The sequence below is a fragment of the Wolffia australiana genome, chromosome 6, assembly GCF_029677425.1.
Source record: "Wolffia australiana isolate 7733 chromosome 6, ASM2967742v1".
Classification (NCBI taxonomy): Eukaryota; Viridiplantae; Streptophyta; class Magnoliopsida; order Alismatales; family Araceae; genus Wolffia; species Wolffia australiana.
Window position 1 is genome coordinate 11,621,882 of NC_135840.1, and position 72,089 is coordinate 11,693,970.

General features: G+C 39.8%; 1 non-coding gene and 1 pseudogene across 1 annotated transcript; both read right to left on the reverse strand.

The window, feature by feature from the left end:
• Positions 1-28,905: 28,905 nt before the first annotated feature.
• On the reverse strand, positions 28,906-29,013 carry LOC144705030 (small nucleolar RNA R71). The gene has a single exon (XR_013581942.1). It is a non-coding gene; the product is annotated as a small nucleolar RNA R71 (small nucleolar RNA).
• A 10,833-nt stretch (positions 29,014-39,846) lies between these two features.
• Positions 39,847-45,039, reverse strand: LOC144704966 (ent-kaur-16-ene synthase, chloroplastic-like; annotated as a pseudogene).
• Positions 45,040-72,089: the final 27,050 nt, after the last annotated feature.

Genomic DNA, 72,089 nt, shown 5'->3' on the forward strand with positions numbered 1-72,089 from the left:
CCGGCGCGTGACTCCTCGCGACACCCGCGGAGCACCGCAAGGTGCACCCCGGTGCAGCTCTAAGTTGCGTCGCTGACGCTAACCGCGACCACTCCGCGGCCTGTGGGCTCTGCTCGAGCCCGAGCCTCAGTCGTGACACCCCTCGCCACGCTCGCCCGGCGCCCAATCGGGCTGCTGTTGCACTCTGTCGAACCCTCGCTGCCGCGCGCCGAGTATCAACGCCCGCTAGTGCAGTCCCGCGTGCGTGGAATGCGCCTACGTTCCTGCCGTGGCCGAGAGTCTCTTCCTGTCCCTGCCGTGCCAGAACGATCCTAGCCGGATCATGTCCCACCCCGATGCCACGCGTCGCCCCTCGCCGTTTGTCGAAAGCACCGCCGCTCCTCCTGATTGATCGAGACGTCCACGCGGTTCGGATACTCGACGCCACAACGTCCCTATCTCCTGTTTGCCTGTGGCACGGATCAACCGTGAACCCACCGCTGGCCCTAAGTCAGGGGGGGAAACACAGTCCGTTAAGGCCCTGCATCTTTGTGCTTCGCCTCACGCGGCTGTCGGCGAACCTGCATGACCGTGTCGCCCTACCGCCTTGCACCGCCAAGCTACGCTCGACTGCCCCGCTACCGCCGCCGACGATCCGCACGCCACTCCAGGATTTGCACCCCGTGCCCACCCTAAGTCGTGCCGGTCCTCATTACTCCGGGCCTCCGAGTCCGTTGTCCGAGCTGCCCCGAGACAACCCCTATTGCCCTAGACGATGATACGGTACGCCCCTCCATCCCATCTCTTATCTCTTTCAGTGCACTTTCGCTTCCCTCCATCGTGCTCGGGTTAGACGTAGGTGAGTGCAATAGGTCAAGTGAAAATTGCGTACTCTTGAGTGTCTTGCCTGGTTTGGTACGAGTCGGTTCGCCCGTTCCATGCGAGCAAACTCCGGCAGGAGTCATCCCGTTCGGCGCCAAAGCATCCTTGTCCATCAAGACGAGGGTCAGGAGGTCTACTTACCCGTCTCCAGGCAACTCCATCGATACCGGGCGTCGGCACACCCCTCTGCTTATCGGCAACTGCACGTACGACATCCCCTCCGGTGCATCTCATCGTAGGTCTTCCCTGTAGGAGACCCGTACCAGACGCCTACCCTTGAGTAGACGACGTGCACTGATGCCCACGACACCGAGCCTCATTCCTCGGTGTCGGCAGGACCTCGTCCTCGACGTTGTCCTGCATCAGGAGGTCCATTAGAAGGTTACTCTACGACTACTCACATATCTTTAATATGCTCCATGAGAATGACTCATCTTCAAACATCATGGTCACCTACAGGTAGTCGCGTGCTCTGATGTAGGATTTGCCAATGGCTATCAAGATCGGAAGTCTACAACTGACTACTATGTATAGGTGACTGGGAATGTTGTGATTTGGCAAAGTCACAAACAATCTGTCCCATCCATATCAAGTGCCAAGTCAAAATATCGACAATGGCGGAAATGTCAGCCGAGATGTTGTGACTACGTACCTTCTTATTTGAACTTGGCTTTCTAAATAAAGGGGCTATGTCGATGATGTGCGACAACCAAGGTGCCATGTTCATTGCCAACAACCAGACCTTTCGTATGCGTACCAAACATATCAAAATTGACCGCCACATGATTCATCATCACATCGTCACAGGACTTATTTCTACACCATATGTGGCCCTACGGATCAACTGGCAGATATACTCACTAAAGGGCTAAGTGTAGCATCCTTTGACGCCTCCTTACGCAAGCTGGGCTTATATGATATCTATGCTCTAGCTTGAGGGGGAGTGTGAGAAGAGAAGGCCCAATTGGAGGCTGTACAGGTGGCATTGCCCACCTTCTAGATCGGGAATTGTAAAGGTGGCACCCAATTAGGCGAGGGCAACCTTTGGCTGTTCCTTCTGTCTCTTATAAAGGCATATATTTCTACTATTTTCGTGCTATGCAATGAACCTCTCTCTTCAATTCTACAAAGTCGAAGCTTATAATCTTGTATATATTTCAACGGATTTTTTATGAAATCCCAAGGTTAATTTATAATCAAGGCATTTATGTTACGTGCCTAATGCTTTTAAATGGGGAGAGAGTGAGAGTGAAAGTATGTGTGTGTAAGAGAGAGAGAGACCAATGGAGAGGAATTGAAAGAGACCAAGGGAGAGAGAGGGAGAGAGTGGGGAAATGGAGAGAGCAACCAGGGAGAGAGACATAGAGAGAGAGAGAGGGAGAAAATAAGAGAGAGGGAGAGAGAGAGAGACCAAGGAGGCAGAGACCAAGGAAGAGAGAAGGAGAAAATGAGAGAGGGGGAGGGAGACCAAGAAGACAAAGACCAAGGGAGAGAGAGAGACCAAGGAGGCAGTGACCGAGGGAGAGAGAGAAGGAGAAAAGGAGAGAGGGGGAGGGAGACCAATTAGATAGAGACCAATGGAGAGAGAGGGAGAGAGGGAGAGAGAGTCCAAGGAGAGAGAGAGACCGAGGGAGAGAGAAAGAGGGAGAAATGGAGAGAGGGAGAGAGACACCAAGGAGAGAGATACAAAGGGAGAGAGCGGGGGAGAAAAGGAGAGAGGGAGAGAGACACCAAGGAGAGAGATACAGAGGGAGAGAGCAGGGGAGAAAAGGAGAGAGGGAGAGAGAGACCAAGAAGAGACAGACCCAGGGAGAGAGGGAGAGAGAGACCGAGGGGGAGAGAACGGGGGAAAAAGGAGAGAGGGAGAGTGATGCATGACAGTGGCGGACAGTGAAGGTGGCGATCGTGATGACGAGGGCAACAGATTGTAAATGGCTGAACTGTCGGCGGCAATGGCTCGTCGCCAAAGAGAAGAGGAGAGCTTGGCACTTGTGCGCTGGCGTGACGGTGGCGGCCCGAGGCAGCAAAGCACATAGGGTGAAAATGAAGTATTTTTTTGGATCAAATTTCACCAATGTTTTTGTCAAGAGAGATGGCTTTTATAGCATTCACCCGACATTTGGAATTACAAAAAAGCCAACACTATTAAAAGAAAAGAAAAGCAAATAGAATGAAATCTATCTCATTAAGGGGGGGCGTTTCCCCGGTCGTTCCCCACCATTTCTCCCCCTCATCGAGAACTCGACACTGTCAAGTTACATGGATGAGCGTGATGCAAGAGTGCTTGTATGATCACACCCAATGGCATGAGAAATTGGTTCCAGGTAGCGCAGTAGTGCACCAGGCTCGGTGAGACATTGTCACAAACGGCCGGAGGTCACTCGAGCAGGTTGATAACATGTTCCAAAGGGTGAGGAGCATCAAGAAGTGGAGCAGACGTTGCAGTTGGATAGTTGGCGGATGTAGGGCATACATGCAGTTGGTCCTGAGCGCACCCACGAGCACACGCACACCATGTGCTTGGCCAAGTATGTGCCGGGCTCTTTGAGTCATGGTCACAAACATGTGGGGGGCGCTTGAGCAGCTTGAAGGCAGTAGATGGGAGACATACATTGGGGTGTCAACAACAGGGCACCTCAATGTGGTAGCAGAGCAACAATTGTGGTAGCGGCATGGTCGCGATGGCGACAGTGATGGTGCCAAGGCAGCGTCGCGAGCTCGATGACGCATTCATGGCAGCACAATTGTGAGGGACAAGGGCGCTCATGAAAACCTCAAGGCATGAGATTGCGCCTTGAGCGTGGCACCACATGGATGGCGGCGTGACCACATCGGTGTCTCCATGGATGCACGAGATGTCAGCGTTGAATGGGGTTGGTACGTGGCAGTGGCGCGAGAGCAAGCAATAGTGTGAGGCAGTGGCAAAGGGTGGCGTCAAAAGGCGCGAGGTGACAGTTCCGAGAATGTACGGCGCGTGATGGCAGAGTTAAAGCCATAGGGGCGGGGCGACGGTAGGGGAGGTCAGCACAGGGTGGGGTCACTGCTGGTGGCGCAGCTCGGTAGCACGGGGCGGAGCAACGGATGATAGCAGAGTTCCATGGCACAGAGCGGAACACTAGGTGACGACACAAGTTGCCGGCCCGTGGCAAGGGCGCCAGCTTGGGGACAAGGGATGTGGGATCGATGTTGAGCACGAATGGAGTTGGGCCAGGGGAATCTGATTTCCCCACTAGGGCGGGTCCGAGAGGCCCAACAATAAGCCAAAACGGATCCACTATCACCCAAAAGGGGTTGGACAATGCTAGAGCTGCGCAGGTGATATCGGATCCCTCTACAAGGGCAGGTTCGCGAGACCCACTTGCGAGTCATCTCAATTTCGATAGCAGATTGTCACAAACACTAGGGTTTGTGAGGCCCCTTAGCATGGATGGTTGTGTCGCCAGGGGAGACGAGGTCTCAGTTGACAGTAGGGGGGCAGAGAAAATGGGAGCCATGGTGGATATTATAAATAGCAGTGACGATGGAAGACGCGGCACTTGACGCAATGCCGACGATCCGTGGTGTGGCTTTGGATGATCCTGACCGCACGGAAGCTCGCTAGGGACAATGGAGCTCCTCATACCCTCGGGTGCATCGAGCCTGTCCATGTTGGACTCAAATCTCTGGAAGGAATCCATAATTTGCTGAAATCTGTCCATGAGGGCTTGATGAAATGCCTCGTAGAAGGAAGTATTATGAACCGGCAACGAAAAATGAGATGGAGATGTATCCATTAGGATCTTGCGCTCTGATACCAAATTGATGCACGACGGCGGCGTACAGCAAAGATGACGACCATGGCAATCAGGGCAACAGATCACAAACAATGGAATTGAGGTCAACGATGACAATGGCTTGTCGCCAAAGAGAAGAGGAGAGCTTGCCGCTGGCGCACTAGCGCACCGGCCGTAGAGCCAGACACCGAAGCCCATAAGATGAAAATGAAATCTTTTTTTTCAATTCAAATTTCACCAAAAATTTGTCGATGGAGATGACTTTTATAGCATTCACCCGACATTTGGATTAACAAAAAACCCATAAGTATTAAAAGAGAATAAAAGGAAATATAAGGAAATCTATCTCATTAAGGGGAGGCGTTTCCTCTGTTGTTCCCCACCAGAGAGAGAGACCAACGGAGTGAGGGAGCAAGAGATGAAGAAAGACCAAGAGGGACTGATAAAGAGACCACGTGAAAAAGAAAGGGAGATAGATGGAGAAAGATAAGGAGAGAAAGAGAGAAAGAGAGAAAGAGAGAAGGAGAGAAGGAGAGAAGGAGAGAAGGAGAGAAGGAACGAGGGAGAGGAGAGAGAGAGAGAGAGAGAGAGAGAGAGAGAGAGAGAGAGACCAAGGGAGAGGAGAGGAGGGAGACCAAGAGAGAGAAGGAGAGTGAGAGAGAGAGAGGGACTGATGAAAAGAGAGCGAGAGAGGGAGAAAAGGAGAGAGGGTGAGAAAGAGACACATGTAACCTTACGCTATGTGCAATGGGGATGTTGTCTTGTGATGGGATGAGGATGGGACTTGATGGCCTATGACATGTGGCACAAGTGACAGATGTTTTAAAAAAACCTAGGAAATCTTGATGGAACAGGTGATGTGATGAGGTCACAGTTTTGTCCATCACCATCCTATCACGTCCTGAACTTCCTGTCCTGAATAATCGCATGCAAACTATTGTAGAAATATCATGCATAATCATAAATATCTGCATCTAAATGTCCATATTTGCATGTTATCATGCTTTAAAATGATTTAATTTTCCATTAGTGTTAATTTATGATTTTTCAAGATTTTTGAAAAATTTATGCATTTATTTGACTTTAGATTCATGAAAAAATTAATTTTAGAAGGCAAATACTACTTATTTATAATTACTAATGGTGTTCCTAACTTTTTCTGGATTTTGTTCCACATTTTCTCACATTTTACAGCACCAGATTTACAGAGAGATTACTTCACGTGAAAGGCAAGATGAGCTGGTGACATTGGGAGGACAGAAAAAATGAAGAATTCAGAGGGCGATAATTCAAGAAAATTGAAACCTTGATATCTCAAGACCGGACCATCAGATTGATCTGAAATTGTGAGGGCAGTTTTTTCCTTTTTTGCTTTCAATCTAATGGAGGGATTCATAGAATAATGTTGGGAAAGGGGGGGAAAACCACTTCAAATTTTGCCCAACCCTAGTTGGCCAGGAAGGACACAACAAGCATTTGGAGTCAAATTTTTCTATAGTTCATGACTTAATCTAGTGAGTTTCTTCTTCCCCTATTGTTCTTGTTCTTTTTTGTTATTCCCCTATTGGATCCAAGGTTGGGAAAAATATTCATGCTCTAGAAGGAGTTATTGATGGTAGAGCATCATCTTAGTTCAAGAGTGCAATCTAAAATAAAAAACAAATTAGGTAGGTCATCTACAATTTCTAGAATCTCATTAAATCAAATCTCTTAGTAACTACCTCTTGGGAGAACCTATATTCAGTTTCCCTTGAAGACCTTGATTCCCTCAAGGGAGAATCAACATCAAGAAGGGGTAGGATTTCTTTCCATCCATTTTTCAAATAGGTATTGATTATTGATTCTTTTTAGAGGATCAAGCCCTAAACAATACAATCATTCTCATTATTCTCATTATGAATCTTCAGGAGAGAGTTCAAATTGCTTGATCCCCTTCTCTCATTTAGAATCATCTCTCTATTTATTAGGCATTCCATTAGTTCATACAATTTATAGCTCCTAGAACCATAAAATAGATTCAGATATTAAGGACAGTTTCCCCTTTCCAGGTTTACCCCTTTCTCATTCTATACTTTCTATATTTTTAAAAAGGGAACTTTATAAATTTATTGGATAAGCTTAAATCTGAATGCCACAATTATACTTAAACTTGCATTTAATCACACAATTTTTTAGGCTTATCACCGGGGCATGTCGATCCCTACTCCCTCTTCTCTCACTTAATCTCACTCTATCTCAGTCTCCCCTTTTCTCTCTCCCCTTCTTTTCTCTCTCTTGGTCTCTCTTTCTCACTCCTTCTCTCTTTATCTCTCTCCCTCTTTTCTCTCTCTATCTCTTTCGTCATGCAACCATCTATCACCACCATCTTCGTAATTTTGTTCTTTTCACCTCACCTATCTAAGACCCCTCTGTCATGATCATGCCATTCATCACATATATTTAGTCACACCCTCTATCACCAAGACAAAATTATAAAATGTCATATGCTGTTGTCACTCCATCACTTTGTCAAATGATAGGATGGATGTCATTTACCTTTCACTATTTATGGTAAAAATAATATAAGAGAGAGATGGAGAGAGAGGGAGGAAATAGAGAGATGGAGGGAGGAAGAGAGAGGGATAGAAGGAGGAAGAGAGAGAAGAGAGAGGGAGAGAAAAAGAGCGATGGAGGGAAGAAGAGCGAGGAGAGTGAGGAGAGAGAATATGAGAAAAGGATTGCAACCTGGGGGGCTACGGTTTTTAGAAAATTAGAAAGGAAGTATGTCCAGGCTTCGAGCTGGGTCGGCTTGAAGGCTGTGTCATAACATACCAATTTAAGTGTGTGGTATAATCACAACTGACCAATTTTCTTGAAGAATATCATAGGATGAGATTTTAAACACGCAGTTTAACATTATCTCTTTATTTTATGAGTCCCTGATTGGCCGCCGCAAATGACACAGATGGCAGGGCCACACAAATGATGAATCAGGAAAGAGATCACCAAAGGGGAAGCAAATGTCTCTACTTACTAGGCAGGTGATGTGGCAAGAGGGGTATATCAAACATGGTGAGGTCCATGGCTGCAATTGAATCATATCTGTTGGACCATTCATTAAGGAGATTGGGCGTCCAGGAGAAGATTCGTTCATTTCTGCCCTTGGCCATCACCTACATTGGTTTGATTGTGGTTTTTAGCCACAGGGGATCGTCGGGGACAATCCAACAACCCCTGGAGAACCCCCCCGCTAGACCACTCTACCTACGACTACCAAAGGCCCTTCAAAAGTCTTAAAAGTTGTAATTTGGGCATCTTTCGACCAATACTCTTTGTAGTTGGGGGAGGCTCGTCCATGGCTTTTCATAGTCATCTAGAGAAAGATGACAGCTACTTGGAAGTTTGGGCAGTCACGGAGGATGCCGATGTAGCATCATCTTGACCTGGAATCACCCCATCACAGACGATGGCATGCAGAGTATCATACCGGAGTTGGGGGATCGTCAATTGGCACCCCTACACTATACCCATTTGAGTCAGCACAATTTAGTGAACCTTTGCATCTCTCTTGGTAGATATTTGATAGTTTATCATTTATACATTCTCGGATCTAACCCTAACTGCAACTGAAGTTAAATTTCATCATATATAAGTAGATCGGCCTTATTGAGGCATTTTGAAAAAGAATTACTGAGCAGTAAAATATTTATATCGTTACCCCCAATTTTACTTTATAATAATCTACCTATGAATCATATAATATTATAAATATTCATCTCATTGTTACGCTTCTTAATCTTTACTATCTTCTCTTGTCCTCTCCCTCTCTATCAAATTAAATAACCTCTTTTATAATTCTATGAAACATATTCTCTCCTTATATACGTTACTCTTAAACTATCGTTATATATGAATACTTCTCTATTTCACTAATCTATATAGAATTAGATAATCCCTTTCTTATTAACATTATAATTATTATCCACATATCTCTCAGTTATCTATCTTATTATACCTCATTAAAATAACTATTCTGATTAACTAAGTCCCAGTACAATAATCATCCCTCACTATTATATTTGTTTTTCTTTCTTACATATAACCCACTACTAAATAAAATAAATAATCGTACTGATAATCTCACCTACTAATCATAATATCCTTGCTCATCCCTCTTTACCTTAGTTATCCTACATCTTAACAAAAGTCCAAAAATGTATACTCCACTACCTGTCTTCCTATCTTGCTTAACCGTAATAATATGGATACAGACCCTTATCCACTTCCAAATTATCTCTAACATCCATACACATATACATTTAAAAATAGTATGATTGATGTCTTATATTATAAACACATTAAATCTAAATTTTTTACATTTACTAATTCTTACAACTTACTCCCACTGAATAATTACTAGTATTCCAGCCTTTCCCTATTTTAATTATTATTATCACTTATCTTCCTCGATTTGTAACTAATTTCTTTTATTGTCCTTACTTTCATCTTAAATTATAATAGCACTAAAATTAACATTTGAATTTTCCTATATCAGTAATGTGGAGTGGGCAAAACGTGATCAAACAAGTAAAGACATATTGCGATAGTTTAACAAGATAATAATATGATAAACACTAAATTTGATGCTCAAAAAATTATTGTAGGGCGAGGATGCTTATAATAGATCCTTATGTTCAGCTAGGATCAATGTGATTTTCAAGTGTTGGTGAGCCCTCCCTCTTCTGTTTTGCCTCTTTTACATACCCATGATACCAAGAACTAGCTTGATGGATCTCAGAAACTCACTAATTTTGGACCAGGCCACAAATTCAAGCATAAATTTTATGGTGATTTTTAGTAATATCCATAGCTCAATTAACAGATCAGAGTGATGGATGGAAAGACTGAATAAAGACAGAGCTATCCACAAAATTTCAGCTCAATAAGCCTTCAAGATTGTCAGATGTCAAGGTCTGAAGTTAGACAAATCTTTCTTTTTTTGGCAAAAACTGTCTATTTTCTCTCTCCATGTCACCATTGCAGGGGTTTCCTCATTTTATGTTGTCAATTTAAATTCCTAATACTCCTCCTTTATCAATGTCACACCTTTTTCTCCTTTTCCCCACATAGGGAGTTGCCATGTACCCCTGAAGCCTTCATTGAATTTTAAACTGAAAAAAATGCATTAAAAGTTAATCATTTGATTCTTAGTCTCTGCACACATTTATAGTGATTTAAATGGCTTAGACCTTTTAATAGGTCCACGTCAGTCATAGATTTTATAAAGGTTAAAGGGGCAAGCCAATAATTGGCTATTACTACTTAACGATTTCTGATTACATAATTACACCTCTCCACAATGATTAGCTGTGCTAATCATTGCCAGAATGTTTGCTTGGCTGTCATAAGATCGAATTGAATATCGACCTGTGGCAGGGAATGTGTTTTATACTGGAAATATATGTATGAATCCTTATAAAATAAATCATAGCACATAAAATATAATGAAAATACTTTATCACATAGAAAATTAATATATCTGCAGATTTACTGTAAAAACATTCATAGAAATATATTTCTGAATAAAAATTTAAAACTTAAAGCGTATGATGTCAAAAAATCCTAAAACATACCATTAAATCAACATAATTAATGTGATTAGTGTGATGTCAATATTCTCTTGTAATGAGGCTGGATGGTACCACATATAAAAGAAGAAAATGTTTAGGGATCTTGCTCCTTAGAATGGAAAACATCTTGAATCATAAAAGTGGAAGATCCGATGTAACACAACGGATAAAACATCTCATGCTACACCACATGGAGAGGAAGATAATCAGATATGCAAACATGGATGGATGATGCAAGCGTAGTAAAATCAATGAGAATATATGATGGAAATTGCTGACCTAGGGTGAAAGACAATTTAAGTGAAACAAGGGGTGTAGGGTAGCGGACACACTCTTAATGACCCAAGGAACCAGCTCGAAAGGCTGACGAGGTGGAGGACATTTTTTGTCCTCAAGCGTCCATGACTGTCATCGAGAGTGACAATAATCCTACACTAGGAATGAAATTCCCTACCTCTCAATTTAGTGGCTAAACCTACGGCTCAAAACTTTCTGATAGAGGAGCAAGGGAGGACAACATTAAAGAAGGTAGTTATACAGGAAAATAAGGGGAAGAGCGGTGTGACCTGCAGGCTGGGGCTTGGATGCTCGAGGCATATCATAATGGAATACCGGCTAGGGAATCAAAGGGTCCTGAGCTCCATTGAGGACAATGCAGTCTCCAGGATAGGAGGTGGCAGGCAAAGACAATGGCGGTGAGATACGAGGGTCCCATGATGGACACACGCGACAGTGGCCGTGAGTAGAGATGGAGTGGACAAATAGAGGCTGCGGCAGAAACTACTGTGGTAGGGCGGCTGCGGGCGACCTACGCACAGGCGAGGATCACGCGTAGGGGGTGGCTGTGTGCAGGGTTGGGGTCGTGGTGTGTGACGTTGGTGATGACCTGGGCGGTGCTTGATCATGATAAGGAGTGCTGTCAATTTGGGCGCCCACTGGCATAGGTAATAAGCCTAAAATTGGTGTGTTACCAACGTGGTAGTGGCCATGTCACCCGCATAGGTAATAAGCCTAAAATTGGTGTAAATTATGTCATTATTTTGGCTTTTAGACGCGAAAAAAAATTTATAATAACCCTTAATCACTACATACTATGTATAGAGCAAGCAAGGGGTCGAACCACAGAGAGGCGGTGCATTAATCAAGACTTCGATATTTGTACAAGAGGGACAAATTGGGTGAGAAGATAGGAGTGAAATAGATGAAAGGAATAAAGTGAGTGCAGAAAGAGTGTTTTCGAATGATTGTAAAATTCATTGGAATATCAAAATTGTCAAAAAGTAGAGGAGATATTTTTGGTTGGATGGTTTTATAATAAGAAATAACAAAGAAAAACACGAAAGCAAATTACTATACACAACACCGTAGACATTGGGTTGCTTAATCTTGTTCTGCCGCACTCCAATTGCTCTACCTGAGCTTGAATTTGCGCCCAAGCCCAGCGCCTGACATGATTGAAAACGACGAAGTGAAAAATACCTAGATATTGGATAACAGCACCCTGCTCCCTATCCTCAGTCCTCGTGGGGCTCCTTTGTCACATCCAAACCTTGAGCGGATCTCAAAAGCACCGATTCCCCCTTGTCCCCAACGGGCACAAGACATAGAAGATGCGAATCAAGCGAATCACGGAGAAAATTCACGTAGAAGAAAGACAATCTACCGATCTGAAATACACAGTACATCATTAAACAAGAACCGATGGGGTTAACTCTTTATTCCGTTGTTTCCTTCTAGCCAATCATTGTTGGGACGGAACTCATGAGCAACCCATTAATTCAAGATCAAGAAAGAACACAAGGATAAAGAGAAGAACACATCTACACAAAAACATAACAGAACATCAACAAAACAAACGGAAGACATAGAAAACACACAATCCTAGATAAGTGAAAAGATTAACTGAGAAAAAAAAACATTCCAAATACACCATAGAGTTGATCCCTAGGAGATAATCTTCCCATGGCCATCCTCCATGAAAGAACACACTAGAATATCCCCATGTTTGGAGGATGGATACCACTTTTCTACAAAGTTAGGGTTGGATGGGAAGAGGACAACATGACGATCATGCCCCTAAAATTTTGACGCAATCAGACAGTCGGATCATGAGATATCGCGCGTTGAACTTTGACCGTTGATCTTGTAATCCTATACACCTGTGAGCTTCCAGATCGCGCCATGTGGCACATCTCTATTGTACGCGCCCAATGCTGAAAGGCGGGAACATCAATAGCCGTTGATAGTGTGGACCATGATCAGATGGTCCCTTTTTTTGCTTGATCTAGGGGCTCAGATTCATCGACCGCTTGTTCCTCTAACAGCTGCATCAGTCAGACGATCCAAAAGCTTCCACGTGGCATCGATAGTCCTGCAAAGGTAAAGTTTTCGGTGCATTTATTGCACTGCAGATTCTTCTCTCTCCCTAGATTCTTCATCTCTCCTTTTTCGATTCAAAATATAATGGTCCTGATGGTGCCACGTCGCGTCGTCATAAAAGGCAACACAACAGGCCTTTTGAAGAATTTTATTGGCGTTTATATCCATAAGGAAAAACCTTTCAAATCATTGTTAATCATATAAAATATACATTTTAAGTAATATTTGCATTTAGGCCCTTTGCGCAAATAAAATCACCGAAAACTCGATATAAAATCATTGTTAATCATACAATAATCCAGAAAATATATATTTTACCTTAGAACCTTCGTTCCTTTAAGATTTAAATACCCATAAAATGTGCAAAAATTACATAAAACTATTAAATGTCATAAATTATGATTAAGGCAAAATTAATCAATTTCAACCATGAAACATACAAATTTAATTATTTTCACTCAGATATAAGCATGAAATGTATGATTTTAATGCATAAATTTGTGTGCTATCAATAGGCGAGGGGTCAAGGTAGAGACACCCCTGAATGGGTGGCCATGCAGAGGATGATGGCCGGTACCTAAGTGAGGCGGTGTCTCTGCAGGGCGCATCTAAAATCTGGGCTGCAGCAACGATTGGCACACACAATAGTGATTGCACCTAGGAGGACAATCAATGATTGTCGACTGTGTTACGGGTGGGGATATGGATTGACGACCACTCGCAGACTGGAGCACGGCTGAAACAGGAGCAATCTCAGGCCATGGGCAATCTTGCGCACATCAGCGGACACAAGGCCATTCTGTAGTGGGCAGGTGGTGGAAGGTAAACAGTCCCAACGTTTGCTACAATCAGATGGTGGCGTGGTTGCATTGTCAATGCGTGTTGGGTAGGGATGTCACCGGCGATGTGGTCAAATCTGGCACGGACTAGTGCAGTGCGGACCAATGCGGTAGAGATAGAGACAATGGGGGGCCATCCGCAATGCAAAACAATGAGAGCTAAGGACTTCTGCTGATGAACGAGGATACGCAACGACGATGAGCGATGGTGGTGTGGTTGCATTGGCAATGCGTGTTGGGTAGGGATGTCACCGGCGATGTCGTCAAATCTGGCACGGGCCAGTGTGATGCGGACCAATGCGGTAGAGATAGAGACAATGGGGGGCCATCTGCAATGCAAAACAATGAGCGCTAAGGACTTCTACTGATGAACGAGGATACGCAACGACGATGAGCGATGGTGGTGGGTCTTCCGACAATGGCAACAGCTTAGATGGAGCTGAACTTGGCGGCGATGGGTCAGCCGGTGTTGTCCTCATCAAGTGTAATTTAGAGAACAGCAATTAGGGTTTGACAATTGTGGTCCGGTCCGTACTTTTAGCAAGTATCTTAAACTTAGCCGACGATCGGTCCGATCTCGGGTGGTCCCGTCCGGTCCCAGTCCAGTCATGTTGACTAGTCAAAGTCAAATATCAAAAATTCAAGATAAAAAATGATTTAGTTCATAATAATATTTGGGGACCAGTATTGGATTTATTTATGACTACTCTCATGTCTTTTGGATATAACTTTTGAAGAATTTTATTACATTAATGTTTTCCCCTCACGTTTGATTGGAGGATTGGACTCTGCATTAAAAAACATATGAAATCATTATCATGGACAGTGCCCTTGACTTTGTCCAAACCTCATTATAGGACCACTATATCTCAGTTGGGGGAATTCATTAGTTTTATTTCCCAATATGTAGAAAAAGGGCATTACTGAACAAAAGAACTGCCACATACTTGAAATAGCCCAAAGTCTCTAAGTGGAGATGGTTCCATCAAATGCAAAGTTACTTCTAAAGCCCATCTTTAAAAATGAAAAGAAGAATAAAATAAAAAGAGGAGGAGAAAAGAAGATTGAAAGAAGAGTAATTAAACAATAAAAGAAGTTTTAAAGAATATGAAAGGAAGAGGAAAGGAGATGAAAGGAAGAAGGTAAAGAAACAAAATGAAAAATTAGAAAATCAGGAGAAAGAGGAAGAAGAAGAAGGTAACGTAAAAGAATACAAAAAAAGTAGAACCCTCAGAGAGTGGGAGAGAGAAGGTGAGTGAGAGAAGAGAACATGCAAGAGAGAGAGAGAAGGGTAGACAGAGAATAGAGTGTGCAAGGGAGAGAGGAGGGAGAGAAGAGAGCATGTGAGAGAGAAACCGGAGAGAGAGGAGAGTTTGTGAGAGAGAGAGAAAATGAGAGAGAGAAAAGAGAATGTGTGTGAGAGGGAGACCAGGAGAGAGAGAAGAGAGGGTGTGTGTGAGAGAACAGGAGAGAGAGTTGATAAGCCTAAAATTTGCGGTGTTTTAATCCCTAATTTGTCGTTGTTTTCTTAGGCTTATGCAATAAAATTTGTAATTCCTTCCTCAATTAAGATTTTAGTATAATGCTGAGTAAGGAGTCGAACCCTAGAGAGGCAGTTTTGCAAGAAATTCTGATTGACTTAGTGAAATTGAGAAGGTTTTAGTTTAAAACACTAGAAGAGAGAGAAAGTTAAGGAAGTTTATGGAGTTTTTATGATTCAGGTATTAAAATGATGGAATTTTTGGATGAATTTTTGTGTGGAAGTTTGAATTGATGAGAATTGAAGAACTGTAACTTGAATTTTTTGAATTCTAGAGAGAGAAAGTGAAGTTTAACCTAGAGAGAGAAAGTGCATGAAATTTGGGGATTTTTGCCCTAACAGTCAGATCTGTCAAAATTGACAGATCTAAATGATAGGAATTGTTGAAATATGATGAAATCTAACTTCTAGGATAGAATTTTTGGCTCCTAAACAGAGATCCTATGCTTCTCCCTCAAAATCAATGATTCTAGGGCATATATCTTTCGCCTATGCCTTGGCGTGTTAGAACGTCTAAAAATCACAGATCTGAGAGGTGTGAAGACTTACAAGACTCTGGAGAGGCTCCAATCCGAATTTGAACTGCTGAATCAAGCTGTGTCCTCCTAGCCAATTGTATTGGAGCTCAAAACAAAGTTCAAATTTCACCACCTTCCTGAGCCCAATTTATAGTGTTCTTGGCTCAGAAAGGTGGTTACAAATATTACAAACAAACCCTGAAAATTTCAGGTCATTTGGAAATCAGGATGAAAAGTTATGATTTTTTGATGTTTTTAGGCTTGATTTTCTCTCTCCTCTGGTCGAACGGTTAGAGAATCCACGTGGCGCGCTCCGATTGGCTGCACGTTTTTTTTCTTTTCTCAAGCGCTAAAGCGCCAAAATTCGCCACGTACCCCCCTGTGTAACAGAATGCATACAGCGCATGGTGAGTTTAATTCGCACATAATATATGAGTACAAAGCGCTCAATGCCTCCAATTGCGCCACGTACCCCTCTGTGCGTGGCGCGCACCGCGCAACGCACAGAGGGAGAAAATGATTTTTTTAATTCAAAAAAAAAAAAAACCTATTTACTCCGCTTTGTAACAGTAACCGGCGACGTGGCCTTCTGCGGAAGTGCCACGTACCCCCGGAAAATCAAAGAAAAACCATAGAAATCGCCTGGAAAATTGTAAAAAACCCCTCGCGATTTAAAAAATCAAAAAATTGCCCTTAAAACAATAAAAATTTGATATTTACGCCTGTGATGAATAAAAAAGGTCCGAGAATGATTTTTTTTATGAAATAAATTTCATTTCTTGCTCTAAATCATTCCAGAAAATTCTAAAAAAATGTGAAAAAATCAGAAAAATTATAAGAATATATTTTCAACTGAAATAAATTCATTTGATAATATATTTTGACTTTAAAAATCATTTTTCCATAAAAATAAAATCAGAAAATTGTGCATAATTAACTAAAAATTCATAAAATTGTAAAAAATCAACTTTTTTGGAAATTGCTTATACTTTCATAATGATAACATGCAATATTAATGTTTTAGGTGAAAATTTCTTATAAATTCCATGATTTTGCATGATAAAATTGCATGTTATCATACCCCCCTACTTAAACATTGCTAGTCCCTTAGCAATGACATTCAATTCACTTTGACTTTCCTTCTTTATCCATGAAAATAAGAATAGATGTGCATGAAGTGTTTCTAATATCAATCACATCTTGAGAAGAAAATAACCATGAAAATTAGGCATTAACGTTCGCAGGAATGCAAGGATCAAATATTTATCATCAAAAGATAACTAATCGAATAAGGGAAATATCCGAGACTCCTTATGTCCATATTCACTAAGATGATTCAAGGCCATAATTAGAAGAAAAGAAGATTTGAAATTAATTCCCTTCCCTAGATTTTGGACTTTTATTTCCCTTAGGCTATAAAATATTTTTGGGCAAGGTGCTTGTCTCATTTCTACAAATTGCAGTTTTTTTTTTTTTTTGGAAAAAATTCTTTCAAAATTCTCACTTAGCTAGTTGCGGGGGCACTTATTTGCGGCCGAGCCACTTATTTAACTGTACATGTGCCATTCCAACTAACCCACTCTTTTTTTGTTGCAAATGTAGATTTGACAGCGTAGTTCCCTTGAAGATTTTCACCTTTGGGGTTTATTACGTCCTTTTGTCTAGGGGGGAAGGAACGACTTCGTCAAGCTAGAGTGTTTTTGAAATAGAATTTTTATGAACCTTGAAGTCTTAGTGGTTTACCAAACCTTCAAGAATCTCAAGGATTTCTCAACCATTTCAAAAAGTTATCTCAACAACTTAGAAATGACTCCCACATTGCCTAAAATCATAATTTATTCCTCCTTAACATGCTCATGATCCGCTTGAAAAGCCTAACTTCTCTACACACATTTTTATGCTCAAGGATAAAAAAGTTCTCATCAAAGTTGGGTTATGGTTGATTACAATCGAAGAAACATCTACCTCACCACTAGGTAAAAAAATATGAGTTCTTCCTCTCTACTATTCATTCATGGTCATAAATGCAGAAAAAATCAAGTGGTAGGAGTTGCAAACAGTAAATGGAAGATATTTCTCAATTGCTTATCACTTAAAAGCAAAGAAAACAAATAAAGCAAGAAAACATGCCAACACAAGGGAGTAATCCCTTAAAAAAAAATTTTCTTTTTTTGCTTCATTCTTGCAATTAAGATCAAAAGTAATTGTGAAAAGGGAATATATTTCCAAAGTAATTAGAAATAGTGATCTTAGCCATTTAATAAAGTTTTCTCACCCCTCTCCCCCCTACTTGGATGATGCAATGTCCTCATGCATGAATAATAATTTAAATTTCATAAGGTAGGGGTTAGAAATTTCAAACCGACGAAGGTGACATTTCTGACAATTCCAAGGCGCACTAGAGCATGAAAAAAATCTGGTAGACGTTTAAAGGATTAGAACAAGTATTGATCACTACCAAGAAAAAAAAATTATTAGCAGCAAACTTATAGAAATAGCTATACAAAGCATAAAAAGAACTAACAAAAAGAGTAGCTTTTATTAAGAGAAATAAAATATGGAAAGAAACTTTAGAAACGAGAATTTTATTTAATTAAATTTGTTACCTCAGAGGCTGAATGTGTTACCTTTCAGAGACCTGTTATCTTCCTCAGAAGGCAAATCATCACAATATTGTGATCTCCAAGAAATTCTCAGTTCAATACATGGTAAGTAAAAATGGAAATTTGATGTAGATGAAAATGATGCATATGATGTGCTTTTATTTTTGGTTTAAGATGATCAATTCCCATGTGGACAAACTTATACTTCAGAAAAATTGTTATGCCTAACTTCTTGAAAAATTTAGGAAAAGATACATCATGAATAAATTCGAAGAATGATATGCGTAAAGTATATCTCTTTTCCATATAATGATTATGCCAATCAAAAAATAAAATTTTCTGTAAATTTAGTCTGTTGTTTGATGGGTTAAGTATTGAATAGTTTGATGAAATCCTTTTAAAATGATTCTCTTTAAAAGCTTTCAAGTCATTCAAACTAAACAAAAGTATCTTTCGTTTAGTTGTATTTCGATGCATACCTTTTAAAGAAAAGTTGTTTAAGAGAATATGGATAATCACATGGAAAAGTGAACTTTGAAATAAATGATTATGCCAGTCTGTGAAAAATATTTTCTTTACAAGTGGAATTGTAATGCATCCATTAATACCTTTGTCTAAGATGGAAGGTAAATGAAAATCAAGGTATTTAATGATGGATTTTTCATGGATTGGCTTGATTCCTAAATGATGAATGACATTTAAGACAGAAAATTTGTTTTTTCTCCAGAAAATACATGGGTGTCTCAACTGGTCACTGTTAACTAAAATTTCTCTCATTTTTACTTCTCTTCCTCCACCAATTTCAACAATATCCATTGTATTGTCCATAATCATCTCATTTGAATTGTTTAGCTCTCTTTCATCAAAAATCTGTAATGAGTCATCATTAAGATCCACATTAGTTGCTGTTATTTCATCTTGCACTTCTAAAAGATTATTATCATCATTGACAGTCACTTCTTCCGAGAAGAGTAGATAAAGATCTGAAATAGTATCATCATCATCACTCATATAATTTTCCATGTCTGTTTTGACCCTAAATCCTAAATCCCAGACAAATGGAATGAAGTCATGAGATGATTTAAGCTCATCGATTTCCTCATCGTCCTTCTCATATCCTTCGCTTTCATTCGTCTCCTCATTAGGATCATTGATTTCATAATCTATCATCTTCTCTATCTCTTCTTCCTCATCATTCTTCTCATATCCTTTACTTTCATTCGTTGAATTTTTCTGAACTACATTTGGCATTACTTCTTCATCCATCTCCTCATGCTTAGCATTGAGTTCATCATGTTTTTTACTATAAGGCTCTACGAGTGATGAAATGCTATGTTCATGCAGCGTATTTTCGACATCAACCAAATTATGAGTTGAGAAAGGACCTTCCATGATTTTACTTTTGGACTTTTCTTCAAGCTCTTTTTCACATTTCTCTATTCTCCTCAAAAGTTCAATTTTTTCTTCTTGCCTTTTCTTCTCCCTTTCTTCAAATTCTTCAGTTTTGTCCCTGGAAAATGACAACAATTTGGGATCAATGTTATCATCAGTGGAAATATCACATCTATCAACAACAGGGAAATTGAAACATCATCATAATTTTATGAAAATCAGTCCCTTTGGTTTCATATGTGCCACGAAAAATATAATTGTTAAATATCTCTCCACACTCTTTTCAATCCACTGTTTTTTCCTTAAAAGATAAATTTTTCCTCATTAGTAAAATCCTTTCTAAAGAATTCCACCACTTTGAAACTAAATCATTGGCTTTTGACATTTCAGAAATAAAGCTAACTTTCTGCCTATCATTTCTTAACTCCGGAAAGCTATATTTGATTTCATTTTGTAGCATAATCATGCCTTCAAAGTATCTCAACTTCAAAAATTCACCATGATCACTAAAATATGTCAACCATTTAAGATCATTTTCAGGATTATCCTCTACAAACCCAATATTTCCCTTTAATAGATGACTTCTATGTTGGGTTGTTCCATGGAGTAATTCAAACGAAGAACTATGATCACACTTGTCTATGCTATAATGACTTGGAGAATAATGCTTGGAATTCATAAAATTATTATTCTCATGATTTTGAATTCCATAAATTGAGTGATGATTCATCTGTTCAGGTTTTCAGAATAAGTTGATTTAGGATAAGAGTCTCTATATTTCTTATTGAAACCATTATAAGCATGTGAATGGGATTCATGAGTAGGAAAATAAGCATGTGAATGGGATTCATGAGTAGGAGATTCATGAGTATGAAAATCATCATTGAAAGGATAATGCGGTGATCTAGATGACTGATTTTCATTAGCATGATAACTAAATGAGTTGGAAGCACAAGAATTAAATAAATTTTGAGACAAATAATTAGAATTCAAATGATGATCATTGTATGTAAAATCACTTGCACTTGGATCATACATGTAATCATTTTGATATTGAGAGAAATAATTTACATGATTATTATGTTGGTTATATTGACCACAATTTGGAGTTTTCTAAAAATTATTAGACATGATTATTCATAGAAAATATTTTCCTCTGAAACTTTATCAATCTAACAACCAAGATGATAAAAGAGTGCAAAATTGAAAGAGTAGGTCAAGAATTCACCTAATTGGAGCCTCATGTATCCACACTTTCAGAGTCTGCACTGTCATGTCAATTCAAGAAATATAACAGGAAAAACTGAAACATTAATTTTAGAAATTTTGCAATCACTGTGCCTCCCCGGCAACGGCGCCAATTGATAAGCCTAAAATTTGCGGTGTTTTAATCCCTAATTTGTCGTTGTTTTCTTAGGCTTATGCAATAAAATTTGTAATTCCTTCCTCAATTAAGATTTTAGTATAATGCTGAGTAAGGAGTCGAACCCTAGAGAGGCAGTTTTGCAAGAAATTCTGATTGACTTAGTGAAATTGAGAAGGTTTTAGTTTAAAACACTAGAAGAGAGAGAAAGTTAAGGAAGTTTATGGAGTTTTTATGATTCAGGTATTAAAATGATGGAATTTTTGGATGAATTTTTGTGTGGAAGTTTGAATTGATGAGAATTGAAGAACTGTAACTTGAATTTTTTGAATTCTAGAGAGAGAAAGTGAAGTTTAACCTAGAGAGAGAAAGTGCATGAAATTTGGGGATTTTTGCCCTAACAGTCAGATCTGTCAAAATTGACAGATCTAAATGATAGGAATTGTTGAAATATGATGAAATCTAACTTCTAGGATAGAATTTTTGGCTCCTAAACAGAGATCCTATGCTTCTCCCTCAAAATCAATGATTCTAGGGCATATATCTTTCGCCTATGCCTTGGCGTGTTAGAACGTCTAAAAATCACAGATCTGAGAGGTGTGAAGACTTACAAGACTCTGGAGAGGCTCCAATCCGAATTTGAACTGCTGAATCAAGCTGTGTCCTCCTAGCCAATTGTATTGGAGCTCAAAACAAAGTTCAAATTTCGCCACCTTCCTGAGCCCAATTTATAGTGTTCTTGGCTCAGAAAGGTGGTTACAAATATTACAAACAAACCCTGAAAATTTCAGGTCATTTGGAAATCAGGATGAAAAGTTATGATTTTTTGATGTTTTTAGGCTTGATTTTCTCTCTCCTCTGGTCGAACGGTTAGAGAATCCACGTGGCGCGCTCCGATTGGCTGCACGTTTTTTTTCTTTTCTCAAGCGCTAAAGCGCCAAAATTCGCCACGTACCCCCCTGTGTAACAGAATGCATACAGCGCATGGTGAGTTTAATTCGCACATAATATATGAGTACAAAGCGCTCAATGCCTCCAATTGCGCCACGTACCCCTCTGTGCGTGGCGCGCACCGCGCAACGCACAGAGGGAGAAAATGATTTTTTTAATTAAAAAAAAAACCTATTTACTCCGCTTTGTAACAGTAACCGGCGACGTGGCCTTCTGCGGAAGTGCCACGTACCCCCGGAAAATCAAAGAAAAACCATAGAAATCGCCTGGAAAATTGTAAAAAACCCCTCGCGATTTAAAAAATCAAAAAATTGCCCTTAAAACAATAAAAATTTGATATTTACGCCTGTGATGAATAAAAAAGGTCCGAGAATGATTTTTTTTATGAAATAAATTTCATTTCTTGCTCTAAATCATTCCAGAAAATTCTAAAAAAATGTGAAAAAATCAGAAAAATTATAAGAATATATTTTCAACTGAAATAAATTCATTTGATAATATATTTTGACTTTAAAAATCATTTTTCCATAAAAATAAAATCAGAAAATTGTGCATAATTAACTAAAAATTCATAAAATTGTAAAAAATCAACTTTTTTGAAATTGCTTATACTTTCATAATGATAACATGCAATATTAATGTTTTAGGTGAAAATTTCTTATAAATTCCATGATTTTGCATGATAAAATTGCATGTTATCAAGAGTGAGAAGAGAATGTGCGTGAGAAAGCGGACGGGAGAGAGAGGAGAGCTTGTGTGAGAGAAAGAACGGGAGAGAAAGAAGAGAGAGTGAGAGAGAGAGAAGGGGACATAGAGAAGAGAGCGTGAGAGAGAGAGTGAGAAGAGAATGTGCGTGAGAAAGCGAACGGGAGAGAGAGGAGAGCTTGTGTGAGAGAAAGAACGGGAGAGAAAGAAGAGAGAGTGAGAGAGAGAGAAGGGGACATAGAGAAGAGAGCGTGAGAGAGAGAGAGAGGGAACGAGAGAGAGAGAGAGACAAGAATGTGCGAGAGAGAAAGTGGGAGAGAGACAGGAGAGAGCGTGCGAAAGAGAGAAAATGGGGGAGAGAGAACATGAGAGAGAACAAGAAAGAGAGCACGAGAGAGAGAGAGAGAGCACAGGAGAGAAAGCGAGAGGGAGAGAGCCATAGGGAGGAGGGGGCAGGATCGTTGGGAAGGCAGAGCATGAGTGGAAAAAGGGGGATAGGAGACCACGACCATGAGGAGGGGGAAGTAGAGACCTAAGAATATATTTAATCCGGTCCCGGTCCGGTTTTGACAATTGAAGCGGATCCGGCCAGACCAACTGGTAGACCCTAAAATGGTGGACTGGTGGTTCCAGTTTGGTTCAGTCTGACTGGTCCCCGGTCCAAAATGTCAAAGGCTAACTGCAATATAGGTCTCCATGGAGGAGAAGGGTGGGAACCCCAAAGAGGGAAGACGATGGGGGACCATCATGCCGACGCTGACACTGACACTAGACGAGCCTGACCAGTTCGAGCTGCTCGTGCCGACGTACGCGACCCAGGATTCAAGTATTTTTCGTGATCTCCCGTAAATTTTCTTTGTTATTTTACTTAATTGTAATTCTCAGGACAATTGGATTGGGCCGTCGTTTTGGGCCTCGTCCATATCTCCGTTTCTATTTTTGAAATACGTGAAGAAAGGAGGACCACATCTCACGACGGTTTCCTCCACTCATGTTGGCCTCTTGGCACCTTCCTCCCTATATAAGGGGAAGGTATGCCCAAGGGGGAAAGGAGAGACCTTTTGAGAAGAAAGAAATCCATCGCCTTTGTTTTTTTTTATTTTCGTTGTTTCTTTTTCTCTAAGGGAGAATACGACCAATCGTTCTTCCTCTCCATCGAAGGAAACTGTTGCACTACTTCCTCTTCCACCAGATCCAGATCTGGAGTCTGGTCGCCGGTGAGACTACTCCTCCGTCGGCCCTGAGTGCCCCTCCAGCCGTCCGTCTGCAGAAGCCGTCTTCTACTGCCGCCGGGCCGCATTTCCGCCCTGCCAGCGCCGGCCATCACGGCCCCTCCAGTCGCGTCGGGCGGATCTGTGAGCGTGGAGCCCCGTCGCCGTGTGCGCCGTCCCCCTGACTCGGCCAGCCAGGTCGACACGGAGGCTGCCTGGTCAACCGCGCATCATCGCGCCCGGTAACGCCCAGCGTCCCCCTATCCTTCGGTCTTGGCACAGTTCCGTCCGCCGAGCTCTGAGTTCGTGCATTCTTCTGACCGCTCGGCACCTCCCCCCTCACTGTTCGCATGGTGTCGAGCGTGCCCGCTGATTCATCCCAAGAGGAACATCCGTGCGAGGCCGCTGCCCACGGTGCACCTGGCGCTGCGCCCCGCGATCTCCATCATCGCACGCGCTGCCCGGGCATCGGCATCTTCCTGTCTTTTGGCGGTCGTGTCCAATTGCCCACCGCCGGTGCCACTATCCAGCATTGCTCTCACTCCACGTTCGTGTCAACCAGAGACTTGCGAGCTTGTGTCGAGTACAACCTGCAGTCGGATCACAACCAGGTTCTAATTTCGATTCCTCTTTCAAATTGCAGTATTATTACTCTCTCCAGTGCCGTACCCCCCCCTATCGAATTCCTCTGCCGGTTTGATTACGATTTGATAGGATAGCTACCATTGTCGAGGGGTAGGATTTCTTTGCGACTGATGACTGGTTGTTGACGTCGAAGGATAACTCCGGCGGGCCATAAAATGCCTCTCGCGTCGTACTTGATCGTGTAGACTCCAAGGGTCATCTGGAGTCTGCCTAATCTATTCATCTATTAGGAATTACTGAAATTCTTCACCTTCGTCGGACCGTACTTACTGCTCGCTAGAGTTCTTAAATTTGCATCCATTGGCATAAACGAAATCACCAATCGTGCATAGTTGTGACGTAATACGTGCCGTCGATCCCGGCTGACAACGTATTACATCTAAAGAACAACTCAAAATTTCAATTTCTCAAATGGATTTCCAAAGGTCTATTATATTGGGTAGGGAGGATCAGAAACCCTTCAGTCCTTTGGAGGACTCAAAGATCTATTATATAGTGCGCTCCATTGTCCCTTGATATGTTTTTTGAAATCAGGCCTTGTTGTTTGAAATTGAATTTTCACAGCTTTGTGCACTCTTGATAACTTGAGTTATCATTTGAGGAATCTCAAAATCAACCTCAATGGTGAATATGAATGTATTGAAAAAGTAAAAACGCTGATTGAGGCGCTCAAGATAAGAAAATGATCCATGAGTCAAATCAACTTGAAGTTCACCATTTATCCTTAATTATTTCTATCAACCATATTTAAATATCCTATGTTTTGCATTTTAGGTAAACCTAAAGGAGATGTCAGAATATGTGCTTGAGCTTAGAGTCAAGGGGGGTTTGTCTAAAAAGTCTTAAATAATTAGAGACATGTTGAATACAAATCATTCATTAAATTAAGAAAGAATTTGATTTAGAAATAATGTTTACATTTTTTGTATTTTCACTTTAAAACATTAGCACCTAATTGTCATGAAATATTTGACGTTTTTGGTATCCTGATATATACAATTAATGGAGAAGATTTGTGGAAGCTTCATGGGATCTAACCAACTAGAGGGTGCCCAGTGTATACTATGGACTATTGGAGAGAAATTCATAATTGAGTTACGAAACAATATAAACTCAGATTACTTCATGATATAAACTCAAATTACGATGTTATTTTAATGTCATGGGAAATTTAATTTACCTTCATGATATAAAACTGTTATTATAGAAACTCACTCTAATATGTATAGTATGAGTGACATTGTCTGCACAGGGACTGAATTCTAGAGATTTTCTTGAATGTTTGAGTTAAGGTTAAATAAAATAAGATAGTAAGGTCATTAATATGAGAAACTAATTATTCATTAGAATAATAGAAATGATAAAGTGATAATATAAAGACAATAGCAAGGTATTTATAATATAAGATACTAATTATATATAATGAGAACTAATACTTTTTATATGTTAGAGGTAGTTAATAAGTGGTGTAATAGAAATAAGGAAAATATATTTAGAGTGTATAATAGTAACAAAAATTAAGCCAAGTAGTTTAAGGATTATTTTTAGTTTCTATGTAAGGTAGGCTTGATAGATGTAGTAGTGAGGGAGATTAAGATCTAACAAGGTAGTGAATAATTTTACTTAATTTTAAATTGACACTAAGAGGGAGGATGATAAGAATATTACACTTTATATGAAATAAATTATTTACTCAAACTTTCTGATGTGAAACGCCGACGGTCAGGATCGATCGGCGCGTTTCACGTCACAGGATTATGATGCGAATGTATGGGATGTAAGCCGAATGATGAGAAAATACGAATGAGCAGATAAGGACTTGACGGATAGCGACGTCGGCCGTACCGATCAACGAGAGAGGAGTGATCCTAAGATCAAACTCCCAATGACCCGCTGGACCTACTAGATGTCTACTAAGCGAGGGGCGTCTAACAGCCCTGGAGCGTTCGGCGTCCAAGTCGGATGACAGTCCGTCTACCACAAGAATCCCTACGCTCGACAAGGTGGCTAGTCCTATCCGATGATGTTTGAGAATATCGCGGTAGCGGACGCGATAGGGGAAGACGAGACTGTCGAAGATAATAATACTGGAGTTTATGGAGGGGAGATGAGACTGACCTTTGTATCGCTTAGTCCAAGGCGTCCAAGTCGTCGAGCGGATGCTTAGTGTCGGATTGTGCGGGCGAGTGTCGTTGACGAGGAAAAAACCGGGTGTGGACGGTGCGGTCGTAACTACCAGCAGAGAGCTGAGTCTACGGGTGGCGTGTAGCAAGAGTCGGAGCAGAGGACGCACAAGGTGCGCGCTTGGCTGGTGCACGGCGCAGCCGTGTGGACGGGCAAGACAGCGAACCAAGTATCGTGGGAACAGTCGTGTGGGTGGGCAGAAAACCAAGAAATCGGTTATGGCGTAGAGGGTGGGAGTCAAGAAATCAAGAAAGATGAGGGCGATGGGAGGGCGAAGGGGAGGACGAAGGGGAATCAAGGAGATATAGTGAGATCAAGAAATCAAGAAATCAAGAGGAAAGAAAGGTGGACGATCAAGAAAGGCAAGAGGAGGCGGTTGGGAATCAAGAAACGATGGGGAAAGGAGGGTGGGCGATCAAGAAAGGCAAGAGGAGGCGATTGGGAATCAAGAAACAATGGGGAAAGGAGGGTGGGCGATCAAGAATGGCAAGAGGAGGCGGTTGGGAATCAAGAAACAATGGGGAAAGGAGGGTGGGCGATCAAGAATGGCAAGAGGAGGCGGTTGGGAATTAAGAAACGAAGAGGAAAGGAGGGTGGGCGATCAAGAAAGGCAGGGGTAGGGGGAGGGCGATCAAGAAAGGCAAGAAGAGGTGGTTGGGCGATCAAGAAGGGCAGGGGAAGGGGAAAGGGCGATCAAGAAAGGGTAGGGGAAGCGGTTGGGCGATCAAGAATTTCAAGAAAATGGAGGATGAGAATGGGTGGCGTTCAAGAATCGGCGGGAAAGATCAAGAAATGGGGTTAGATGATCAAGAAGCGAGGGTGAAGGGGTGGCGTCCAAGGAATGTGGGCGAGATGGGCTGGATGAAGGAGAAGGGGGGGGGTTGGTTGTGGTGGAAGATGGGCAAGGGGGGATCAAGAACCTGGCTGGCGTCGGGTTCTTGATGGTCGGGGTAATGCTCCCTCGATGGAGCGGATTCATAGCTTGGTCGCGACGTTGATGACGTTCAGGAACCTCCAAGAATTCCCGGAGTGATCTCGACGGAGACTCTTCTCAGCCCTGAAGGACAGCGACTTCTTGAAAATCTTTAACCCGTGCAGGAGTGATCTCGACGGCACACTTCAGCACGATCCTCCCGGAGTGATCTCGACGGAAGAAACGTGGGCTCTACCCACGGAGTGATCTCGACGTGGGGTGGGGCTAGCCAAACCCCCTACACTAATCTCTACGATAGGGGGGGAGACGAATTGTGAATAAACTTTTCAACAATGACTCCAAGGTGTTCCTTGGGCATGCCATCCCCTTATATAGTGAGGATGGGTGCCAAGTGAACGTGGGAGAGGACGAACTGTCGCGAGACGTGGTTCGGCCTCTCCTTACAAATTCAAAATACAAACAGAAAAAGTAAAAATGACGAGGACGGGGCCCAACAACATTGGCCCAGTCCACGAATCCGAAAATACAAACACACATGAAAATGAGCATAAGTAAAAAGATAAAAGTTCTTACGCGGGGTACTTAAACCCCGGGTGGCGAGCGTTGGCGCGAGCTGCTCGGCGTGGCTGACGACATCCTGTCGTGTCATCCTCGAGATGGTTCTTCGTCATCATGGCGTCGTCCTCGAGATGGTCCTCCATCACTTTCACTGATTGAGTGAAGTAGGTTATATATGTAGGTTACGAGTTTAAAAATAAGAGAGATTGGTAGGGAATATATTCTTTGATCCTTTCTATTGGATCAAATTAATAAATTTGAGATAATAATTATTCTAGTATTCCCATCTCTTCTACCCTCCTTGCTAAATTCTCAATCCAATTAGGGCAATTTGATCTTCATTGAAGATTAAATTAACTCTACTGAGGGTCAAATTATTCAAGTAGATAACTGATTGAATTCCTTACTACCTTTCCTTGTATGATACCTATACTTATCATTATACATCATAACTTAAGCTAAAAATTTTAATTGTATTCTATAAGCTAAAATCAACAATAATAAGTGATTATAAAATTGCATAATTCACCACTATTTTTCGTTTATCAATTGGTGCCAATACCAGGGAAGCAACACTAAGGAATTTCAAATTGTTTTCTTTCGATATCAGTTGGGTGTTGAAGGATGTATTTCAAACTCTTGATTAAATTGTTTATAAAGGTTAAAGTGTTAACCTAATATATTCTTGCACTGCATTTTATTTATTATAGTAGACAATCATTAAAAGAGGCAGTGAGAACGTAATTATTCCCTCATGCGCTGCATGATAGTGATAAGGATTGGTTTAGAACCTTGGGAACAGACTCGTTTCTTGCAGAAGTACTATACAGTAGCAAGGACAGACTCATTTATAAGAGAAATTAGAAATTTTAAACAGGGACATGACACCTTTAGTGAAGCTTGGGAAAGATTGATGGGGCACATAAGAAAATGCCCATGCCACGGCATTCTCACATGGGAGTTGGTGCAAATATTTTATTAAGGGTTAAATGATGTAGAAAAGGCAAGAGTTGATATTTCTAGTGGAGGTGCAATAGGACACAAGTATGATGATGAAGCTATGGCCATCCCACTGAAAATGTCAGACAACTTAGCCTACCACCAAGATGCTTCAGATCATGTAAGGGTCACTCATCGAAAAGGTGGATTGTTGGATGTTAGAGGAGTTGAACCACAGATTACAATGGACAGACTTGAAAAAAAGAATGGGGTAATGATGGAAAGAGCTATGGAAAATATGAATGGGATGATGATTTCCATGTGGAAAGGATAGAATAGTGGAGGATCACACAACCAGTCTTCGAGTAATGAAATAAGTCCGTGTGAAATATGCTCAAGTGGTGACCACACTGGAGAAGTTTGACCATTAATTTCAGAAGTTAATGCAGCAGGTGGGCAGGAGATGAACAATGCCTAATGGGATTTTAGAGGAAATTTAGGGGGACAAGGATGGAACCATAACTATTGCCAACCGCAACAACAATTTAAACCAAGAGCAAACCACCCACCTCAACAACAGCCTTACCAACCTTACAGGAACTTTTCAGATCCAACCAATGCAACTCTCACCAAGGTAATTGGAGAGATCCAAGAGGACAAGAAGAAGATGCTCAAGATTGTTGAAGAAATGGAGGAAAGGCATTGGTGAGAGATGGACAAGCTCAAGGCGGGGATGGGGCATCACACTAGTCAACCAATTATGCACGGTGGAGCAATACAAGGTACTCATGATGACTCTACAAAAATGGGTGCAAGACCAGCTAAAATCTTTTCCAAAACTTGTGTTAATCAAAGTAATTTACTTTATGTTGATAGTATGTGCAGCAAAGAAAGTGAACAGACCCATGATGTGAGTGATACTTTAGAGGAGGAAGAAAAAAATGTAAATGCGGTGTCCAAACTTGATATTGGAAGAGAATACCTGATCCGCATTTGATTAGAGAAAAACAAAAAGTGGTTGAGGAAAATCAAGACGAACAAGAAAAAAATGATGAGCTTGTAGGACAGGAAGATCACGAAAAGAAACCCAACCCACAAGCCTATTGTCCACCCATACCTTCCCCTAGCGCCTTGAATTCTAAGAAAGAAAAGTCAAAAGAGAGCCCACTTCTTGAATATTTGAAAGATACCACTGTTGAAATCCCTGTGTTAGATGCAATACAATACATCCCTGATTATTCAAAATTTGTGAAAAAACCTCTGTACACCTCTAACGGAGCAAAAGGGGATTCAACTTTTAAAGAACATTAGTTCAATTGTTTTGAATGAAATACCACAAAAGCGCAAATATCAAGGGGCACCGGTGATCGAACGTGAAATTAGAGGTGAAATATTTAACAAAGTCTTCCTTGATTCAGGGGAAAGTGTCAATATTATGCGTAAAATTGTATATGAAATACTAAAGTTTAGAAAATTGGAACAGGTTGATTTAGAATTGTATTTAACAGATGGATCAATTCGAAGACCATGTGGGCAGTTAGTGGACGTAGTTATGAAGGTCGAGAAATTCTCCTTCCCAATAGATTTTATAGTGGTAGATGTAAAATCTAAGGTTAAATTAGTGATGCACCTATTATTTTGGGACACCCATTTTTAGCTACAGCAAGAATGAACACCGATTTGAATGAAGGAAAAATATAATTGAGAATGCAAAAGAAACGATTGAACTACCAATCTCTCAATTTATCAAATGTCCATATAGTAGCCAAGAGGATGTCTATACATATTATTTAGCAGATAAAGATGATGATGGAGAATTATTGGGAATTTGATTTATGACATGTTGGTTGTAGAGGATGATTCCCTTGAAGAGAAAGAGGATGAAGGTGAAGGAAAGGAGCATCCTAGCATGCATGATCACTTATTTATGCCTACAGATAAATAAGAGTTGAAACCCCTTCCTTCTAATCTAAAATATGCCCTTTTAGGTTGATAACTTGAAAATTATTATGTGTTTTAATGGCCATATTTGCAAGTTATCAAATATAAATGGAGATAAATAACTTACACTTTGATTTTATTATTGCTTCTAATTTTTTATTATGTTTACATGGTGTTTAAAATCTTTGCTTTGAATAAATATTTTTTACAGGGCTTAAAATACTTGGCTGAAGGTTCGTAAGGGTTTTACTAATTTTCTGAACTTTTCTATATTTTTTTATAATTTTCTGACTATTATTCATCCACTAAATGAGTTTTATAATTGGAAGATTAATTTTTAATGATTTATTTAGTATTTTAAATAATTTTTCTTTAAAATTTTATGGCATCCACGTCATTCGTCCGAAATTTTGAGCGAATAAGTGGATACATTTTTAAAATAATAAGAGAGAGAGAGAGAGAGCATTATTTGCTCACTATGGCATCGCAATGTGCAATGATGTAATGAGCGAATCATTGTCTTAAAAGGCACCAACGTGGCACGGGCGGTGATGACTCTCAATAAGTCATCAAATATTTAGACTTTTAAGTATCAAAGCATCAAGAATATTTAGTTAATTCATGTGAGTTGTCATACATATGCATTATTTTATAAAATTACTAACCCCATTTGATTCTTCGAATCAAGTGGATTATATTTGACATTTTTTGGTTACTAAGTTCAGAAACAGGTTAAGACAACCAAAGGAGGACGACAAGAATCAAGAGGAGTTGGCGAAAATTCAAGAAGAAGAAAATTCCGAAAATGCCCCCGGGGCATGTGTTAAGAGAAACCTATAAATACTCTCTTGAGAGTTCATTTTGAGGTTGTCCAGAATTTCCACCTGAACAGGCTAGGGCTTGGAGAAGAAGAGTTCTGCACCCTCCAAGAGCTGATGAGCATTGGAGCTGGAGAGAAGGAGCAAGCTGAGGAGTAGCTTGGGCTAGACGACCTCCACCTCGCCGCAAGGATCGTGACACAAGGTTGGAGCGATTTCCCAAGTTTCAGAAACTGTGTAATTCTCTCTCTATTAGACAATCTAGGTTGGGTTGGAAGATTCTCACCAGTGATCTTCTAACAATTCCAACTGAAATTGTTCCTCGTTTTGGTTTGATTTCAAGTTTATAGTTTGTTCAATTCCATTCTCTCTTCGTTTCTCTTCAAATCGACTATCCATTCATCACACCCAGTTCAAGTTTCGCCCCTTCAACCGCAGCTTCGTGCAGCCTAGCTGCACACCGCACAGCCATGTGCAGCAACGCCGCGCCCAGCCAAGCCGCACAGCCAGGCCGGGCGGAGCACAGTAGCGCGCAGCCAAGCCGCGCAGCAAGGCCACGCGCAGCACAGCCGCGCGCAGCCAAAGCCGTGCGCAGCAAGGCCGGGCGCAGCACAGCAGCGCGGCAATTGCCGGGCGCAGGCCAACACCGCGCGCAGCAATTGCCGCGCACAGGCCAACACCGCGCGCAGCATTTGCCGCGCGCAGGCCACGCCCGCGTGAAGGCCACGCCCGTGCGCCGCCAACGCCGTGCGCAGGTTGACCCCGTGTGCACGCGCAGGGTGTTTGGTAGTTTGCCAAAACCACAGGCTTAAGCCTGTGAAGGAAGAAACACCCTTTAGGTGTTAGCTCCCTTAAGCCAATCCTGAAACAGAGTTCATTAGTCTATTGAGAAATTACTTTACATATCTCTCCTGAAGAAATTCCCAGAATTCTACTGAAGATAATTTCTCTGATTGTTAGGATTGATACAGAAATCTGATAAATTAAACTGCATTGAAAAGGAACTACTGTTGTTTTATCTGCTCCCTGTGGATCGACACCTTACTCGCCCTAAGGCTGTGAGGTTAAAAAAATATTGTTGCATAAGCTCAAATCCTCACACGATTGACCAGTCAATAACCAGTAAAAATACCCATAATTTGAGCTTATCAGGCGGCGAGAAAAAAAAGTACGCATATTTTTTTATTGATTCTTTTTGTTCATTTAATAAAGTAGAAATCTCGTACGCAGTCGATTAGCCACGTGCATTGATTGCACGTGGCTAACCCACACACGTACACTTGTATTAATAAAAGAATCCCATTGTATTTAATACACGCAGCGTCAATTCGCTGCGTGCATTTAATGCACGCAGAAATTGATGATTCTTGTATTAAAAAAAATCATTAAGCTTACCTTATTATTATTTTTTTTTTTACAGGGCGCTGATAGGCGACGTGGCGCATTCTCCTCCACGTAAATGAGGCATCACTCTCCAATGATTCCGCACTGTGGAAGCGCACAAACACGTCTCAGGACACGATCCAAGGTGGTGAAAACAACAAAAAGGGGGCATCAGCCAATTAGAAATTTCCATTTTTCTTAAAATAATAAAATGATCCAATGGCTAGGATTAATCCTCAATAAAACGACGATATCTTGAGATCTAGCCGTCCGATTGAGATGAAATTTTGAGGGCATGTTTGTCTTATTCCCCTCTACGTCCCATACAGCTGGTTTTTAAATAGAGTCAGGAAGAAGGCAAAAAAAAACTTTTTGAAGCTCTCCCGAGGATTTGGCCAGGAAGGACACAGGAGTTGCTTTGGAAGTCGACAGATTTTGGTTCATCATTCAAAATTATAGGTTTCTAAATTGATTCTTGAACTTCTTCTTGAATGATTCTAAAATGGCAAGGCATGGGAAAAATGTACATGCCCTTGAAGTTGTTTTGAAATAAAATTATCATTGCATTTTGATTTTGGTTCGAGATCTGATTTTTAATCTTTAGTTCTATATAGACTTCACTTTTTCCCCAGATTCTTCCACATTCTCTCTCTAGATTAATTCGTCTACTTTCTCTCAATAGACTTGGAAATTGATTGTTTATAAATTTAATTCAATATCTAAAAAACCTAAATATAAAATTTCATCCAAAAATTCATCCATCTTGAAGTCCCATTTCAAAATCCCTTTGTTGATTATTAATTCCCAATTTTAATACATAAAAATTGTCTTAAAATTGGGAAAGTAGTAATCCAAATTGATCTGATCTTATAATTAAAATTATCCTATCATGAGTGTGTTGTCCGAAAATAATAAAATCAAAATTAAGTTTCTACTGAATTTTGATTAATTATAAGCATAATTAAAGTCTATTAAGTTCAAAGTTAATTCATTCGTAAATTAAATTATTTAACATTGGATAAAAATTCTTTCTTAGTGCCTCCCTTTGGTTTGACCACATTATTTAGTGATCAAGGGTTATTATAAATTTTATTGCATGTCTAAAAGCCCAAACAACGACGTATTTTTGGCTTATCATAGGTCCAAGGAAAACGTACCCAATTATCATCTCATCTACACTTACGATGGAGCAAGAATCTAATCTTTTAGAGGTTTTATTGAAACATAAAAGTTCCATTGGATGGGCCATTGAAGATATAAAGGGAACTAGCCCAGATACTTGCCAACATAGAATGTTTATTGAAGAGGGTTCAAAGCCATCAGTACAACATCAGTGACGCCTAAATCCTTGTTTGCATGATGTTGTTTCCAAAGAGATCACCAAGTAGCTCAAAGCTGGCTTTATTTACCCTATTTTCCATTGTAAGTGGGTTATTCCAATTCATGTAGCGCCCAAAAGGACAGGAATTACTGTCCAAAAAAACCAAGATGGGGAAGAGGTTCAAACTAGGGTGGCTTCGAGCTGGAGGGTGTGCATTGACTAAATAAAATTAAATTTAGCAACTTAAAAAGATCATTACCCTTTACCTTTTATTGATCAAATTCTAGAAAGATTTTATGGACAGAGTTTTTATTGTTTTCTGGATGGTTACTCAGGTTATAACGAAGTTGAATCCATGAAAATGATCAGGATAACACAACATTCACATGTACACTAGGAACTTTTGCTTTTAGAAAAATCACATTTGGCCTATGTAGTGCACCTACAACTTTTCAATAATTCATGAGTACTATGTTTTTTGATCTCATTGGTACACGATTTGATGTTTTCGTGGATGACTTTTCCATGTTTGGAGAATCATTTGAATGTTGTTTGTCTATCATGGAAAAACAGATTTGCGAGGAAAATAAATTAGTGCTCAGTTGGGAGAAATCCCATTTTATCATGGACAGGAGGATTGTCCTAGATCACCATATCATTTAGGAGCGGCTAGCGAACGACAAGGCAAAGATCGAGATCATCAAGGACCTCCCACTGCCCATGGCCTTAAAGCAGCTTAGAGGCTTATTGGGCCACGCAGGATTTTATAGTTGTTGTATCAAAGATTTTACCAAAGTGGCTAAACCTCTTACTTTACTTATTTATATTTGACAAAAAACATAGTTTGAATGATGAATGCAAGTTGGCTTTTGAGTTAATTAAGGACGCGTTAGTGAAGGCTCCCATCTTACAAACTTCAAATTGGAGCCTTCCCTTTGAGATTTTTTGTGATGATTCAGATTAAGCGGTGGGAGCAGTTTTGGGACAATGCAAGGACAATAAACATACAGATCCATATTATGAAAGTAAGTTGGACACTGTCCACGTAAACTACTCTACTAATGAAAAGGAACTATTTGTGATTAATTTTGTTTTAGATACATTCAGATCTTACCTTATGGGAAGCAAGATAAATTTTTTTTAGATCATGCTGCTCTCAAACATATTTTCAGTAAGAGAGAGAGAAAACCTAGATTCATGAGATGGATCATGAACGCAAGAATTTGACATCTAAATTAGAGATAGCGAGGAGTTGATAATGGGGCAGCAGATCACCTCTATCAATAATCAATTCCTTCTTTCGTCCCCATATTAGACTCCTTGCCTGATGAGAAAATACGACAAATAGAAACCATGAAACTACCTTGGTATAAAAACAATGAAATATTTAGTTCTTTGTCCAATATCTATTAGTTAAGATTATAATGATCGGATTTGTTTATTAAGGACGTCAAGTATTATTATTGAGACGAACCTGAATTATTCAAATGGGGAGTTGACAATATTTTTAGAAGGTACATACTTGAAGAAGGACAATGGTGAATCTTGGAGTCTTGTCACTCATCTATGTGTGGGGGACCTTACTCCAAGATTACAACATATAAGTTGTTACAATGAAGAATTTATTGGCCGCATCTTCATCGAGATGCATATGAATTTTGTAAGAGATGCATTCAATGCCAAGCAGTAATCAATATTGGAAAAAGAGATAAAATGCCTCTCCAACCCATTCTTGAAGTTGAATTATTTGATTTGTGGTTAATTTATTCTATCGGACCTTTTCGACAATCTTTTGGATATGAGCATATTTTTGTTGGGGTTGATTGTGTCTCTAGGTGGGTGGAAGCGATACCAAACCAAACAAATGATCATAAAGTAGTTATCAAGTTTGTCAAAGACCATATATTTTCCACGTTTGGATGCCCCCGAGCTATTATTAGTGATGGTGGAACTCATTTCAACAACAAATTATTCAAATACTTGTTAACACGATATGGCATCCACTATCAGCTTACAACTCGTTATCACCCTCAAGCAAATGCCATGTGGAACTATCCAATAGAGATATCAAAAAGATATTCAAAAAGATCATCAATCCTAGTGGAAAGGACTGGTCTTACGAGTTGTCGGATGTGTTATGGGCATCCCAGACAGCATATACTTAGGAATGTCTCCGTACAGGTTAGTCTTTGGAAAAGCTTGCCATGTTCCCTTAGAAATAGAGCACAGGGATTTCTGGGCTATCAAGAAACTTAATCTCTCTAGATGATGCAGGTGAACATTGTCTTTTGCAGCTACATGAATTGGAGGAGTTGCAGAATGGATCATATGAGAACTCCAGAACCTACAAGACAAGACGGAAGGCATTCCACGATCAAAAAATTGACAGGAAAGTTTTTGTCCCTAACCAAAATGTATGGCTTTATAATGTTTTACTAAAACTTTTCCAAGAAAACTAAGATCAAGATGGGACAGACCTCTCATTGTGTGCCTAGTTTTTGATAAAGGGTCTGTCCTCATTTGAGACCCAAAGCTAGAGAAAGAATTCATGATCAACGGGAAACGACTCAAGCATTTCTTTGAACATGAATCCCCAACACTAAACGAGGATATCCCATTGGAAGCTGCACCATTGTCATTCAATTAGATTTCTAAATTTACTAATTTCTAATTGCTTTTCGCCTTAGGAATTTTATTACTTGTTTGTCTTCTTACTCTTTTGTTTGTTCTGTTTTAGTATTGAACAAGTTGGAACATTTCTAACTTATAATGCAGCCACGATGATCACAGATCTCTATCTGTACCCTCTCAATGGAGTGCAACGACTTTCATCCCCACTGTTTGTTGTTATCTCCCTCAACTTTCCTTTTGGTTATTTGTTCAATTATGCATTGATGATATGCTTGTTCCAGTAGGGGGGAGCTAGCTCATTTTAGATGTCAAACTATGATGTTTGCATTCAATTTTGGGGAATATTTCATGAATTGAACCAGCTCATAACCATAATTAACTTTACAAGAATTTTCACCTGATGCACAAAAGAGAGCAAGTAATGTATTTTTAATGTGATTTTTACATGTTTTACAAGCCAAAGTATTTCGTAGTAAAAATATATTTAAAACATTGTTAGGTTTGATTAGATTAATACTCTACAAAATTTATACTATTGTCGGGGTGAAGTCAAGATTGAAGAGAAGAAAATAAAAGAGAGAAGAGTGAGGAAGAAAGTTTATGTACATAAAAATAAAAAAGTAAAAAGAATAACAAAAATTATTTTGGGGGACCATCTTGGGGCCGACCAGGTGTAGTGATAACATGATAAATTAATGGATATATAGATACATTTTAAATGATAATGGTATTATTCATTCAGAATTTTTCATGTTATTATTTGTATCACCTAAATATTTATGCATAAACTATATATTCTAATTTTTACACATTATGATTTTTTTACTAAACTCCTGGACTTCTTCAAAGTCAAGAAGTTTTATTACTGATGAGTATTCTATAGTTTCACATGTGAAGAAATTCACGGGAATGAGAAGATACAATTCTTCAAGAGTTGGAGAATTTTTTAGAGTTGAGTGATTCTCAATAGGCAGCTTGAACGGAGAAAAATGGTATTTTTGACCTTAAAATGAGAAATCAGAGGAAGATGGGCCACTACTTGACGTGTCCAGTGGGCTCTCAAAAGCCTTCCGAAGAAAGAAGTTGAAGATAACAAGGGGAAACACTCAACCCATGGAAAAAAAGAGGCAAAAATAGCAAGAAAAGAAAATAGGAAATACCCAGAGGGGTATTTTAGTAATTCTTACAATCTATGAATACTTTTTTCTCCCTCATTTCCCCTCATTCTGGATGTTCTATAGTAAGTGGCTGGCCAGCAGGACAAGACATATTTCAGGATTAAGGTTGTTCAACCTGCTTAACGTAAGTTTGTTGAAGTTTTCATTCAATCTCATCTCTTGTTTGCATTTAAATATGTCTGATCCAGGAAAATATAAGAATCCATACTTGAGAGGATGCATTGAGGGCTCACCAGCTTTGCATTAAGGTTCTAGGAACCTAGGTTTCTATTTTCACATCATCATTCATCCATTTACCCTTAATATCTATCATTTTCTCACTCTAAATAGTCAATTTTCCCTAAATTATCTCTCTAGAATTGTTTCATTCTCTCTAGATCCTGATACATATCCGTATTCCATCCTATCAAAATTTCAGAAAAATTATTCTTCAATTTCACCTTCAAATTCCATCTCAAACTTCTTCTACTCTCTCTCTTCATTTTCTCTCTCTATATCTCTCTAAAACCATTTATTTCTCTCTCTAAAATCCATTCAAGTCTCCCTATTGATCATCCTGAATTTTTACTTTCAAATTTCCAAAAAAAAGACGTGTTTGGATTCCATCACTTAGGGCAGAAAGGTCGACAATGGAGGACTTAGTCAAATTGACTTGGTCCTCACCATGTTGGGTCATGCCCAATAGGGCTTAGCCCATTTGGCTAAGTCTTGACATAAGGGAATTGGGCTGAATTTTAATGGGCTGACCCACTAAGCCTGCCCTATATGGGCCACACAAGAACCGCCGACTCATCCGGGCGGCCACCGGCGCTCCGCCCCGCGCCACCGCCACTAGCGACAGCTAGAAAAGAGATTTTCCTTATTTTATATATTTACAAATTCACAAAAAAATTGAAAACATTCCTAGAATAAATATAATCAATATTATTTATTTTTAAAATCTACTAGAATTCTTTAAAAATATTTAACTCTTGTTTTTAATATTTCTAGTGTTTTTTCGTGCTAATTAAATTCATAAAAAGTCAAAAAATATTTGCTTCTTATTTCTAGTGATAGTAAAAATTATGAAAATTAATCTAAATTATTATTAGTGTTTTTATTTGTATTTCTGCTTCAATTTACATCATAGGAATTTATATAAATTGACTTAATATCTATATATATCACTTTAAACTCACTTCCTTCATTCCAAGCTTGAGAAAAATTCATTATTTAAACAACCCGAGGATGTTGAGTTATCTGACATCTTAAGGTTCTGATTAAGGAAATTATTTTTGGGTGGTTCTTTCTTAAAAAGAGGCTGGTGACTTGTACCTTCCACAACAGGATGTATCCAAATGCCTCGTCAGTATGTGTGATGTGTACTAGACCTGTTTTTCGGATGCCCAATCGCCCGCATGGTATGGGCCACCCAAACACATTTGTTGGTGAATGTATCATCAGATGCGCCTTTTATCAGTCTATCCAGAGAATTGATCCCCAACAAAGAGAAGTGGGGGGTCGAGTGCTAACAGTGCTCTGGGGTATATGGATCCATAGAAACGAGGTGATCTTCAAGGGGGGAAGGCTACAATGGATGGGCCGGCCCATGAGGTAGAAGACCTCATGGATTCATGCTTCCCTTGAGTTGGGGGTGGAGAGGGAAGAGGACGAACATAGATGTAATAGACAAAGAATTACTGGTCCACGAGCTGGATGAGATTGATGAGTTCTTCTCGAGATCCAGTGACATCAAAGAAGTCATCAACCACAGTGGTGAGGACCCCACTTTTAACACATGATAATCTGGTGTCAGCTATTTGAGGCTCATAGATGGTTGCAGCAGCAGAAAAGTAGCAGTCCATCAACTTCTGTCGAGTGCCCTTAAGCTGATCAATTCTGTTTTCTTTAATCCATCTATCGAGGTAAAAAAAGACGTCAACGATGGATATTCAAAATCTGATAGAAATGGAGAAAGAGATCGTATTAGTAGATCTGCTCAGCCATCACCTCCTAAGTTCCTCCAGTTCTTTCTGGAACATGTTCTGGCTACCATTAAACTCTTCGACCACAAAGGCCAGGATATCCTTAGTAAGATCATTATGCATCCTTCAACAATGTATTGTAAAAAATTATTAGTTACAAGCCACATATATGTTTGAATGAACAAAAAAATCACTTACCAACAACTCAATTTGTTGTCTCTAAATTGATCAGTTTTTAAAAGTGTAATATTCTTCTGTGAGTGAGATGATCCAAACTGCCAAAACGAGAGGTTTTTATGGCAGACTTCACCTAAAGAGTGTCATGAACAAAAATATAAAATCAGCTGACACAAAAAAAAGAGTAAAAAAAGTGCTTCCCATCCATGATAATGATGATGATGTTGATGTTGATGATGGAGATGAATATGTCATTGTCATTGTTGTATGTCCAAACTATCCCATGAAAAATTCATCTTTCTCTTGCCATGATCTGTTCATTGTCTCCTTCTTGTCTTGCCATTTGTCTTGTACCAGAAAAAAACATGATGATGATGATGATTATATATATAGAAAAAACTTTATCTATATATATCAGCGACATCCTCTTACTTACCTCTTCAAGATTTCCATTTTCTCCATATTTTGTTATTCCTTTCAAAAGAAAATTGCTAGCCCAGATGCCCCGATCCCTCAGGTAAACCTTGCCAGGGAATCTAAGGTAGGCAGCCTTGTACTGCTCGAGAACTGCCTAAGAATTTTCCAGAAATCCATCCATTGAATCATGGAAGTACCCGACCATGCAAGCCATTGGACCTGGATTTGATCAGATATTATTGAAAAAAGCAGAATCCAGAATCAAAAGAAGCATTTATTAATAAAAAAATATACTAGCTGACACTCTATATCTGTGCATTCGGAGCAGAGGGAATGCCAAAGCATAAGTCATGAGGCTTGATATTATTTCTTCATCATTCTTCAGCCAGAGCGTGTATTCAGCAAAAATATCAACTGATCATAATGGTTAGAGGTCAAAATAAAATATCTTCATGATTCCTTTGTCCATTGTGATAAAAATAAAACATCTTCGTTTCTCTACCTGTGAGCCTCCTTCAAAATATCCTCTATTTCGCCTGTAAAATGATAAGCAATTCCAAGGTCCTCAAGGAGATCAATAATTTGAATTTGAATGGAAATTTTGGAAGAGTACTGGTATGGAATTGTCAAAAACAATAAGGGAGAATTCAAAAATATTTAATTTTTAGTAGGCATATTACAAACTAGCAACATAGGAATGTCACTTCATACCGCCATTCCCAAGCATCTGAAGAAACGTACTTAAATATTCCAAACACGTAGCATTTTGGTATTGAGCTAGGATTGCAGTAGTGGTGGAAGAGGAGTCAAGGATAGATCCATTCTTTCATTGATATTTTTTCACTTTTTCCCACTCTGGCATTAAGTCCAATCCTTCGGACACAAGTGCCATTTATATTTCTGCTCCTTGAGATGGGCTTTTTAATGCTTTGTATGCAAAAAAGTTCTCATTACAAGGTACTGAAACTCAAAACATCAGATTATGATACAACGCACAAGTTCCTATGGGGTAGAGTACGGGAAAGGAGGGAGAGACACATGAGTGGTCGTCAGCTAGGGTGGATGTGGGCTAGACACGAGGCATGAAAAATGTACGTTTTATAGAAGGAAGTCGAACAGAGTGAACGCCATCGAAGAGAAGATAGCTGTAAATTTTGCCAGGGCGAACGCCACATAAAACTTTGCCAAATTTATATGTGAGCGTCCACATGATGGACTGGCTATACTTCCTTCTCTTTCCACCTAAGGGAAGGCTGATATATTTAGAGGGAATACAAGCATAGTGAAAATTAAATAAATGTCCTTATCAGGCTGAAACAACTGAACTAGCCCCAGGTATGACAGGAAGACGGGGACCATATCAATTTGCATTAGTACATCGAAATGAAAAATTAAAGAAACACAAGGAGAACAAATGAGAAAGAAAGAATAGGAGAAGTAGAATGTGTAGGAATAGATTTAGCACATGACGCTGCATGAAATCTAATAATGAAAAAAAGGTTAAATAATGTGGCATTACATTGAATGCACATACGCATAAACATTTTCTTCTTATCAGTATACTCAATATTCATAACACATTCATCACCTTTTGATGATTAAAAAAGGCCTAATGGAGCGTGAAATTTCAGTCTCTGACTAGAATATGTACATGTAGAGCTGGTAACTTGACGACACACACCATGAATCGCATCCCGTCCCATACGCTGCAATGTGGGATGGGCTGCTAGTCTTGGAGGATGACTTCATGGAATGGGGAAAGACCTGATGGATTTTTATCTGCTTGAGGGGACGTTACAAACACTGGGAGTCCCTGGACATCTCCAGGGGTGCATCCCGTGTCCTATCCCAGGATATTGGATGGCATTCCAAACTGAGCTTGTCCAATCCATTTGTTGTTCAATTTGGGGATACCGTACATGATCAGGATAAATACATCCTTTAATTTTGCGACTCAAGGTAGAAAAGAAGAGGGAATATGATATGATTCCCGATCCTCCTAGGGGGCAGCTTCGTCTTTCAGCCATTAGGGTCGTCTATGTCTTCCCTTTCCAAGTTTCCTTTAAATACCACAACCCTCCCCTTAGGAGAGCAAACTGAAAGCAATCTTAGCAGTTGTTTGTGTCCTTTCTCCCCTCTATGGTCAAGTCCCGTCTTCTTCACCGCGTCTTCAGGTGGCTCGTCTTTGGTTGATCCCTACCTTCTCTGTTCGGCCTCTTCCCTGGCCATTCCCGTTCTCGCCATCACAGGAACTCCCTCGCTCATCTCTTCCTTAGCCCGTACATTACATTCCAAATGAGGTTTTAGGTATTGGAATTACATAGAGGTGATACGTCCTGCAGGGAACGTATCAACTGGTATCAGAGCCAATTTGAATTATTTATATCCAGAGATGGTGAAGTTTCCAAAAAAATAAAAAATAAATATTTCTGATGTTTGTGAACCTTTCTAACTCCATTTCTCGCACCAGGATAACTCTTGCTAGTTCTGCTTAGCCCAGATGTAGATGCAAACCCGTATCCATTGCTAACTTTATCATGCCAGGAAAAGTTATATAAAATCCAAATGGGGTCTCAAGTTTGTCATCCCCGATTACAGACCAATTAGACAAGATATACTAGATTCCTACGCAGAGAAGCATGTGCCATAACAGAAATGACTTTTTTAAGGGGCTGATTAAGAACCTAGAGCCGTACCTTTATCTCTCATTTTCTCTCCAAGGTTCCATTTTTTAAGAGCTATCACACATGCCTGAGTTGAAGAAAAAGCATACTTTATGAGAAAAGGACGATGATCGTGAGAAACTCATGAGCCATCTAGTTGCTGATTCTGTAGAATCCAATCAATGCACTAATGAAACATTGGAATCTTGTTTGAAGATTCTACAGAGGTCAACATAGCCACCCAGGCAGTGTCATAACCTGAGACAGAAATTTCACTACTCGAGAGGCCCTATTGAAGAGTTTGTTTGTGGCAGTTACTACTGCCTCAGCCCAAGATTTCTTTGGCATCTATGCATGATGTAGTAAGGCCAAGGCTGTCACAACTGCATGTGTGTGTTTTTGTTCTGTTGTTCCATCTTGTTCAGGGATATGCGGACATCACACCTGAGGCAATAAAATGGATGAAATTCAACAAAAACATTATTAGCCACTATTAGTTTATGAACAGATAACAAATTATTTTTAATATCAAGTATGTGTAGTATATCCTTTAGAAATAAATTTTTATCACAAGTAGAAATTTTAGAAGAACAATGGATAGAATTTTGAAATCTGCACATGTTCATTTCCTTGAAAGTTTGTAGTGGATGAGATCATGTTTGGATTCGTTGTAACATGGTGTGTTGCCCCATAGTCTAGGAACCATGTTCCTTCTCCTGAGTTATTTACAGTACATGCTTGAGGATTTGCCTGATAATTTTGTCTGGATTGCATCCAGTTTTGTTGACTTCTTGTGAACTCTTGACATTCATGAGCTCTGTGGTCAAATTGAGTGCATATTTAACGCCGTGGCTGAAACCTGTTGGACCTCCCTCTGCCTCGACCTCTATTTGACTTGTAGCCTCTTGATTGATAGCTCTCTGTTCTTGGCATGTTGATTGATGTAGAATTCTGCACTTGAATTTGATTAGCCATGGGATGGAATGCACTTGAACTTGCCTTTTGTTGATAAGAGAGATAGATTTCTTGCACCTTGAGATTGGTCACAATCTTCTTGAATTTCATGTGATGAAGATTGGCATTAACACATAAAAAAACTGACTGTATTCTATACCTAGACCTCTTACAAAGGTGTAGTGTGTTGTATCCTCATTGACCTTTACTCCAGCAGCTTCCAATGACTCAATAAAAAATCTGAAATGTCTCACATATTCGTCGATGTTCATGGTACCTTTTGTCACAGTGTGAAATTGTCGATGAAGTTCCATGACTCTTGATTTGTTCCTTCCAGAGAAGGTGCCTTCCAGTAAATTCCAAGCTTCTCAGGTCATGTTGGCTTGACTGATGCATGGAATTACAGCCTCTGATAGAGTCGAATGAAGAAATCCTAGAACTTTCTAGTCGTTTAACCACCGTTGTCTGTACCCTAGATTCTCCACTATATTGCCCTGTCGATCTTGAATAGAAAAAAGAGGCAGGTCACTATGAACAAATGTAATTAACTCATACCCGTTCAGAATGGGAAGAATCGAACTCCTCCATGTCTGGTAATTTTCATCATTGAGCTTGACCAAAACGATGGCCCCTGGCGAGATATTCACTGGGACTTGTCCAATGGTGATACTATTCCTCGTTGAGGACGAGGTGATTGGAGATGATGCGGCAACGATTGTTTATTTTGCCTTGATAATCGGATGCTCTGATACCATGTTAAGCTTGATTGATCTCCGCAATCGGAAGCAAAAGAACAGAATGAAGAAAAGAGAAAAGAAGAGGAAAGAAGGAAGAGGGTAGTAAGACACAAGTAGATTAAGATCGTTGTATTAACCCACAAAGATTATCTTAACATTGGTTGGAAAGTTATACTGTATATAGGTAATTAAAAATAGTAACTAGTGAAGCGTATATATCCATTGTAATGATGTGCAACGGATATATATATTCAAATTACTGTTTTTAATCTTGACTGTTATAATGCCTTGGGTGCATCGATCACAACCGTTGATTAGTGCCGTGTACTGTTACATTGTAACAGATATATTTATTTAATCTATAGCGTTATAACACCTTAGGTGCACTGATCACAACTGTTGATCAGTGTCGTGGATCCATCATATATAACCAATGTGTGAGATCTAATCCTGACCATTTTAACTCCCTATTGTTTAATCCTAACAATATATATTTGATCGTATTCTATATTCAATCCTATTCTATCTTTCAACGTATATTGAATCCTATTTTCTAGTCTCTAATGAGTATATATTATTTATTAGATTTTACTAACTAATCTTCAAAAGGTTGCTGAGCTTACTGCTTGAGACGCCGAGTTCGCTGACTCCATAGCTTTCACTTGGCGGACAACGAGGTGAGTACAACTCCTCGCTACCCCCCCGCAAGATCATCGCCGACGCAGAGGACGTTGAGCTTGTCCCTGAGAAAATAAAATGAGATTTGGACAATGGTTTGGTTAGACAATCAGCTTATTGGCTATCGTTTTGATGAATTGGATCTTGAGTGCTCCTGCTGCAACTTCTTCCCGAACGAAATGGTAGTCAATATAAATGTGCTTCATCCTAGAATGAAATATAGGATTGGCGGCAAGATATTTTGCGCCTATATTATCAGACCACAATGTCGGAGTGGATTCAGATGAAATATTCAGTTCTTTCAGCAAATATTGAATCCATAAAATTTGTACTGTAGCGTTTGCTAATGCTTCATACTCAGCTTCGGTACTAGAACTTGTCACCATTAATTGTTTCTTAGAGTTCCATGACACCAAATATTTCCCAATGTAAATCAAATACACCCTAGTTGATCTTCTATCCTCTTTGTCACCTGCCCAATACTGAGGAAATGTTTAGCAGGTCCTAAATCAGGAATTGCAAATTGTTCATGTTGTTTAGAGAGAACATATTGAATTTCTTTAATTTTGGGAGAAATTATCAAAATATTGTCAACATATTTTAAAGTAAAAACCGTAACATAATTTGTTTTAAAAAATATGGAAGTATCATTTTTAGAACCAACAAAACCAAGAACATGCAATGATGCTGACAATTTATGAAACCAGGCTCTAGGAGATTGTTTCAAACCATAAATTGATTTTTTAAGCAAGCAAATAAAGTCAGAATGATGTAGGACGTCGTCGGAATGTCGTCTGATCGACACCGAATGCAAAGACGCGATGCCGATAATAGATGGGGGTAGTCGGACTACGGCGATGTAGGCAGACAAGCAAACGAGGATGAAATGCAAAGCGGTAAACTGTGGTGCGTGCAAGTGTCGACTCGCGGGATTGGCCGACGTTCAGGAAATTGACAGAGTCACCTGGTGTGGTAGGGTAGACCTCTCAAACCTCTCCTAAGAGGGTTGAGGACGACTACGGCGCCAAACGGGATGACCCCGCCGGGTGTGGTGTCACAGGACGGGCGAACCCAGCTCGTACCAAACAGGTAAGACACTCTGATTTCGCGTACTTCACTCAGCCTTGCTCGCTCACCTACATCTAACCCGAGTGCGGTGGACGCAACCGAAAATGCACTGAAAGAAATAAGATATGGGGACAGAACAGCGTACCTCATCGACGTCCAAGGAATAGTCGCCGTAGTCTCGTGCGTAGGTCCAGTGCAGCGTCGTCAGAGACGAGGGTGTTGAGGTGGTTGATCGGCGGCGCCGATGCACCATAGGCGCATGGAACGGGCGGAACAGCTGGCGGACAGTAGGCGGCTCTAGTGGGGCAGCGCGTAGTGGACTTGTGGGCGTGGCGCAGCACAACGTTTGCAGCAGTGGGTGGCACCAGCGTCATGTGCGCAAGTGGCGACATCGGCGCTCACAGCGTCATAAGAGTGCGCACTCGAGTGGCGACTTCGCGGACATTTAAGAGGCAGCCGTAGGTAACATGCGCACACCGAGTGCGGCACGTATGGGTGCATGGAGGCACAGGCGGCGTTCACGGCAGCGGTAGGCGGTTTAGGTGGCTCGGGCGAGTGTGGGTGAAGTCGCGCGAACACGGGGCAGCAAGCAGCAGCAGCTGGCGGCAGCAGGCGGCTGCGGGTGGCTCAAACGGCCCTGAGCAAGTGCCGGCGAAGGTGCAGACAGGGGAGTAGGGGTGCTGACCGTGGGTGATGGCGGGCGGCACTGCCGGCCCTGGGTGTGCGCAGCGACGGTGCAGAAGTGGGGGAATGGGATGGCGACTGCGTACGATGGTGGACGACGCGGCGATTCACGCGGGGGTGAGTCGCGCAGTGTGGCGTGGGTAGCCACATGCGGTGCGCGCGAAGGCGGCCCTGGGTAGCACGGCGGGCTGGTGGCGCAGTGGCAGCGGCAGGCCGGCGACTGGGCGGCAGCGACGGTGGCGGACCTTTATTCCTCCCTCCTCTTCTCATTCCTTCCCTTATTTCTCCTTCTACTTCCTCTTGGTACGTGACCCCTTCTTCTCTAATGTGGAAAAATTCTTTCAACAAAACAACAAGGGTGCATTTTAGGGCACCATCCAATCCCTTTTATAGGGGAGCAGATGGGCCTTAACGTACATGGCCTAAATCAAAAAAAGGAAACTAGAGAAAGGAAAAGAGAAAGGAAAAGAAAAGGGGAAAATAAAAAAAAGGAGATGTTCTAAACCCCTTAATAGGAGGAGGGGAAATACTTATAGGTTGGACTTCCCCTCACTACAACATGAGAGTAATGGGGAACGACATGAAGGGAAAACGCAAAAAACCTGGATAGGAATCCAACAAAAAATGACAAAAGAAAACGACGAACGAAAACATAATAGCATACTCATCACTCGGAATATTTAAATCCGGGTGTGCGTACCATCGCCTTGGCTCACCGGGCAAGCTGAACGCGTACCAACGACAATGTTGCTGATGATGGTGACATCTCCGAATACGTTACAGGGGGCTCGGGCTGCGTTGTGCCATCACAGAATGAGATAAATCTTTAAACCTGGAGGCTGTTCCGTGTAGACAGTTTTTCTTCCAATTATCCATGAAGAAACGCATTTGATACATCTAACTGATGTATTTTCCAACTATAGCTAATAGCAAGAGAGATCAGTAATTGAATTGTTGTATGTTTAATCACAGGGCAAAAAATTCCATTAAAATTTGATCCTTGTTGCTGTTTCAACCCCTTAGCTACTAGTCTGGTTTTATATCTGTCAATGGTTCCATCAGTTTTGTATTTCAACTCATACACCCATTTACAACCTATCACATTAAAGTTTTGATTTCTTGGAGCTAATGTCCAAGTCTTGTTTTGTATAAGAGCATTGTGTTCTACTTGCATCGCTTGCATCCCATTGTTATCTTTGGATGCATCATTGTAGGTGCTTGGTTCTATACAACTAATACTTGTAAACAATCACTCACGAATATGATGCTTAATGACTGAAAAAGAGAGATGAGTATTTCTCCAATCATCAATAAGATAGACATCCCTAAGGGCTTTTATTTTAAGTGGAACTCCTGGCTCAGGTGCTTTGTCAAGGGTACTAGAAATGTCTAAAATAGTATATGGGTTTGATGTAGAATTTTTTGCACTGTAAATATCTAGAGAAACAGAGTCATGTGGAATTAATGCAAGATTTTCTTGTAAATTATTTGATCCTGAAATAGATAAATAATTTTGATTTTTCATCATAGAATGAGGTACTAATGATGATATATATCATTACCAATATCCACATCTGGTATTGATGATGATACATTATTTGTTTTGTCTATGGTAGGGATACTAGATACAACTCGAGGTTGAGATCCAAGTATTCCTGAAAATTTTTCACATGAGGTATTGGAAGAAAATGGAAATATATGTTCTTCAAAAATAAAATTTATATTTTAAAATGGAAAGATAAAGCTCAACAGGCCTCTCTTAATTCTTCCAATATTTCTTTGAAGAGCCTAAAAATAAATAAAATTAATCATTAGTGTCGCAAAAAACAATGATAACGCAAAGTTGTCTATCTCGTAGGAGGGTATCAGGAGAAAACATTAACGTACCAAAGAGGCAATGCCCTCGCTCTTACTCATTGATACAGATGGCGCAGACACTAGAAACAGAGGAAAAATCATATGTGAGTTATTCTCAAGGACAATAGTATAAAACTCTTCAAGCATATCATCTAACAAGAACAAATAGCCATCATAAAGAGCTAATAGATGAATCATCCAAATAAATTCTAAATAATTTATTTCCAAATGAATCAGCTTCATGGATCTAAAAATTAAAAAAGATGATTATATCATCGTCAAATATCAGCGAGGACCAAACCAGAAACAAAGAAGATAATATTGAGGAAAAAGGAATAAAAAAACAATTGAAATAATTTTATTAGATTCTAATGAATTTATTAAAAAACTAAGAAACTTCAACTATCCAAAAATTAAACGGGATAATCTATAATTGTCATCCATTGGTGAGAACCCAATCCAAGTCAAGGAAGATAAAATTAAGTTGATAACTGCCATTAAATGAAAAAAATTAATTAAAATCCTTCCAATTAAAGTTTAAAGAATTTATTAAAAAATTCATCAGGTTCAATGACCCAAATATTAAATGGGATAATCTATCATCCTCATCCATCAGCGAGAACCCAATATGAGTGAAGGAAGCTAAAATTAAATTGATAGGTATCATTCTCATCCATTAGGGAGAACCCAATCCAAGTCAAGGAAGATAATATTAAGTTGATAACTACCATTAAAATAAAAAACAATTAAAATCCTTCCAATTAGATTCGAAACAATTTATTAAAATATTCATCAGGTTCAGTGACCCAAATATTAAATGGGTTAATCTGTCATCCTCATCCATCAGCGAGAACCCAATCTGAGTGAAGGAGGATAAAATTAAATTGATAAGTACCATTAAAATGAAAGTACAATTAAAATCATTTTAAGTAGATCCTAAAGAATTCATTCAAAAACTAATCAGCTTCAACGATCCAAAGATTAAAAGGGAAAATTGATCATCCTCATCCATCAGCGAGAACCCCATCAAAGTCAAGGAAGATAAAAATATATTGATAAGTACCAATAAAATAAAATAAAACAATTTGAATCCTTCCAATTAGATTCTAAATAATTTATTCAAAAACTAATCAGCTTCAACGATCCAAAAATTAAACAGGATAATTATATCATCATCACGCATGAGTGAGAACCCAACCAAAGTCAAGGAAGACAAAATTATGTTGATAAGTACCATTAAAAAAAACAACATTTCAAAATCTTTCCAAGTAGATTCTAAAGAATTAATTCAAAAACTAGTCAGCTTTAACGATCTATAAATTAAATGGGAAAATCTTTCATTGTCATCCATCAGCGAAAACCCAATCAAAGTTAAGGAAGATAAAATTAAGTTGATAATGGTGGATATTATGTGGTCGTCAAGCCAATCACACTACTATGTTTATTTATGTTCATTGAATAAAATATTTGCGTTCATTATTATTCCGTGTGATGTTTATAATGAAGTCTATAAATACGTGCAATGACTCAGTGAATTATGATGATATCATAATACAATGATGAATAGTCTTTAAACATGCATTCTAAATATTCCTATTCAATGGATAGTCGAGACTCCTATCGAATTACCTGGATAGAATAGCACTAGCAGATCCTACTTATACTATAAGTATAGCTGATCCTTTGACTATTAGTGTGGCGATACTAAGGACAGATAATGGGTGATCTGTGGAGAAAGAGTTCACTAAATTGATCCATACAAATCCCTGAATGGTATTATATCTAATCGCAAATCAGGTTAATTCAAGTCATAGTTGTATAAGTGATTCACTTACCTGAGACACCAAGGACATCTCTTGAGTGGACAACTACATTTAGACTATGACTTATGAGCATTTAATCATGGGATTCAAATAAGTTATAGATCAAATGTCGTAAGAAGCTTACGGAGTTGATTGAGTGGTCAAGACAGGATCCTCCGCCCTCAATATAAGAGGAGATTGACTCAAGGAAGATGATGGAGAAAAATCCCAGTCCAGGGTAGTGAGGATATTGGATAAGGCATTCTCCAATGATCTAGTTACACATGACTACTAATCAAATGACGGATTAGGGTTTGACGATAAACCATATCCCAAGTCGTTCGAGGGTCTTGTCCAAATGATGTATTATACATATACGGTAACCGATGGCGGTAAAGGTTCTGTGAGAGAGTTGGAGACTACTCGGTATCTTCAAGAGCACGAGGTGTAGCTTGCCACCCCACGGGCTGGAAACTTAACCTATCAACTGGGTTAAATCGATCCTTATTTAATTAATCTATACATTGATATAGTTAATTAATAAGGTTGGCCAATTAATGTTATTGTGCCACTAAAGTTATTTACTAGAATGATACATGGGCCTAGAGGGTCACACGCACAATGTCATAAGGGCATTGGTGGATATATTTTACTTTGTAGGGTATGTAAGAAAAACCATTAGTAAAATATAATGAAGGAAAGGGGTTTCATTTTAAGCACCCATGCAAGCCTGATTTGATAGCCCCTCCCTTCTTCACTCCCTTCTCCACTTATCCAAGGAAGAGTGTCTTCATGGTAAAGAGATCTTCAAGATTTTTAAGAAAAGTTGAAGAAGAAGACGTGGAGATCCAAGCGCCGAGTAATCGTGTGGATACTTCTAGAGGTCGGATGCGTGAACGGCTTCAGAACAGTCTCGGAGCGACAACGTCAAGGGTGGAACGAGTTTCCCAAAAGGTACATTCAATGTTTCGTTTTAAAGATTTAGTGTGAATCGATCGACACGCTTCCGCATCCATGGAAAATTATGGACGAACCAAAGCACTGAACCCAAAAACTCAGTACCATTAAAATAATAAAATAGTTTAAATCCTTCCAATTAGATTCTAAAGAGTTTATTAAAAAACTAATCAGCTTCAATGATCCAAAAACTAAACGGGATAATTCTATCATCATCATCCATCAATGAGAACCTAACCAAAGTCAAGGAAGATAAAATTATGTTGATAAGTATCATTAAAATAAAAAACACAATTAAAATCCTTCTAATTAGATTTAAAATAATTTATTCAAAAACTAATCAGGTTCAACGATCCAAAGATAAAACGGGATAATCTATTATTGTCATCCATCAACGAGACCCAATCAATGTCAAGGATGATAAAACTAAGTTGATAAGTATTGTTGAGGTTTTTGTGTTTTAATGTACACTAAATTACATTAATATCATGAATTTATAATTAAGAAACTAATTTATAATTAGAGCTTAAAATATTTTAAGATTATGTTTTTTAAATGTGTTAAAACTATAAAATAAACTAGAATAATCATAAAGTACATGGGAGAATGAAAATTGTTTTTTAAAATTTCTGAAAATAGTTTTAGAGTATTAAAATGTTATTTTAATACTTTAGAATATTTTAAAAAGTCATTTCATATTTAACGTATGTTGAAATTATTTTCAGAAGCCTTAGAAATATTTTTAAATACTTTAAAAATATTATAAATATTTTTCTGAATTTTTTAAACAAGTAAAAGTATTTTAAATAGTGCAAAATTGACTTCTAAATAAATTTCTGGCATTTTAGTTCATTTAAGAAGGGCCCAATAAGGCCTAAATGGGCGGAGCCCATTAGCCTTAGTGGCGGACCCGACGGGCGGATTTAACAAGTTAAATCCGAGGTCGGGTCCGCTACTAAAGATTGAATTAAAAATATATATATATATGGGGAGAACGAGATTTGAACCCAAGACCTCCGCCTCAGTAATGAAGCGATTTACCACTGCGCCAGAAGTCATCTCTTAGTGTAGAAATAAATTATTTATATATAATGTACTTTGGACCCGAAAAATCGAATTAGGAAATTCGATTTATTCCAAAGGTCGGGTCCGACGGTTGACTTACCAAAATCATTTCTTATTTCTAAAAATCGTATTTTTTTTCGACTTTTGAAATTCCTATATTAAACCTAACTACTTTAATTAGCATTAATTACTATAATTAATTTTTTAATTAAGGAAACTTTCTATAAAACTTTTAAAAATCATAAAAAATTAATTACAGCTCCTTTTGAGCTCGAATTTTTTTTGAAATTCTCAGAAAATTACAATCTACCCCTCTACCCCTATAAATACCCCTTCAGAGTAAGGGTTGAGGTATCCCTTTTGAAAAACATCTCTCTTGTGCTACTCTTGAAGAAGAAAGTGCTGCTTCTTGTGAAGTTTCTCCCCTGCAATCAGTGTGGCTGTGCTTCTCCATTGTTAAGGGAAGTTTTTAATTTTCATCATTCATTTATTTACTGAATAGGGTGATAGTTTCCTCCACAATCATTGAGTTAGTGGTGATTTTTATGAGATTTTGTGAAGGGATTGATATTATTTTTGAAAGTGATTAAGAGGAATTGATTTGTTGATCTTGAAAGTACTTATGAAACAGGTTTTCAGAATTTATCTTGATATTACATTTGAATCTTAGTTTGTTTGATCATTCATACATCATTGAGAGCGGTGATTGACCTTTGATCAATCACGGGGAGCGGTATATCGTTTCTTCCACTAATCTGAACAGGTGACGAAGATCAAGAAGGCAGGGAGGTGACGTTGGTGGCACCAAGGACGTGACGGTGACGAGGGAAGTGGACGTACGAGGAAGAGTTCGTGACGGTCTACCCGAAGGCGGTTCGGGGTTGAAGCTCGTGCACCAAAGAACGTGACGTGCCATCGGAAGACTCCTCTGCAGAAGCAACTCTGTAAGTTGGGTTAGGGTACCTTACAAGGGAGGATCCTTAGTAAGATTATCCTGAGTCCTAATTTGGACTCGAAGGGGGGGCCTTGGATTGACTCGATCACTAAGCGGATCGAGGAACCAAGTAAATCTAAGTGTTCGAGAGAAAGAAGGTGAGTGTCAAATCAAGGAATCTTAAAAGCTAACTAGGTAAACAAAAAGAAGATAAGCTAATTCACCCCCCCTCTTAGCTTCCAACAAGTATCATTTAAATAATAAAATGATTAAAATCCTTCCAAGTAGATTGTAAAGAATTTATTCAAAACTAATCAGCTTCAATGATCCAAAAATTAAACAGGATAATTCTATCATCATCATTTATTAGTGAGAACCCAACCAAAGTCAAGGAAGATAAAATTAAGTTGGTAAGTACCATGAAAATAAAAAAACAATTTAAATCCTTCCAATTAGATTCTAAAGGATTCATTCAAAAACTAATCAGCTTCAATGATCCAAAGATTAAACGGGATAATCTATCATTGTCATCCATCAGTGAGAAGACAATCAGAGTCAATGAAGATAAGTGGACAAGTACCCATAAAATAAGAAAACAATTGAAATCCTTCCAAGAATATTGTACAGAATTTATTCAAAAACTAATCAGCTTCAACGATCCAAAAATTAAGTGGGAAAATCTATCATCGTCATCCATCAGCGAGAACCCAATCAAAGTCAAGGAAGATAAAACTAAGTTGATAAGTACCATTAAAACAAAATAACAATTAAAATGCTCCCAATTAGATTTTGAAGAATTTATTAGAAAATTAATCATCTCTTGGAGATGCAACAAGCTTTGAACCAGCTATGCCCCAGTTAAGACAAAAAAGGGTGGGACTAGACCAATGCCCCTTTTAAAGTGAGGAAAGCCTACGAGGTGATTCGCCAGGGAAACAGAAAATTTAGAGACTGTTCAGGCATGCCCAATGATATGACACCTAAAGATCCCTATGAAAGTGAAGATCTTCGGGTGGCTCCTACTCCGCAATAGACTGGCGACCCAAGTTTTTCTGAGGAAAATGTACCTGACACACCGACGGAATGTGTACTGTGCATAGGGGGAGACGAGGACTGTAACCATATATTTTTTGGATGCCCTTTTGCTAGAACATTGTGGGCCACACGAACTCAGATTGTGGTGACCATGACATCAGAAGAGGCCTTCTGGGACTCCATGCGGAGACTTGGAATCAGACAAGATGAAGAGGGGGCAGAGCGTTGACAGTGCTCTGGGGAATTTGGCGCCACAGGAACGAAGTGGTATTTCGAGGTGGAACAGCCTCCATGGACGGGATAAATACCCCTGTAAATGAGCCTTAGGGCTTGAGTCATGTATTCGCCGGGTGGTTACCGATCTTCTCGGGTGACCGCCTTTTAGCATTCAAAAAAAAATAAAAATACAAAACTAATCAGGTTCAACGATCGAATGATTAAACTGCATATTTTAATCAACATCATCCGTCAGGGAGAATCGAACCAAACTCAAGGAACAACAAGTTGAGGACGATAAGTACAATTAAGATCTAAAAAACAGAAGAAAAATGATCACTAAGCAACGAGAAAATCACAACGGAGAGATTGCAAAGAAGGCGAGGAATTGCGAGAAGATCTCGCCTGAAGAAGCACGCCGACACGCGGCTTCCTCCTCACCAAATGCCATGGATTGGTCGGAGAAACGATTAGTGAGAAAGCCATTACTCTCCTGCGGGAAGAGCACGACACATCTTTTATAGAAAAAAAAACGTGAACCAAACTGATTTTCAGGACGAATCCACAAAATAACTTATCTCGAAGGATAACCACAAATTTGTGAGAAAGCCATTACTCTCCGGCGGTAAGAGCGCGACACCGCTTTTATAGATATAAAAAAACGTGCGCGAAACTAAGCTTCAGACAAATCCAAAAAATAAATTCTCTCGAGGGATAACCATAAATTTTCTAGAAATTTTAAAAAGCTTTCATTTGTCAAATACATTTCTGGAACCTTTATTACTAAAAACGAGGAAGAAAATACAAATTGCGAGATTTCAAGCGTAGTTCATGGCCGAGAAGAATGCTTCTCGATGCGGCATTCTTGGAACTACAATTCTAACGGCGATGTGCTACTTCAATTCTTCGTTCGTGTATTTCTCCCACTTCTTCAGATTCATCGTAAGTTGTTTCGTCGCTCTCTCGTCCAAAGATTCCCCAAAATTTCTCGTCAACGAGATATTTTTCCACACCGGCGCCCGACTGAGTCTTCTTCCAACTACATTTCCAACGGTAATCTGCTCCTTCAATCCTTCGTTTCTGTATTTCTCCCACTTCTTCAGATTCGTCGTATGTTGTTTCTGCGCTCTGTCCTCCGCAGAATTCACAAAATTTCTCGTTAAGAAGGTGTCCTTCTACACCAACGCCCACTTGGGCCTTCTTCCGACTAGATTTCAATGGCGATCTACTGCTTCAATCATTCGTTCGCGCATTTCTTCCAATTTTTCAGATTCGTCGTATGTCGTTTGCACTTCATCAGCTGTTCTTCCACACCAACGGCCTACGTCGAAATTCGGAATTTTGCGGCAAGAAAAACTGTTTGAGACGGAGCGCGAGAATACACGTAATTTTGTGATCATCTTTAACTTTTATACAGAGGAAGAGAATTGGACGGAAGTAGGTACAATTAGAGAAACTGTAAAGGGTAAGAACTTGTGGAAGAACACGCGCAACAGCTCGATTGATCCTGAGTTGTGAAGATTTATGAATTCTTGGAAGATATTTTGAGCCAAACGGGTCTAGAAAGAGAGTTAAGCCTAAAATGGGACCGATGGACCAGTCTAATAAAGAATTTGAGTTAAATGTAATTGTTTCATCACTTTAGAAAGATTATCATATTTATTTGACTAACTTAGATTGGATGGATAAATGAAATTTATACCCTTATAGATGAGAGACGTAGATTATAACGAAATTTAGATACATATTTGTAGATTGAGTAATTTGGATATTGTGATAGAAACCATGAATATATAAAATTATTGAAATCATAGTGGGATAAAAATTCAATTCAAAGACGATGGTTTATAATTGAGTTTGTATAGGTCATTTATAAATAATTACAATATTAATAATGTGAAACTTAAATTGATATAGTATTACCAAATATCCACACAGAAAATACCTCTTTTTAAGTTATAATATTTGAGTGGAAAAATCAAATTTTGAATCAAATTTCTTATTAGAATTGAGATTATTGTAGGAGATTTTCCGTTGGGTGTGTAACTTCAAAACAAAACTGATATGAGGACTAATATAATAAAGTAAGAGTTTCATATTGAGATAGAACTGATAAACATCAAATAGATTTAAGCTATTGTTTTGGATACGAAACTAGAATAAATAGTTTCATTATTGTTTTGCTAATAAACTGAGCGCAATAATGGGTTTATATATGGCCTGCAAGCCAATATCACATTTTGTATCTTGTTCCGCATTCATAAATACAAATCATATTCATTATTATGCACTCTCCATTCACGTAATGAAGTTCAAGGATATGTCTAATCACAAGTGAATTATGATGAGATAAAATATGGAGAGTACTTATCTTTTAAACACATTTCTAAGTATTATGGTTTAGATGATATTGGAGAAGGATATCCAAATATGTATAGAGAGAAACAATATCTATTCCTTCTCATTTTTGTGAAGACACTACTGATAGACGGTGGATGCTCTTTAGGGAAATAGTTCATTAAATATATTTCCACGAATCATTTCGATGGTTTTATATCTAACTATTGACCATGTATAATCATGTTATGGTTGACAAATTTCTGTTTATGCGTAAGATATCAAAGGCATTTTGTGGATGGATAGTTTTATTTTGAAGATGACATACCATTCTTCAACCATTAGATTTCAAATAGTCGAATCTTGGATGAAACAATCAGATTTGGATATTACAACAGGGAGCTAGTTGGACAAGAGCAAACCAAGTTCACCATTTTAGGGTGGACCAACCAATCACGTAGGATAAGATCCAAGGATTAAACCAGAACAGGACGAGAGAAAGTTATTAAATATTTATTCTATATTTTTTATTAAAAGATGAAACAGCATTCCCACTTATGCTTCCCACCTCCCACTTCCATTTATGCTTCTTGCCAACACCCGGCTACTTTGGCCCCCCTTCCTCCTCCATCCTAGGAGGAGGATCTCATATGGTGTTGACAATGGTGGAGGTTTCACGAGGCTCAGAGAGCTAGAGAGCATGGTCAAAGCCATCATTCTGGTTGTAGAAGAGCATCAAAGGCTTTGGCTTGATAACAACAATAGTGCAGGTTAGACCCATATCAGATGGTTACTTTGAGCTTCGCATCGGAAGTGAGCTGGTTTTTAGGGGTGGGCAACGTGAGGACAGTGAAATTGGGTTTGAAGATAGCATCATGCTTGTCGTAACCATTGGCGTGCACTTGGTTGATGTTGTAGAGATCATCTCCGGAGATGGTTGAAATAACTCATCACGAGGTCATCCTCTATTAAATGTTTCTTCCTACTGTATTCGCCCCAATGGTTATCAATGAAGAATGACAGGCATGGAAAGAGAAAAACTCAAGGAGAGAGCGAGAGAGAGGGGGAAGGAAAGGTGGATTCATAGCTAGAGGTTCGAAAGCTGGTTATGTTGGTTATCAACATAACCATCAATATGATTTTCTTTACTTTGGCTTATCAAGCTTACCAGACTAACACTAGACCAGGATCATACAAGCTGAACCAGATGTTTATATCATATTCTCAAATACATTAATTTTTCTGATTGGGAATGTATTTTTCACGAATATTTTGATATTATATTCATGAAGATATTAATTTATAAGTCAAAAATATATATTTATTATATTTAATGGTTTACTATTAATTTAATATATTTATAATATTGATTACATTTTTACCTTAAGATTTGGCCCCCTGCATATCGCCATTCAATTGGGGCATTATGGCACGCGAGTCCCAATAGCATATGCCCCAATCATTAACTGATATTTTCCACTTATTCTATTTTCAAGGGTGACATGGACCAGAAGAAAAACGACATCATTTAAATAATAAGAAATATGATGCAATAATCGAGATTCAAAAGAATAAAAAATATGTGCTTACAGTCAATATTTATGGCGTTACACAGGTCACAAATGTTTAATGCCACCATTGGTTTATAACATATGCGATGCTGAATTGGCGCACAGAAACACGTCGCCACATCACATAATCATAGGTGATTTTTGTATTCTCCAATGAGAATGACACACGTAAATGTGTCATTCAAAGGAAAACTAACATGAAATAAAAGAAAGAAGATGCATGATGTGTCACTAATGAACTCTAAATGCATCATGAAATTATACATATTCTAATTCCGATTTTGGTATCATTTTATATATTGCATCCTCATCTTTATATGAATTTTAATCTCATGAATCAAAAATAGTAATTGGCTAAAAATACACTTTAATCTAAATTTTTCATAAATCACAAGTTAAATTACTTTCATGCAAAATGAGTATTAAATTATTAATGGGATAATTTATTTCTAATAGTTTTTAGGACAACATTTTAATTCGAAGATGTAAAAAAGGAGGGTTGAGTGAACAGACAAGCCAAGAACTAGCAGCACTCAAGCCCGCCTACAGCCCACGAGAGCCGTTGTGCCAAAGGAGCTGCATTAGCATCCCACAAAGACCCCCACAGATGAGTCCTAAAGGAGCCCACATAGCCCATAGGTGGACTCGCAGCAAGAGGAGAAGGGTGTAGTTAATTCGAATAGTATCCTTAGTTGACTTTTATATACATGTTTCATTTTTATGTTATATACTTTGGATAACACTTAACACACATCTTTCAGCTCTAAAGAGGGCTAGGTCAAGGAGATAAGAAACAGATCACGGCCCAATAGGCCGCGATATGAATAGAATTAGGAAGAAATTTTGATCAGGCTTCAAGCCGACCCGAACTGATGCTCGTGTCATAGCGAGCCCTCTTAAGTGAGCAGATATAAACCTAGCTATCAAACGATGAGATAGGATGACCTTCTTAAGGAAGATCAATCTGACCTGCTTAAGGACAATTGGACAATGAGATCTGCCTCATATTTTTAATTCTCTTTCTTTTTTTTTTCTGTTTAGGCTTCTGATCGGCTGCGGCTGAGGACAAGGTCACCGCCAGAGCACAAGTTGGTGGGGCCATGTGATGAGTAAATCAGAGCACGAGCTGATGATACATATATATCTAATTATATATATTCCTCTTATTGAATCTATAAATCAGCTAATAGTCTCGTATCACCCTTATCATAAGTAGTACCTATTTCTTCATTCTTATTCTTCTTACCTTTAACTAAAACAAATACTCATATTAATCAAATCCAAACACCTTATTAAAAATAAAAATACTCTTCTCTATATAATTAAATCTTAATATCAATTATTATTACACCAACATTCTATCTAATGTACAACTTAACATTAGTTAAATACGTAGCATCATATCTCCTATTAATTGTATTTTATAATTCTATCTATCATACTAGTCTTTTCTTATTCTTCACTACCTACATTAACATCACTCTTAGTTATAGTTTCTTTAATTCATTTCAAACATCCTACTACTTTAATATCTTTGGTTATAAATAAAAGATATAAAAATATCTTTTATTATCTCTCTTTTTTCTCTAGTTCTGTCTCAAACCATTTTCTATTCATTACAATTACATATTATGTTAGTTCTCTCAGTCATTAAAACTTTCCTCCCACGTACTTGATGGAAATACATGTGGCCGACTAGCCAATCACACATTCCACATCTTGTTCCATGATCATTAATACAATATATTCATTATAGTGCACGTGTGATGGTTATAATGAACTCTATGAATGCATAATCAGACTGAGTGAATTATAATAAGATCGTAATACGGAGATCACTAGTCTTTAAAACATGTGTTCTAAATATTCTTATTCAAAGGATGAGCGAGAAGGACATCCAACTTTCTGGATAGAATAGCACTATCTAGCCTCACTCATGTGATGAGTATCCCGGTCCCGTAGTCATTAGTGTGGAGACGTTAAGGATAGATAGTGGGTGCTCTTTAGTGGAAAGATTTCACTAAATTGATCCGTACGAATCCCTGAATGGTATTATACTGAACTGTCAATCAGGTCGATTCACGTCTCGCTTGTGTAAGTGGTCTTTAGACCTGAGACACCAAAGATTGTACTTTTACTATAGTCCATGAGCCTCTAATCATGGGATTCTAAATGGTCTTAGCTCGGGTACATCAAGAAGTCCACGAAGATGATTGAGTGGTCAAGATGGGATTGTCCACCCTTGGTATAAGACCTGAGAGCTAAAGGAAGACGATGCGATGAAGTCCTTGGCCAAGACAGTGAAATATCGGAGAACAGTTATCCGTTGATTTTCGAATGCATCCATACTAACTCCAATGACCGATTAGGGTTTGATAGTTGACCATACCTTAAGTCGTCCAAAGAGAGTCAAGTGGATAAGGGATTATACATACATAGTAACCAATGACAAACAGGTTCCATGAGTGGGTCGATACATATTCCTTCGTATCGTCTAAAGCACGAGGTGTAGCTTAACACCCCACGTGTTGGAGACTCCACCTATCAATTGGGTTAAATTGATCTGACATTAGTTAATCTATATGTTGATATAGTAATTGAATTTATAAGGCAAATAAAGGTTATTAGGCCGCTGGAGTCATTAACTAGACTGATACATGGGCCTAGAGGGTTATACGCAAATGGTCATTTGGAAGTTAGAAGATATACTTAAGTTTTGGGGGGTTTTATGAAAAATACCCACTTAGTATAAATAGGAGAATGCCTTGAACAAAACGCACGCAGGCCAGAATTTTTCAATGGCCTTTCTCCTTCTTCTCCTTTCTCCCCACACCCCTCTCCATCCTTGATGCAATCAGGACGACATAACGATATTGATAGAGATTAAACGGGGCTCGCCAACGAGAAGGAGGAGATTTGACCTTCTGAGGATTGTGTGGATACATCTAGAGGCTTCACACTTGAGCAGCTTGACTCGTTTCACTTTGATATTTAAGAAATCACAGATGCGATACATGGAAAGGTACTTCATTTAATGATTTTTTCGATGTCGTTTTGATTCCACTACATGAAATCATCGTGTTCATCCGTATCAAGGGCTCTAGAACCCAACAGTGGTATCAGAGCCAGGTTATGCCATGATTTGGATGAATAACGTCATCAAAAGTGTCCAAAACATAGTGCAAAAAGTTGGTTGTTGCACTATCTTTCTTCATTCCTGTTCAGAATGACACCCCATTCTGTTATAAGTACTATTGAGCTAGAACATACCCTGTTCAATGTCTGAGCTTTATATTATGATGAGATCATAATATGGTGATCATTAGTTTTTATACATGCATTCTAAATCTTCATATTTGATGGATAGTGTATATGGACACAAAATTATCCTAAATTAAATAGCCCTATTTCATTCTTCTTATATCAGAAGTATGGTTGATCTTGTGGCTTTTTGTGTGGAGACGCTAAGGACAAATGGTGGGTGCTCTTTAGAGAGAGAGTTCATTGAATCAAATGCCCGAGGCTACTAGGGGAGCGTGCTGGGACAGCACATGGGCCCGAAGGGTAGATGGTGCTTTATCGGACCAAAGGCTAACCTATTTCTTTAGTATACTACAAACTCTAAGTTAGATTTGCCCTCAACCCAAGGAAAAAGATGGTTGGGAGTGGACGGGCACTCCCCTTTCAGTGTGAGAAGCTAACACTCATATTCGCTAGGCTAATGAGTGCTGCTGCGGCATTCACAATGTCAACCATAATTTTCATTAAAATATACTTTTTAAAGCTATGAAAAGTTGACTGAGTCAATAATAGACTAATCTATCTGACAAGCCAGTGATGGCATAGACATCATGGACTGTGGGCTGGTCCCACAAATGACACAAGTTGATGGTGTCGGCAAAAGACGAGGGCACAGATGGCACAACATATAGGATTTGAGATTGAGAAAATGCACAGCCAATAATGGCGATGGCATATACAACAAGAACATCATTAGGGTCCCTCATAAAAATGTGAAAGCAACATAATATGGGCAGAAAGAGCAGTGCAAACATAACATGATGACAGTAAAATACAAGCATTTTGGAAGCTATGCAGCAGCAGTAACATAAGGAACACAACCAGCTGTATAAGTAAAATCAAAGGTAGCAAAAAACAACATTAGGGGGATGCTCTGATAGAGATATATAAGGGAGAGATGCCCAACATTTTTGTGTATGAATCGACATTTGAATATGTTTTGAAATCAGGCCACAAGATATGACATTAAGAAGTTTCTTTAAGACATATATGAAAAGACCTTGCATCATTCCTCAGCGGGCTTATTTGCAGCAAGTAATGCATTTGTTAGGCCAAGAAGAATTTCAAAACTGACAGTCTGTGAAACCTAACATAGAAGAGAAATGATCAGATAATATCATTTTGTTTTGAATTTGGTATCTAAAAAGAAATAAGACATCTCTCCCACTTACTGATATTTGTGTTAGCTCTTAAATATGTTTATATCACATAATATGTCACCATTAGTAGACCAGCTGACTCAAAATGCCTAAGTTAATCGTATATTTACTAAAAAAAGAAGAATCATGATTGTACTAACAGAAGAAAATTTTCTATAGGCTGCAACACTTCCTTTGAAATCTTTTAGTGCATACTTGACTTCGCTAAGTAATCGAAAGGCATCTGGGTCATTTTTATTTTGCTGCGTACATGTGAAAATGTGAAGATCAGATAAAATTGAAACATTAAAAAACACCTGAGTGTAGTACTACACACATCTATCAGTTTCTCTAATAGGCTGGATGCTTGACCATAGTCCTCAAGTTCTGCAGCGGTAAATGATGCACCATTCATAATACATCTAAAAGCACACTATTTTTTAACAAAACCTGACTACACATTAAATATTTCTTTTCTATAAAAAGAGATATATGAAAGGGAATTTGAAAAATCAGTAAGATTGACGAGGATGTGTCCTGATAAACCCATTTATTTCATTGTAATGGTAGGACTTAAATATAAATACACATTAGCTTCAACACCTAGAGGCCGTGTATCCAAGCCTAGGTACAAAGTATGAAAAACATAAAGGTTTATTAAAGAAAATACAAAAGAAGAGAAACGTCTATCTTTGCAAGCCATTAAGATAACGAACACTGATGCAGGATGATTAGGACTAACGCGGGTGGGATAGGCTAACTCAAATAGGGATGGATAAAACAGACCACAACTCAACATGATCATTTTTTGAACATTTAAATCCAGTGAAAATGTTGATTGTGCTGCCCCTTTCCTCGATCGATGGCAGGAGTCAGTGCTGGTGACATGTCATGACACGAGAAGCCTCCTACAGTAGTGGTGTCATGTCCGGTGACGGTGCGTGGTCCTTTGCGCCACCAAACACAAACTCCACCTTAATCGGGAGAATAATTACCAATCTCAGCTAGAATTTAGATATTAGGATTGAAAATAGGGAAAGCACTTAGTAAGCAAAAAGGGGGTGTAGATATGAGACCTAATTCAAGCTTCCCACTCCGAAGATGAAGATATATTTGAATATGAAATTGTAAAACCATATGGGATAGGTTTGAAGTACTTGCACTGCCTTGTGAGATGAATGGACCTTATCATCTCTTCTGTTATGGTACTAAATTTTGCTTTGCCACTAGATCATGACCTGTTTTGCTTGCTTGATGAGTTGATTAAATTATTTTCTAAAAACAAAATTAAAAGTTATCTGTCACCAAGCTATAATGTATCATGCACACTTGGCATCAATATAGATTTGTTGGCACAAATCTTAAGGATGAGTAAATAATACCATCCCAATTTCTGGTTTTTGGTAGTGAATTACCCACTTCCTATTGGAACTTCATAATAGATTTTTTTTTTTGAAAGAGAGATAGGGAATATCATACAAAGTCAGTGTCCCTCCTGATGAGATAAATAGATAGGATTGTTAATTACACGTAGGGCCTAGAAGGCTTATGCACCATTAAGCGGATAAGCTCACAGCTGCTTGTACCACAACGTCAATTGATGTTTCCCATTCATTGAAGATGACCTCCTGCTTGTAACACTGCTCTGGGTTGACCCCTTGAGTGCACCACTTTGTATAGTGTGCCAAAGGGCTTCCTTTGAGGAGACATACAACCCCGTGATTGGTTGATTGGCCCACTTTGCTTGGGCAAAAAAGCATTCAAACAAGAGATAGGCGCAATCCTAATCTCCATTTGCACAGATAGCACACTATGCTAATGCTTCTGGGAGCCATCTCTTTGAGGCGACCTTTGCCACTAGCCTTCATCGACAGAGTAACCAACAGAAAAATCTCTCCTTAAGGGGGATCTTTGGTTGGTATTTGATGCAACAAACATGGAGGATCCTTGGTTCCTCCCTTGTAAGTCTGCTGCTGAGCTTTGCAGAAGTATGTAAAACAGAAAAGGATGCACCTATTCGCTCACACCTGTGCTATGTCCCTTCAAGGAGGCATATGTGTACTATGGTCTTTTGCATCTTTGTATAATCTTCCACCCTTTTGTCGGATAGGGTGTCGCCCAAGCATAGGGTCCATGAAACATCCCAACACTCTCCAACTTTGGCATGGGTGCTCCTTGCAAGGTTGAGCAGGTGCGGGAATTCTGTCTTCAACATGCCATGGGGTATCTATGCATCTAGCAAAACGACGATGATGAGGATGATTAAGAAAGAGCCCTTTCTAGAATGCAAAGGCCGTGTGGGCTGGAGTCTCACAAACCTCCCAGTCCAAGCTCAAGCCATAAAGCCACAAACTCATGTTTCCATAGCTGTATACGATCCCATGAGTCTGTAAACCTTGTCCACTAATCAATGGTTGAGATCTTGCAATTTCAGTAATTTTAAGCCCCTCAAACAAACTGGTATGCACACTATAACCCACATTATGAGAGCAAACCGATCTTGAGCTTTTCCATTAAAATCTTCTCATCATACCTTCAAAAAGCTTCTTGGTTCCCATTGGTCATTTCAACATTGAGAGGTAAATTATTATAAAAAAACAGTGAGAGGTAGAAGATGGGTATTGCTGAGAGCATGTGTCATTGCAATACCGATTGTCTCCCCTCGATAGAACTAGGGTTTGTTATCCCTTCAACTTCCACTCTACTTTCCCCACAATTTGATGTCCATCTACAGATTTGATATGATCTCTTGTCAATCACAGTCCGAGATATATCATGGGAAATGTACCAATAGGTGTTCCCTAGGCACAAGAACAGAGAGCTTCGTCGTCCTACGATAGTCCGAAACTAATAAATTTTGATTTGCCGCCATTAATATGTAGTCCTAAAAAATCCAGGAAAAAGTCTAGCAGGACGAATATGTTTTTAGACTCCACCTCATCCCCCTCCATGAAGAAAATGGTATCGTCCTCATGTTGCAGAAGAGAGATACTTACCTGGAAATTGTGTGTTTCAAAATCTTTCAGCAGCCATGTTGAAGCAATCCTCTCTTGTGCTAATGGCAAGAGCATCCACGACCAAAACAAAGACGCAGCACTAGAGGGAATACTTGTTTAACCTCTTGTTGTAGTTGAATCCAGCCTCCTTTGCGGCGTCTATTCACCAGCACTGAGAGATCGTACAATGTAATACATCTTTCTGTACACCCCACCCATTCAACTAGAGAACCTTGGTGTCAGGGTATGGAGCTTTATAAGAGGTATCATGAGCTACTACATCAGTCTATAGGGTATCTCGAGATTGATAAAGTGGGTGGAACAGAAGAACAATGGTTGTTGGAAATAATGGGGACCATCAGGACTGCATCAACATGGGACGAGTTCAACCGCCCGGCGCTGCTTGAGCTGATGTTCGCGATCCCAACTTCAAGTACCCGACCTAATTCTTATTACAAATGTCGCATATTATTTCTTTGTATTTTTTTAATTTACTCGAACAATCAGATGGGCAATTATGTTTTGGGCCTTGTCTGTTATTTTATTTCATCTTTGTAATGTACATTGAGGGAATAACATCTCGCGACGGTTTTCCCCTTGTTATCGGCCACTTTGCCATCCTCCCTCCCATATAAAGGGATGGCGTGTCCAAGGACTAGCAGGTTGCCAATTTTGAAATTTGAAGGGTATCATTTCTTTAGACTTTTATTTAGTTTCTTGAGAGAATGGTTATATATTAGATCGTGATGAGATCGTGGCCATCCCTGCATCGTGCACGCCAGCTTAACCGTATCTAGACCACTCCACGAAAGGACCACCATCACTGACGCCCGATTCTCTTAGTTTGTTCAAGATCTTGGACTCGACCATGGGGACTGTCTTGTTCCATTTGTATTTTGTTCTAGAAAGCCTTGTTGATAGGTGCTCCAACCAAGAATTGACCAGGAAAGGATCCTCCTCTGCACCACGCCAGCAGCAGATTCGCGCGCCAGTCACCATCTTGAGTCTGTCTGTCAAGCCTCAAGATTGACAATCACCATATGCACCCGTCTACCAAGAATGATCATCACTCAAGAAAATTCAAGAAAATCCATTCTCGTCATCGTTCTTCAAGAACAACCATCACTACGCCGGTGACAAGTTGGTGCTGTCATCGACTCCGCCTGTCTGAGCTATCGATATTGCCAATCCGATTTGCATCCTACGCCATCACAAGTACTCCATTCCATCATGTCTGTGCTCCCTTTGTTGGCACTGCTGGAAGTGTTTTCTCGTGCTTCTCCTTGGCCCGCAAAACCCCTTCCCTTGATGTGCACTCGCACTACGTCTTACCCCTCCCTCTACGTCCAAGCGCGCGAGCACTAACCATCACCACGCATGATATTCCCCTTCTTGTCTTGTGTGTGAGATGCTCGACAGCCTTGCCCGTGATTACAATATTGCCCTTGGTCAACCATCAACAAGGCAACCCGGTACACCTGAGATAGTTCCTTTGCTGCCGAACCCGTTCCCTAGGCAACTTCATGCACTCCACTTTGTCCACACAAGCCACATGGTGTCAACCAGGCTTAAACATTCTCAAACGGCCTATGCTCAAAGATCAACTGCTACTACTAGTCTTGATTGTTGTGGTTATCCCTTAACGTCTCTCTACGTCAAGTTCATCTCGTCTCCCCTTTTTAGTCAGTATTATTACTTTATTCAGTGTCATCATCCGCTATCTGCTCTTTCTGCCGAATTTAAAAGGGTATCATATAGGCTGGCCATTAACGTCAAGTGATAGCTTATTTCTTGCGGTTGAGGATTTATTGCTTGCTCACAAAGTCATTGACGATGCTGAGTGTCAAAGCTCCTCGCGTCATAGGTGTTCTAGATAATTTCTCGGGCATTGAAAGTCTAACTGTAAAAATCTTCATTTTATAAAAATTAAGAGTATCGTGTTTTCTGGATTATTAGTTTTCTTATACATTCAGTAAGAGTATTTTAAAAAAAATAAAATGCAATCCATACCAATTCATGCATTTCTTCTCATTCTCTGTGTTGTAACACGTGATGTTCGATCCCGACGTCTACGTGTTGCATCAGGAAGTGAAAATAAAGTGTGAATTAGAGAGATGTCTTGCATTCTCTAATAGACTCTTACTTTTCAGATATCTATCACTTCTAACACGCACCACAGAAGTAATAAAAGGGTATTTCTAACAGCTTCTCTCCCACTTCCCCACATATCTACTTCCAAGATTAATGCCCGAAAATGGGGTTTCTGATGTTGGAGTACCCTATTTACTAGTTCAGGTTACTAACACAATCATGATACCAGCAATGTTCATATTGGGAAAATGACAAATGTCTCAAAACATAGATCCCTATTGCTAGATGATAAGAGCTTCATAAAGACATTTCAAAGCAAGAACAAAAGAAGAGACATCATATGTGCGATCCAATAGTGGCATGTGTAGAAGTTTGAATAAAAGAGCGGGAAAGAAGTTTATAAATAATCGTCAAAGCTAAGAAAGGGAGGCATAGATTCTCATAAGTTCAAGTCACTCTGGAGATCAGGCTGGGGGGAAATCCTCATTGCTGGATTAGCAAGAACCGATTCGGGCTTGCTCTTAGTTGTTTCTTTTAATTTTCAGTTCTTTCTTCCTCCATCTTCTCTCTAGACATATATTCTTGCATTCAGCTCTTTTTTCTTTATTGATCCATGGGCCTCTTATGCAACTCGAGGTTCTTAAGAAGAATTCTTCCTTTGACGTTTTGGTTTCCATCAATATTGAAATCAAGAATCTTATCACTGCACTTTGCCATAAACAACCTGGTGGCAACAATGTCAATGCACCAACCTCATCATCAACATCCGCCACGCCTCGCATCCAGACTCGTCATCAACATCAACTAAAGAACCGCCAGATTGACGACCAATTCAGCGCACCGACGACGAATGCACAATAGTCGGATGTGCAACCAGCGCCTCTTGAGCCGTCACGCATCATGACACGTCATCAACGACAGATCCAGAACTACCCGTTGATGTGACACGATTACACGTCGTCCACTTTTATTTTATGTCATTTATCATATTTTCTCTTTATTTCAAGAATTGAGTTTTCTTCTTGGAGGATTTGGCCTAACCCTCTCCCCGTCTGATCATCACCACCGCCATCGTCGTCGTCGCCTCGCTAGTGCTAGGCCACCCCAATGCTAGGTTGCCCTACGCTAGGGTCGCCAAGCGCAAAGACCGCGAGAGCGACCAGGCCTTCCCCCCAACGCACGGCCGCCCAAGCGCCAGGCCGCCCTCGATAGGGCCGCCCAGCGCCCAGGCCAGCGAGCGCCTAGTGCCAACCGCCCAGCACCTGGCCGTCCTAGCGCCAGGCCGTCCCTTTGCCAGAGACACCCAGCGTCTGGGCCGCATGAGTGATCGGGCCGTCCAACGTCCGGCCGCCTAAGCGCCAGAGCGCCCATGCCAGGGCAGCCCAGCGCCCAGGCCGCCCAGCACCAAGTGCCGACCGCCCTACGTTTGGCCGCCCTAGTGCTAGGTCACCCCCGCCAAGGCCGCCCAGCACCCAGGGTGCCGAGCGCCTAACGCCGGCCGCCCAGCGCCTGGCCGCCTAACGCCGGCCGCCCAGTGCATGGCTGCCTAGCGTCCACGCCGCCAAGGCGACTAGACCGCCCAACGCCCAGCCGCCTAGCGCATGGCCGCCCATCGCCAGGGCCGCCAGTGCCTAGGCTGCCCAGCGCCCAACGCCCGGCCACCCAGCGCCAGGCTATCGAAGCGATCAAGCTGCCAAAACACCTTGGCCGTCCAATGCCGGACCGTTGAAGTGCTCGTGCTGCCCACTCGCCCGAGCGCCTAGCGCCAGGAATTGCTCGCCCCTTGGTCGTCCTTGCTCCCCTGATCGCCGCCCACGTCTAGATCACATCCCACGCTCATCAACAACACAACCAGAATTTCCCGCATCCTCGTGACGCACCCCTGGTGCAGCGGTACCCCTAAACTCTTTGGTGTCCCGTGTTCTTCGTCTAGTGTTCCGCGAGAAGTTCTTCCACTAGTGGATTTCTTTGAAATTTCTGGAATTTTCAACGACTAGTGGATTAGGTATTTCTTGAGTTTTCAAGCGGACGTGAATTCGATTGTATTGGTTTTGGTGCTTAGCATCATCGTGGTGGTTGAAGACAGTACTCCCCCACTCGATGAGGAGAGGGGCTGCACCACTACTATCTCATTGGATTTAAGTTTTTGAAACCAACTGTGTGATTTGTGGTCTGTTTTATCCATTCCCACCCTAAACTAGCCCAATATCTAGCACCCCCATCGTCCTTTTTCCGTCACCTCAGTCATCCTACATCCATCACCACCTGTTGTCCTGCATCACAACCTATCAATAATTTTTGGCATCCATGTAAAAATCTACATGTTATTTAACATCAAAGAATGACTTCCAACAAACATGTCACTCACCAAAATTTATTCGCCAAAAGATTCCACTCTCTACATATTAGAATCCCTTCATTATTTGATGACTATCGTCATCTCGATATGTTTGGAAGGAGTAAATGATTGTAAGGCTTGTGATGAGCATAAGAGGTAACAGGATGACAAGTGATTCAGATGGATCGTCGTGGTAAAATTATGTTTTTGGAACTCAATAGGATGAAAGGCCATTGCAAGTGAGATTGCCGAACGGTAGAGGAAAAGGTCAACAATCAATATAGATGTATGGATCAGGTGAAAGCAAAGTATCACTCAGGACTGATCAGGAGGTGGAGCTGTATGGATCAGGTGAAAGCAAAGTATCCTTGAGAAATGGTCAAGAGGTCGAGCTGTATGGATCACATGAAAGCAAAGTATCATGCAGGAATGATCAGAAGGTGGAACAATTATCATGGATAGGATTTCACTCTAAGATAAGGTCCAAGAGTCAAACAGTGTTGTTAGTGAGGATGAAGTAAGTTACATTTTGGGCAAAGATAAATATGAGGAAGAAATCACCCAGATCTGTGAGATAGGGAGATACAAGGTTTGCAAGAGGATGGTTGGAAGCATTTGTGGTACTTTAGCTACCAAAATAGTAAACGAAGATAGTAGCTTTTGAATCCAGTGTAACAAGACAATGGTAATTGAATATAATTATTGTAACAAAAGAAAATATTATTTTCAAACAGAGCTTGACCTGTAATGGTAGGAGGGAAGAAAATTACTGAAATAAACAACAGTGGAAGTAGCGTTTCCCTTGAGGCTAAATGAAAAGGCTGGCATGAGCT